The 72,089-nt window shown below is 36.2% G+C and overlaps 1 protein-coding gene and 4 pseudogenes across 1 annotated transcript; 4 read left to right on the top strand and 1 right to left on the bottom strand.

The window, feature by feature from the left end:
- Window positions 1–23,110: 23,110 nt before the first annotated feature.
- Window positions 23,111–27,973, top strand: LOC120148922 (annotated as a pseudogene).
- A 1,556-nt stretch (window positions 27,974–29,529) lies between these two features.
- On the top strand, window positions 29,530–54,951 carry LOC120148921 (annotated as a pseudogene).
- Window positions 54,952–56,831: 1,880 nt separating this feature from the next.
- LOC120149082 lies at window positions 56,832–63,116 on the top strand (annotated as a pseudogene).
- A 401-nt stretch (window positions 63,117–63,517) lies between these two features.
- On the bottom strand, window positions 63,518–64,390 carry LOC120149081. The gene has a single exon (XM_039161982.1). It carries the CDS (start codon window positions 64,388–64,390, stop codon window positions 63,518–63,520), a length of 873 nt encoding a protein of 290 aa, XP_039017913.1.
- Window positions 64,391–64,794: 404 nt separating this feature from the next.
- On the top strand, window positions 64,795–68,751 carry LOC120149080 (annotated as a pseudogene).
- Window positions 68,752–72,089: the final 3,338 nt, after the last annotated feature.

Raw genomic sequence — 72,089 nt, 5'->3', positions numbered from 1 at the left:
CTCTGTAACATATTTTTTGACTTTTAAAGGGTACGTTTTCAATCAATCAGAGGAAGCAATTTGGGTCGTTATTTTACCTTTTAAGTTAAACTTTCAATTTTCTTAATTAAAGACAACTGGAAACTACATAGTACCGAAAGGGCAGTTCAAGGGTGCTAACCCTTCCTTGACTGTAACCGACTCCCGAATCCGAAATATCACTGGTAAGACGCAGATCAGGTAAGAAATAAGATATCCGATCAACCCGTTTTATTCTTAAAATAAATGATCGGTTGTGACTCCTAATCTATTTTCCTAAGTCGAAGGCCAATTTCGAGCCCACCTGAAAGGCGGTTCCAACAGCTTAGCGACTCCGCTGGGAACACAAGTAAGTGAGTCAGGCTAAGGTAATTTCCAGTTGTCTTTTTAACGAAAAGGGTAAGTTTAAATTTTAAGGTAACATTTCGATCCTTATTGCTTACTTTTGATTATATTTTCGAGTAAATAGTTGTACTAACCGTTTTCTAATGATTTCAGCCTTCCAAACTCGTTTTTCACTTAAGGCTCTAAACCCGAGCTCCGAACCCGTTTCTAAGTGGGGGGGTGAAAGCAGCACTCTCGTGGGAATTTATTCTCCGTATGGGCCTAGCAAGTAACCTTCGGGATTCATATACCTTATGTTTTCGTGTGAATTTATTCTCCGTATAGGCGTAATAGAATTTTTCCTCTCGAGTTTAACTTAGTCCACACAAGCTTGTAATGGGCTTAGGACTAAATATCTGGCAGGGCCAAGGGGGCACCGGCAAGGAGAACTCGGGTACCGTTTTTTAGAACCTAAACCGGGAGACTATAGAGAAATAGAGCCTACCTCGAAACCCCATTTCAAACCCTAAGACATTTTTACCCTAACCATGCAGTTTTCTTCTTTCTTATTTACCTATTTCTTTTCATTATTATTATTCTTATTTTTACTGACTTTTTTCTTTTGTGTTTGTTTTTTTAGCATTTGCACTATAAAAGAGTCTATTGATCCCTAAAAAGAGTTTGTTACACTCAAATAATCTGAATTAATGGACAGAGGTGTTGTAATACAAGAGATAAAAAACGCTGAGGCACGACTATGGTCTGAGAAGACTCAGAGAGAGAAGAGAGACAGTCTTCAGGGAAGCTATGTGTCAGAATTGGTCAGTTATGCCTCTTTCAGTCTGAAGCAAAACGATGTCCAAGAGTTACAAAGTATTTGAGACAGTTGGAAAAGTGACAGAAAGCAGAAGTTCAACCAACGGTATGGTGTATCACACTCTTACTCCATGTCAAGATAGACACCTTGATCATAGCCTTAATTTAGTTCTGGAATCTGGGGTACAGTTGCTTCACCTTTAACCGGGAAGACATGGTGCCCACTATCGAGGAGTATACTACATTGTTGCACTGTGAGAACATCAGACTAGAGCGAGGATATATTAAGCATCTCAAGAGTCAACCTTTCAAAAATGGGTTAGCCAAAGTTGCAGGAGTAAACGAGAAATGGGTAACTGATCGGACTCAGCGCAGAGGCACCGGAGAAGAAATTCCTTGGGTTGACATCAAGCAACTAATGAAGAACCACCATGATGAATGGAATACTATAGACCTTTTTGTACTGGGTATGTACGGTTTGATTATTTTTCCGAAGACTTTGGGTGCATCGACACAGTCGTTGTGGAACTATTTGAACAAAATTTGAGGTGATTCAACCCAGTACCAGCCATCTTAGCTGAAACCTTTTGATCTCTCAACCATTGCAGAAGAACTGGAAGAGGAAGGTTCATTAAGTGTGCTCAGCTCCTTCAAGTATGGATTCACAACCACTTCTGGAAGACTAACGTGGTTGTCTATCGTCGATTCAGTACCACTTATTCACCTTTAGGTGAATTCATCACTTTGAAATGGCATGAAGGTTTCTCGAAGTAAAAATGGATTAAGGTATTCACGCATCTTCGGGACCGGGATATTGCCTGGAGAGCCCTCTGGTTGTTCCTCAGTGACGTTCTTTTCTGGCGTGGGGATTCTGATACTATGACTCTACTTGGACTATGGGGTGGAGTTGGATATTCTCTGCTTTTGGTACTTAGACAATATGGGGCACGTCAGTTTGTCCCAGTAACATACGAACTAACTGGATCAGAGTTTATGTACTATGGAGAAAACTACAAAAAGATGATCAAAGAGGTAGCCGAGTCGTGACAGAAAGTGTTCCGGATGGATATCGTGGCTGCCAAAGATATGCTTACTCCGGATTATTTGGAGTGAAGAAGATTAAGGAAGAACGAAAACATCCCGGTGCCAGACTGTGAGGACACCCAGACCATAGAGGAACATCTCAGGCATGTCTCTTCCGAGCTTGAGATAGCAAAGGCAGAGTTTGAAGCTGTGAATAATGAGTTGAAGCTGAAGGTAAGGGAACTTGAAGCTAAACGCTATCAGTGGAAGCTAGATACCGACACTCAGAAAGATCGGGTAGACAAGCTGGAGAAAGAACAAAAGATAGTTTGTTTCGAGCTCGAAGACTTGAGAAAGGGGTATCAAGATAAAGTCAATGATAACTCCAAGTTGAAAATAACCTCTGAATACTGGAAGAACGAAGCTCATAGCCTAACAAGGAAGTTCGAGGGACCCGATGAGAGAGCTTTGAAGGAGCAACTGAAGACTGCTCAAAGGCGCTTATCAGACAGTCAACATCAGAACCAATGCTTGAGAATCAGGGTGGCTGATTTAGAGAAACAACATGAGAGAGATGGCAAGACAATAACTGAGTTAGAAGCTATTGTAGATGGGTTCAAGAAGCAAGCGAGCGAGCTTCAGATAATTCCTTTTGACAGAGGTTTACAGTGGTGTTTCCGTTGGGAGCAAGCATATCAAAGGGTGAAGACCAGAGATGCAGTCATCCAAGATTTTATGGATCAATTACAGAAGGTAGCCATCATCTACACGGCATGACAAGGGAAGCTGGAGTGGTTCGACAAGGCATTCAACCAGTGACAGATAAAGGCATAAGACTTGTCAACCTACTAGAAGATGTTCGGGGTCTGGAGGATTTAGTCTGGATGTACCTATGATTGTTTTTATGTCTCTTAAAAGATAAAACATTTTTGTCTAAATAAGGATTATTTATAATAATTGACACTTTTCTGGATTAATGCCTCTAAATTGCATACACATCATGCATTGCATTCCTTGTATTTTATATTTCATGTTTATTTTTATATTTTTCATGTTTTTACATTCATATTAACTAACAGAATATGTCTTAGAAAGAGAAAGAGAAAACACCAAGTTTACCACTGCAAGAATTAGATACACATCATTCACATAATACTCGAGCAAAGAAGAGACAAATGGAGGCAAGAATCGAAAAAATCGAAGAAAACATGGCAAAATTACAAAAGAAGCTGGAAGATAAAATGACTCAGAACAGTAAGAGTACCCTGGATTCCATCATGATAAGCCAAGAGTCCTTAGTCGACCAAATCGTGGCTAAGTTGTCTGGTTTACAACAACAAGCAAGTGCACCAGGAGTAGGTGCGTCTGAGGGGGTAACTATACCACCAACCCCACAAGTGGTTATTTCACCTGGATTTCAAGGGGACTCATCTGCTACTAAAGGGAAAGTTGTATCAGTTACAAATATACAAACTTCTTCAACCAACCCTGACAATCATCCGGACGATTGCCCTATCCCGGATTTTGACGATGAGGATAAGGCAAAGAAGATGGAAGAAAATATCAGAATATTAGAAGACCAGATGAGGATGGTCAAAGGGGACCATGAATACTATAGGGTGGATGCAATGAAGCTGAGCTTGGTTCCTGATTTATTGCTTCCACCAGAATTCAAAGTCCCAGAGTTTGAGAAGTTCGACGGGAACAACTGCCCTTCAGCCCATATCACTATGTTCTGTCGGAAGATGACATGATATATGAGGGAAATGACCAACTCATGATCCATTGCTTCTAGGAGAGTCTGTCTGGTTCAACTATCTAGTGGTACAACCAGCTCAGCTGAACTCATATCAAGACGTGAAAAGACGTAGCCAAATATTTCTTAGAGTAGTATAAGCATATCAATGATATGAGACAAGACCGAGTTATCCTACAAAGCCTGGAGAAAAAGCATAATGAAAGTTTCTGACAATACGCACAATGATGAAGGGATTTGGTTGTGCAAGTTCATTCACCATTGGATGAAAAGAAAACTAGAAAGCTGTTTGTACAAACCCTAAAGACACCTTACTTCGGGCACCTGGTGGCGATAACATCGGGAAGTTTCTCAGATCTGGTTATGGCTGGTGAAATAATCGAGCTAGCTATAAAACAAGAAAAAATTGATGGAGGGGATTCCAGTAAAAAGCCTCCTATGAAGAACAAAGAGAGAGATCAACAATGTTAACTCCTACAACGCCAACAAAGGTGTTACGATCTCAAGTTCAAAAACAACTGCAGTTGTACCATCCGATACTTCTAACCAAGCTCAGAGATAACCAATGAAAGAAATGAAGAGGGAGCAGTTCAATCACATTCCCATGACATAAAAAGAGTTGTACCAATAGCTCTTCGACACTCACGCAGTGTCACTTTACCATATGGATCCAATAAAGCCCCCTTACCCAAGATGGTTTGACGAGAACACTCACTGCGAATATCATGGCGGTGTGCAGGGGCATTCGATCGAAAATTGTCTCGCATTCAAGAGGTTTGTACAACGAATATGGAACAAGAATTGGATCTATTTCAACTCTGGAACACCGAACGTCGCCCAGAATCCCTTGCCTAATCATCCGGAGACTGGAATCAATGCAGTCAGCACCGAGAACGACAGGAGAATCAAAACCAGTTTTTCAGAAGTTAAAGCTCCTTTGGCTTGGGTATATAGCCAAATGGTAAATGCGAGGCTTCTCGCACCCAGTCATGTGCAGCAAGGAATGAAGATGGTAACCATTGTTGTTACCATAACGAAAGAGGGTATGAAGTGCAAGATTGCATAGAATTTAAATCACTAATCCATCTCATGATGGACATGAAGGAGTTGAAGTTTTATAAAGAAATTCAAGATTCCCCGGAAGAAGACGTTTGCGCTATCGCAGAATCATCATACAAAAGATTTGGTAAGGGTAGTCCATTGATAATTACCCCTAAGGCAAAGATGACAGCAACAACACAAGCCAAGATGGTAATTACAACACCTCGGCCTTTTTCAACATAAGGATAATCGACAAGTGTCATGGAAGTACGAATGTCAGGTGAGTACTTCCAAATAATGTGATAGCAAAGTGGGAAAGATACCAAAGAACAACTCCACAACTTGTCAATGTGTACCTAAATGTTGGCACTATTGTTAATGTTAGAGGCACATCGAGAGGCACTATTGAAAATCCTGAATCAAACGTTCATGCCGCATAACATACCAGTCAGCAAGATGGATCGACTGGTGAATAATATTCAAGCTGATAATCTCATCTCATTTTCAGATGATGAGATTCCATCCGGAGGAAGAGGCCGAACAAAGGCATTGCATATCACTACATATTGTAAGGGGCATGCCCTACCAAGTGTTTTAATCGAAAATGGTTCAGCCCTGAACGTGATGCCTTTGGTTACATTGAAGAGGATGCCAATAGATATATGTCATATGAGAACCTGTCAAAACGTGGTCCGAGCATTTAACGGGACCAAGAGAGATGTAATCGGTAAGATCGAGGTGCCGTTAACCATTGGACCTACCACTTATAATGTCGAGTTTCTAGTGATAGATATCATGCCTTCCTATAACTGTCTTTTGGGAAGGCCATGGATTTATTAAACATGTGCAGTACCATCCACACTGTAACAAAAAGTTAAATTTGTTATTGACGGGGCCTTAGTAATCATCAATGTTGAGGAATATATCGTGGCAAGTGTAACCACGAAGGCCCCATACATCGAGGTAGATGAGGAAGCGGTGGAGTGCTCATTCCGCTCCTTAGAGTTTGTGAATGCCACATTCGTGGCAGAAGGAAGAAGAATCCTTAAACCCCAACTTTTAAGTATACCAAAATAGAGATCATGTAGACTTTGGGAAGAAGTGCCAAAATCGAAAGAGGGTTTTAGGAAGTTACTACAAGGAAGGATCAATCCAGTCTTTCACATTTTAAAACTAGATCAGTTTGGGCTTAGTTTTCAGCCCAGTTACCATGAAAACAGGAAGGAAGTCTAAAAAAACCGGGAAAGAAGAATAGCCAGGTTAACTGGAAGCGACTTTCAATGGGAACCCATGGTATTCCCACCTCTTTACAACACATTCAAGTCAAGTGGTTATATGTTTGAAACCACCTCATCCGATTTAGAAGAAGCTCTGGAAGATCTGAACATCAATATCGTGACTACAGAAGATGCTGACAACGCCGATAGATCCGGGATTTGTCCTCTGCCACCTGGGTTCGTGCCTAGCAGCTGGTCGGTGGAAGAACTACATGTGGTTTATAAGAGTCTTTCATAATAATATTCGAACTATCCCTATTTGCCTATACGCGGGCCAATAGGTGATCTTTTGTAAGGGTGAATGAACATTATGGTTTAATTTCAATAAATGATGCATTTTTTCTTATATTTCCATGGCAAACAAATTTTCTTTCATTTCTTTTTGAATTCATTGCCTATTTTCTTCATTTCAGTACTTCATCTCCATTTTCTTTCGAATTTAATTCTTGACTGTTCCGTATGGGATATTTTCCTCTCACACATACATGTTTTTCTCTTCCTTCAGGTCCCCAAATGACGATAATATAGGCATCCATGATCCTGATCCGGAGGTGAATTTTGAATCGACCATTTGTCTCGGGGAATTTGATGAATGTGAAAATGAAGAGGAGTGCAACTTACCTACCGAATTGTTGAGAATGGTAGAAAGAGAAGAAAAACAAATACTGCCACATAAGGAGACGATCGAAATCTTAAATCTGGGCACTGAAGATGACAGAAAGGAGGTTAAAATTGGCACAACTCTTTTGCCTGAAGTAAGAAAAAACTTGATAACCTTGCTTCAAGACTATAGAGATGTGTTCGCCTGGTCGTACCAAGACATGCCGAGGTTAGACATATAGATGGTAGTTCACAAACTACCAATTAAGCAAGAATGCAAACCCGTGTAACAAAAGCTAAGGAGAATGCGACTAGAAATGCTCTTTAAGATCAAAGAAGAGGTCAAGAAGCAATTCGATGTCGGTTTCCTTCAAGTGGCCAAGTATCCGGAATGGGTGGCCAATATTATGTCGGTTCTAAAGAAAGATGGGAAGGTTCGCATGTGCATCGATTATCGGGACCTTAATAAGGAAAATCCTAAAGAAAACTTTCCTCTACCTCACATTGACACATTGATGGAAAATACAGCCGAGAACGCTTTCTTTTCATTCATGGATGGATTCTCAGGATATAATCAGATCAAGATGCATCCTGAAGACATGGAGAAGACCACATTCGTCACAATGTAGGGAACTTTCTGCTACAAGGTGATGCCCTTCAGACTGAAGAATGCTGGGGCAACATATCAGAGAGCTATGGTAACCTTGTTCCACGACATGATGCACAAAGAGATCGAAGTTTATGTCGACGACATGATTGTCAAGGCACATACCGATAATGAACATGTAGAGAATTTGAGAAAGCTCTTTCAGAGATTGAGGAAGTTCCAGCTGCGATTGAACCCTAGTAAGTGTACCTTTGGGGTAACATCCAGGAAACTGTTAGGCTTTGTAGTCAACAGGAAAGGAATTGAGGTTGATCCTGATAAAGTTAAGGCTATCTAGAATCTATCTCCACCATGAACACAAAAAGAGGTCCGAGGTTTTCTGGGCAGATTGAACTATATAGCGCGATTCATATCTCAGTTAACCGACAAGTGTAACCCAATCTTTCGACTTCTCCGAAAGAACAACTCTGGAGCTTGGGATGAAAGCTGTCAAATTGCATTCGAGAAAGTAAAGGAGTATTTGTCTCACACTCCTGTTCTGATGTCCCATATCCTAGGCAAACCTATGTTCTTGTATCTTTCCATATTCGAGAACTCAATGGGGTGTGTCCTGGGTCAACATGATGAATCTGGAAGAAAGAAAAGATCCATCTATTATATGAGCAAGAAGTTCACCGATTGTGAGGTCAGATATCCTCCTATCGAGAAAGTTTGTTGTGCTTTAGTCTGTGCTACAAAAAGACTTAGACAATATATGTTGTATCACACCACTTGGCTGATTTCCAAGTCAGACCCTTTAAAGTACATTATGGGTGTACCTGCTCTATCTGGAATGTTAGCCTGATGGCAGATGCTATTGTCTGAATTTGACATCAAGTACGTGAGCCAGAAAGAAATCAAAAGAAGTGTCATATCGGAGTTCTTGGCAAGTAGAACTGATGAGAATTACGAGCCATTGGACTTTGATTTCCCAGACGAAGACTTAATGGCTATATCCTTAGAAGAAGCAAGTACTTCGACAGACAATTCCTAGAGAAAGTATTTCGATGGTTCATTAAATGCATTAGGACATGGCATCGGGGCAATCCTGAGCTCTCCAAAAGGAAATCACTACCTATTTACCAGCAGATTGAACTTTGATTGCACCAATAACATGGCAGAGTATGAAGCCTGTGTCTTGGGAATTCGAGCTGCACTGGGGTAAAACATAAAGGCCTTACGGATATACGGAGATTCGACATTAGTAATCTATCAGCTCCGTGGAGAATGGGAAACCAATGATACAAAGCTGATGGAATACCGAAAGCTAATATTGGATTTACTCAAAGAATTCGATGAAGTTACCTTCCACTACGTGCCTAGAGAAGAAAATCAAATGGCTGACACTTTGGCTACCTTGGCAGCTGCATTCAAGGCTGGCGGGGAGTCTGACATGATGTCAATTGACATGCAGTCATGTGAGTACCCGACTCATTGTTACTAAATTGAAGAAATGAAAGACACTAAGCCTTGGTACTACGACATTCTGCAGTATATTAAGCATCGAAGTTATCCAGAAGAAGCCACCGAAACTGATAAAAGAACCATTAGAAGCATGGTAGCTGGATATGTCCTTGACGGGGAGGTCTTGTATAAGAAAAGCCATCATCAAGTCCTGTTAAGGTACGCCAATGCTGAAGAGGCAAAAATGATAGTAGAAGAAGTACATGGCAAATATTTTTGGTCCACACTGGAAAGTGATTGCATCAACTATGCTAGAAAATGTCATAAATGTCAAATTTACGGAGGCAAAATCAATGTTTCACCTCATCCACTTCATGTAATGACGTCCCCATGGCCATTCTCTGTGTGGGGCATGGATGTTATCGGGCAAATCCATCTGAAGGCTTCAAATGGTCACCGATTCATTATTGTGGCAATCGATTATTTCACCAAATGGGTAGAGGTTGTATCATATGCCAGTGTCACTCAATCCACTATTTACAAGTTTCTGAAGAAAGAGATCATATGTCGGTATGGTTTACCCGAAAGGATCATTACCGATAATGCTACAAACTTGAACAACAAGATGATGGATGATGCTTGTGAACGGTTCAACATAAAGCATCACAATTATACTACTTACAGACCAAAGATGAACGGAGCAGTAGAGGCAGCAAAGAAAAACATCAAAAAGATAGTGGAGAAAATGACCGAGACTTACAAAGACTGGCATGAGAAGTTGCCTTTTGCTTTTTTTCGCTTACCGAATCTCGACTAGGGCAACTCCATTTTCACTAGCCTATAGAATGGAAGCCGTGCTACCCATTGAAGTAAAGATTTTGTCACTTCGGGTCTTGACAGAAGTCAAACTGGCTGATGCAGAATGGGTACAGTCCATATATGATCAGCTTAACCTGATAGATGAAAAGAGACTGAAAACCATTCACCATGGTCATATCTATCAGAAACGAATGATCCGAGCACATGACAAAAAGTTACGCCCGAGAATATTCCGCGAATGAGATATGGTGCTAAAGAGAATTTGACCAGTCCAGAAAGATTTCCGAGGAAAATGGACACCAAATTGGGAAGGACCTTATGTCGTGAAAAAGGCCTTCTCCGGAGGAGCCCTTGTCCTGGCTGAAATGGACGGACCTGAACTACCATATCCCATCAATTCAGATGCAGTCAAGAAATACTTCGCTTAGGATGAAAACCTGAAAGGGCGTCCTAAGTTAGAAAAAAATAAGAAGAAAAAAACAAAAAGATAAAAACATTTAGGGTAAAAACTCGAAAGGGAGCCCTAAATTGAAAAAAGAAAAAAGAGAAAAAGAACCAAAGAAAAAAGAGAAAAGAGAAATAAGGTGGGTTCAAGATGAAAACCCGCAAAGGGTGATTTGGACATCGATCAAGAAATTCCAGATAGTGGAAACATCCCGTCATCTGAATCTTCTACAGACTCAACGAGTCGGAGAAATGTTGCACTCTCCAAAACGTTGTCGTATTTTTTGAAGATTCTTAGACAAATGATGCATTCAAGGTCACCAAATGGCCTTTCAGGTCAGAAGTGCCCACATTATCGAGATCTCAGACATTCATTCATACTTCATCACGTATTCATTTTTCCTGAATGTTTGTCAAGTATTATTTATTCTTTTTTTCTCCTTTGAATAAAGACAATATTTTCTCTAAATCGATTCCCTTCGAGCATCTTGGGTTGAATTTAAACTTAATGGTTTATTTACTTATGCAAAAGATAATCACATATTACTGTACAAAGATTCATTGAAAAGTACAGGTACCCGAAAGCCGATCAAGGCTCAGGCACATACTTGAGATGGTCGAGAAGCATGTCCCAAATCAAGGAACAAAGAATATCATATTTACACATTTGAAGAATTTAAGATCGGGAATCAAAACTTCAAGATTCCATATCCAGACAGGCAACCGGAGATCGATATTTCTCTCCAGAGCCCAAAATAACATATGTTGCATATGCATTTTAGGCATACCTAAGAGCATTGCATCCATAACATCACACATAACTTCGCAGGTTTTAGCTAGAGCCAATTTCAACTTCGCAGCGAAGGATATTGGACTCGAAACCACACAATTTGCTCTAGAGCATATTTCAACTTCACGACGAAGGATATCTAACTTGAAGCCAAACTTGATCATATTACCAGAAAAAGTACATATATTTGTGATAACGAGATGAAGATGATAAGCTTATCTTGAAACATGACTGAAATCTTGGATGTAATATTTCTTAAGTTTTTATTTGCGAATGCAATAACCCATTTTATTTTGTTCGTTTCTGAGTTCATAGATAAAGATCAAACAACTTTTGTTGAATTGGACAAATGTCATTATCATGTGGGTGTTTTGAATGAAGAAGAAGAGGAGCAGTCACAACATGGATTTTTTTATAAATTTTTTTAATTGACACGTAAACCTTTCATTGAAAGGTTAATGACAGTTAATAGCTGTAGGACTCAAATCGAACGGATCGATAATGTAAGGAATCAAGCGTATTTAATGTTTGAATCGGTGATCAAAGTCGATCAGATAAAAAATAAAAAGAATTATTTGTATAATTTACCTATTTTTATTTTGGTTATGAAAGAGATTCGTATGAAGAAGGGACGTTCACGATTGGGGGCCCAAACTATTATATAGTATTGGGTTAATTTCATGTACAATTTTAGGCTTATTTGCTTTGGGCCATCCTTTCTCCTTCTTTTATATATAAAAGCACAGTTGATCCCATGTGATCTGACATTATATTTTAATAACATTATGACATGATAAATGATACTTAAAAATATTATTTTTAAGAAGTCAAAATGATGTCATTTTGGATCTTTATAGAACTCAATTTTTTCCCCAAATTTTGGTCATCGTTTGTCGTGATCGAGTGGTTCAACGTCGTTGGCGGCAACTAATGAGTCTTAAAATTTTTCATCAAATTTGTTTCCTCATCTTTGTCATTCATCCCGGTCTAAGAGAATATTTGAGATCTTTAAAGAAAGATTCCGTTCTTAATTTTTTTCTCAACGATCACTCTCTAGTTTTTAGTTATCTTCTTTTGTACAATTTTTTGCATTTGTTCCCTTTGTTTGTTCGTTCGTTCTTATAATATTTTATTGATATATATTTTGGTTTTTATATTGTTTGCTTCTTTCTCCTAAAATTTATATTTTCCTGTTGCTAATTTAGTAACTGTTTTTTATTTTGCGATGAAGTGGTTGATTATGGTAAATGTTGGTTTTGGTTTAGTAGTTGTTGGTTGATAGTGGTGAGGATGACTGATTCCGAGTTAAATGACTGTTATTATATTTAGATATTTTGAGTTTACGTTTGTATGATACCAATATATATTATTAATAAATAAAAATATTTTAAATGAGTATTATTTTACAAGGTTTAAATGTTTCATTGTCTTTTAAAACATACATATTGTATCAAGTTGTCCCTTAAATTATTTTTCGATATGCTTTGTTCCTTGAAATTTAAATTATTACCCCATTTAGTCCAAATCGTTAACTCCGTTAAAAATAAAATTTGAGAACCAATCAAAATACGTCACGTCAATTTTTATTTTCTTTATCTATATAAATAAAAATTAATTAATAAAATAAAATAAATAAAATACCAAAATTGTCTCTCTTCTCTCTTCTCTCTTCCCCAACCTCACCTTCACGGTAACATAACCCCTTTCCCTAAACACCTCAGCTTTTATTTTCTCTTTTGTGTTCCCAAAAAATTTTATGAACAATATACCGAATTTTAATTAGAAAAACTTACTTTCCCTAAAAATTAATTTTATAAACGGTGTATCGTACTTTAATCTTAAAATTTTATAAGTTGATGATTCGTCATAAGAAAAATGAACGAACCAACAAACTTAGGTTTTGTTATTAAACTAAGATTTCGTTTTCATTTTAATTATCCATGATTAATTTCCATTAAAGACGTGTTATTATACAATAATAACTCATGTCATCACCTAATTCGAGAATAAAATTAAAAATAAAATTTAAGTCAAAGATATGAGATTCGACCTTATATCTGCCAAAAAATCAATTTATTTAATTACTATTCTCAATTCTTCGATCCGGTAAATAGTTGATAATATAATATTTTAAATGAAGTTGAATTGGGGAAAAATGTAACCTGGAGTTCAAATTAATTACAGTAATTGTGTACAAAAACATCAAGTTAAGCTAAAGTTCGTATACTTAAAATACTACTAAATTATTACATTTGAAAATAATAAATAAAAATATAATTAAATAGTTTTTAAAGTCTACCTAATAACTCAAAGTATACACAAATTTAATTTTTTTTCTCCATAATATTTGATTGAAACAAACATTCATCGATCCTTTTAATAGTTTAGCAATATTATAAGGTAATATTTGTTTAAAATCTTGTTTAATTATTGATAATGCATACATACTCGCAGCAACGACTTGAACTCAAAGGAATAACAACAATACTTTTACCACAAATGTCACTTGGTTCGTGTGAAAACATGTTCCTTAAAACAATCTCTTATATATAATTATTATAATTAATTTAAATTAAGTTAATTATAAATTTCACCACTCAACTTTCTTCTCACTCCTATTTTAGTCATTAAAATTTTAAAAAAATTTATTTTATTTTAAAACTTTTGATATGCTCCTATCTTATATCTGTGTTAAATCAAAAATGGAAAGATGACATAACAATCATGTGTGCTCATGCATATTAATTTTTATTAACCTAGAATCTATTTGTCATCCACATCATTTTCCCTTTTTCTTTATTTATTTCTTTTTTTCTTTTCTATTTTATCTTTTTCTCCAAAGATAAAAGTTTTACACTTTTATTCTTGTGTTACATAGACGTTAGGGGTGTTCAAAATTCGGTTTTAACCTAATTAACCGACCGAATCGAATTAATTCGGTTAATTCGGTCGGCAACCGAATTAGTTCGGTCGGGGAACGGTTGATGATTTTTTGGATATTCAGTTAACGATTAATTCGGTTCGAAATCGGTTAATTAACCGAATTAATCAAATTAACCTTTAAATATATATATATATATATATATAACTCAGCCGACCCAATGCCCCAATCCATTTAAAAGTTAAAACTCATTTAAAACCCAAATGGCCAAATCAATTTTAATTAATTAAAATAATCTAAAAACTAAATGTAAACCTTTCAATCTCATCTCACCACTCACCAGTGACCCGAGCTTTCATCAAACTATCATTCCCTCTCTCTATCTCTCTCTCTAATCTCAGTTCTGCTCTCTCGATTCAGGTTAGCTTCCTAACATCAAAATTCTAGATTTTCTCTTTGATTAGTTTACTTCCCCCTAAAAATTTTAATTACTTGTTTGATTTAGGGTTTATGATTTGATATCGTTTCTGTGTTTGAGATTTTTGCTCTTTTATTTCACTTGTTTAATGTTTCTGGAATTTGCATATTTTTTCTTATCTATTAGTTATCACTCAAATCATTATTACTATTTCGTTGAATCTCGTTTTTATTTGAAACTCATATTTTTGGCGATGAGAAGAAAACCTCATATTTATGGTGATTGTATCATTGTGCTCCTTTGATGTTTCAGTCAGTATTCAAAAAAATGTTTAAATGTGTTCCTAGAAAGAATACATTTTATTCGAGAACCTTAATGTAAAAATCAGTCATACGATTATATTCTGGAAGTAGGAGTTTTGAAAAAAGGTCTACATCAAGTATGAGTTAATGAGTTTTTTGTTTTTTAATACCGTTTCAGTTTGTTCGATGTGATACGATCTATGATGAAGGAATCGAACTATTAGGTTTAGTACGAGAATCAAGAAAATTTATGGTTTATGTTGTTGAAAGGGAATTGATGTTATGTTATGTCAACCATGTTCATCTTGTATGAGTATGATTGAAAATTCGTGTACGATTTTTTTTAAGAGTGAGAGAAATGTAACAATCTAAAATCAATTTTTTGTAAGAAGTTGATTAATTGTCTCAGGTTAGTAATTCGATATAAAAATATTTGGTGCCTCAAGTTTTCGATTATTTTATTGATTGAAGTATGAGTAGAATTGTTATTTTAAAAAAATATTTTAATATAAAGTCTCAGCCTTTAACATCACCCATGTGCACCTCTTTTCAAATATTTCCTTTCTAAGCTAAATTGCTACTTTATGATCCATAAAGTATTATTATGTGTCTTTTTGTAACATCCCAAATCAGGGTCGTTGACTATATTGCAAATTTTGTAAACTAGGTGCTCGATTTCGAAATAAGTTAAAAGTTCATGGATTTAATTGAAGAAAGTTGATGTTGGATTAAATGATTAAGTTTGGAAATATTAAGGGTACTATGGTAATTTTTCAGGGAAGATTTTTATTTCCCTTTATAAAGGGTAATAAGCACGTAGGAAGAAGAGTCCAGAGCATTCTTCAGTCTTCTTCTTCCTCCTCTCAACCGTGAAGCCTGGTATAAGGTAAGTGGGTCTTTAGTTGGTTAATTCTTTCGTTTTAAAGCTTGTTTTGATTCTTGGGATATTAAGAAAGATTAAGGAAAGCTTTAGGTGGCTTAAACCTCAAAGATTAACAAGTTATGAGAAATTAAGAAAAATGAGTTTTTAATTGAATTTTTGATATGGAAGGAGATAATAGATTGTGAAGTTGAATTTGACTTGTCAAGGGTTAAATTAAGAGATATGAAGTGATAGAATGGGTTTTAGAACATGTTGGAAATTTAGTGTGATTCTTGAATGCCATGTAAATGATAGAATTTTGAGTTTAAAGAAGTGATTATGGAGTAGAAATGAGTTTAAGTATGTGTATGAAAGTTAGGAATATTAAAGGGAATGAAGTATGATGTGTTGAGCTGAAAATGAAGGATTTTCGAGCTCAAAATATGATTTCTGGGCAAGGGGAATCGGTACCCATTCAAGGGGAACCGATACTCCTTCAAACGAACAAGAATTTCCAGTATGTCATGGGGGAACCGATACCCCCATAGGGGGGAATCGATTCCCCCTAAAGGAAAATTGGGAATATGGGTTTAATAAGTTCGTTTAAGTTGCTAGTATCAAATTACAAGGTGTATGTATCTAATAATTGCCTTAAAATGTATAATTATGTAGATTCAGAGCTTAAATGAGTTCTGGAACCATTGACAAGTAAGATAGATCAAGGGGAAAGATAAGAGATTAGAATTGACTACTGAGGCCAGGTGAGTGCATATTCAATAGTATACGATGTGCGATGGGAATAAGACTTGCGATGAGTCTATTTCCTAAAGTGTTACACATGAATTCATGATTAAAGGCATGAGTGGAATATGCATGTATGTATGTTTGATTATATGGATTGATCTGTTCTTTTATGTGTTAGATGATAAAGTATAAGTAATTACATAAGAAAGGTTATGAATTATATGAGATATAAACTATGTGATCATAGTAAAATATAATTATATTATTATATGATAAGTGAAATAAGCTGGATAATATTGATCTATAGGATGAAGTGAGAATAGTACACTAACTAGGAGATTTGAACATAAATGATAAGATGAACATATAAGATAAGCTAGATGGGAAAGATTCATATGTTTAAATAAAACTATAACACATGGGTTGTATGATAGAAATTTATGAAGCTATATGAGAAGATTATAGGAGTTATATGAAATTGAATTAAGTAAACAGATTAGATTATATATATATATAGAAATAATAGAAGTGAGATGTGTTTATAAGTCTGCCCTAGATGAATATGAATAGGAATTATAAAAGTGCTATATGATTTATATTAGGATAAATCTTGAGGATATATATATATAGATAGAAATGAAATGAAATGAGTTATATGAATACATAATTATGTGATGAAATGGTGGATTACCTGAACATGTGAATATATATATATCTAAGAGAAGGCTTAAGATTAAGATATAAGCAATGTGACTATAAGTATATATGTGCTCTAAGTGATATGACTTATAGGTATTTCTATTATAATATTACATAATATGTTATGTATGTTAAATGAATTATGTGATGGTATAAGAAATGATATGAAATATATATATGTGAAAACAAGTATATGTTATGAGATAAGACTTATGACTATAAGCTACGTGAAAGTGTTCTAGGTGTTTCGATATATTATATGAAGTATATGATCTTATGTGAACAAGATATGATAAGTATGTTTACATGAATAAAGGTGATTGGGTGAGAAATGATAGAAATTATATGAAAACATGACATATGTGACATGTGAATTATATGAAAATGATCTACGTGTAAGTGAACTACGTGACTATGTGATCATATGAAAAGAAGCTATGTGATACGTGATATGTGAAAGTGAATTACAAGTTTATGTGAATATTTGAAATGAAATAAATGATAACGCCCATGTTATGTGTCATGAGAGCTAGGGGTATAGTTGGCATGCCAAGAGTCGAGGGTCTACGCGGTCCTTCGGGATATATATATATTCTTTGGAACATGTGTGAAGTCTGATGAGACACATATATGATCCCTAGCATATGTATATGATTCTTAAGGAATTCTATGTGGTCCTTATGGACATCATTATATGGCACTACGGTGCAATTCTACGCGGTCCTTCGGGACATATGTATATTCTTTGGAACATGTGTGAAGTCTGGAAAGACGCATACTTGATCCCTAGTATATGTATATGATTCTTAAGGAATTCTATGTGGTCCTTATGGACATCATTATATGGCACTACGGTGCAATTCTACGCGGCACTTCGGTGCAATTATACGAGCTGTGGTGACAGCATTAGTGCACAACCTCTATAGACTCACATATCGATAGTTCTCACATATGTACATGGGCTAATCCAGAGATATGAACAAATATAAGTTAGTGGTATGATAAATTCTATAGAAATGATATGATGTGGTGTGTGTATAGTGTTTGATTGAAAAAGTATATGATTATATGATAAACTGTTAATGATGAATTATGTGTATGTATGTATTTACTGCAATTAATCTGATATGATTTTATACGATATGAAAAATGCATGGAATTGCTATAACATGATAGAACAGAACATGCATGTATCAATATATGTTTTAAAGTGCATTATAAGTTGTTATGCCTCACTAAGTCTTCGACTTAGCGTGTGATTGTTTCACACGTAGGTTTCGAGAAGAGTAAGGAGTGATGCGGAGCAAGACAGGTCAGTTTTCCTTACCAAAAGATCAGATCAGAAATATTTGACAAAGTATGTATTTGGTTATGTATAAAGTGTTGGCATGTAATAAGTCATTAAGTACGAGCACTCTGATAAAGTCTTTATTTTGATTTAAATAAAGTTTTAAATTTCCCGGGATTTTTCTTAAGAGTCAAGGTTTGAAAAGTCAATGTGACACTTCGGACTCGTATTCGGGTCGGATACGGGTTGTGGGTGTTACACTTTTAGCCTAGAAAAATGCTTCACATTTTAGGGACAATAACCTTGGGGTTTTAAAGGTTTTTGTTTGGTTAAGGGCAGAAGGTGAGGTTCTACAAAACCATGTTCTCCTTCTTCATTTAGGCACTATCCAGTTCGTTCCAATAATCCAAACCAGGTTCTAGAATTTGAGTATGATATAATGATGCAAAACTACTGGAATAGTGGTTCAAACATGATAACCCTCCATTATCCCAGTGCTTGCTCTTGACTTGCATGGTTTAAGTCATTGACAGTAAATGCGTATTATAATTTTGTTTTGCTCCAATATGGTAATAATTTTACATGATCATAAACTGTTTTTGTATGCCCTTTTACCTTCACTCAATAGGAATCTTAATGTGATTATTTCTTACTTTTCTTTACTTCTCATATTTTGTTGTAGATATCCAATATGGCAGCATTTGCTGAGGGAAGTGTTTCACCCCCTTTATCAAATTCAACGACTGAAGCTTCAAGTCAAATCAATAACACAAGAGGGACTACAAGTAAATGGAAAACTATTCCTTTAAGGTCAGAAGTATGGACTCACTTTACTAAGTTTTTAAACAGTGAGGGTGAAAGTAAGGGTAGATGCAATCATTGTGAGAAAGAATTTTGTTGTGATAGGAAAAAAATGGAACTGGGTCATTAATATATCACATGAAACAGTGTAAGAAAAATCCTAACAACATTGACACTAATCAAAGCAATTTAGTGTTACCTAGTAAGGATATTCGAGGAGAAGTAGGACATCTCACAACTTGGAAATTTGATCAAGAAACAACTAGAAAGGTTTTAGCCCAAATGATTGTGACTGATGAATTGCCTTTCAAGTTTGTTGAGAGTGAAGGATTTAGAAAATTTATGTCTGTAGCATGCCCCAAGTTTCGTATTCCTTCAAGATTGACTATAACTAGAGATATCTATCAGTTGTACTTTGATGAAAGGTCTAAGTTGAAACAATATTTAAGAAGTTCATGCTCTAGAGTTTGTTTAACTACTGATACATGGACCTCTATGCAAAGAGTTAATTATATGTGTCTCACTGTGCACTTTATTGATAACGATTGGAAATTGAATACGAAAATCATAAGTTTTTATCCAATTTCTAGTCATAAGGGAGATGCAATTGGGTTGATGATTGAAAAATGCTTATTAGATTGGGGGATTGATAAATTATTCACTGTCACCGTTGACAATGCAACTTCGAATGATGTTGCTATTGGTTATTTAAGAAAGAGATTTAGTCCTCGAGGGGGTTGCATTGCAAATGGTAAATATCTTCATATAAGATGTATTGCACATATTATGAATTTGATTGTTGTTGAAGGTTTAAAGGAAATGATCAAATCTATTGCACGTGTTAGGGGGCTGTGAATAATGTGAGACAATCTCTAGCTAGATTGAAAAAGTTCATGGTGTGTGTTGAGATGGAAAAAATTGAGAGCAAAAAAAATGTTATGTCTTGATGTTTGTACTAGGTGGAACTCTACCTATTTAATGTTAGACACTGCTGAAAAATTTGAGAGAGCTTTTGAGAGATTTGAGGAGCAAGATACAAATTTTAGAGCTGAACTTGAGTTAGGAGAGGGTTGGCCAACTGTAAATAATTGGACTTGTGTTAAAAACTTGAGGGATTTCTTGGAACATTTTTATAAAGTCACTTTGCGAGTTTCAAGTACTTCTATGTCACATCTAACAATTTTTTTTGATGAACTTACTGAAATTTTCATACTTTTAAGGGATGCTTAATTAAGTGTTGATGTTGAATTTAGTGTTATGGCCATGAGAATGAAAGATAAATTTGAGAAATATTGGGGTGATATTGAGAAGATGAATATGCTTGTTTTTGTTGGATGTGTGTTAGATCCTAGGCAGAAATTAAGTTATCTTGAATTTGCACTTAGTGAGATGTATGATTCAAAAAAAAGTTTTGAAGTGATGCAAAGCTGAAAGAGACTTTGAATAAATTGTATGATGAGTATAAGCCTCGAGTCTCTAGTGATGAAAGCCATTTAAATGTGAGAATTTCTATAAGTGAACCACAACAAAAAGTGAAAAGACGCATGAAAGATTTGTATAAAAGGCGTGTGATTCAAAGTGGTGGTGAGTATCAAACATATGAATTAGATAAATATCTAGGGGAGGCTGTTGAGAATTATGATGATGAATTTGATATCTTGTCATGGTGGAAAGTCAATAGCCCTAGATTTCTAGTTCTGTCAAATATGGCCAAAGATGTATTAGCTATATCGCTTTCTACCGTCGCTTCAGCCTGCATTTAGTACCGATGGACGTGTGCTTGATCAATTTAGGAGTTCTTTAACTCCTAAAATGGTACAAACTCTTGTTTGTGCTCAAGATTATATTAAAAAGTCATCAACCGAAGAGGAGATCAAGAAGTTTGAAGAACAAATTCAAGAGCTTGACAAGATTGATAATGATATGTTTATTCTTTATTTATTAATTTTAATTTATAAGTGAATTTATTTTGAGGAGAATTGACACAACATTAATTGATTTAATCATTTTAACTTTTAGATTTATCTTGGAATGCATTACAACCTACCCTCAATTCATGAGCTCATAGGATTCTGCACTGGCAGCACTGTGAGTATGAGTTGAAGGGTATGCATTAATTGTAAATTGCATTATTGCAATGTACTTTTTAGTTTATATATATGGTTTTTTTATATTGTAATTTTAGTTTTAAAATAATATATTTTTCTTGTAGAGATAATGCAAATGGAAACTTTTTGGGAGGATTCAATTGGTGCAAATAGAGTATTTTGAATACTGTTTTTTGTGGTAATTTCTTCCCTTAAATTCCTTTTAATTTCATTAGCCCGAGTAGTTACTAGTTAGCACAGATCTGATGAAGTGATGATGTTTACTGAATAAGATTGTATTACATTAGATTGAGTTAGCTTAGCACTTATAATATTAGCATTGGTTGATACTTAATAGATATATTTGATATTTATACCTTTGATTGTTTTTGATGGTTCGAACTGAATTTTGCATCTCTTTATTTCTATGTTGTGCACTGTGCAGGTAATATGTTATCTTAAGATATAAATTGTTATGCACTTGATAGAGAACATCTTGTTTGGTATGGCAGCAGTAGCCAACTAGTTAGCACAACCTTCATGCACCAGCACTTAAAGTGTAAACTATTTGTATCAGACTGAATTATGCTTTCAGTTCTGCACTTTGTTCTGATTTATTTTGTAGAACTGCAGTATTGTTGATTTTTTTGAACTAAATTGATAGATACAAATATCTTATTTTAATATAATGTTTGAATCAAATTAATTAGATATTGTAAATTGTTTTTTAATTAAAAAAATATTAAATTCTAAATTTCTAAAAAATTTTGGTTAATTCGAAAATTAACCGAATTAACCGAAATTTATTCAGTTCGGTTAATACTTTCATAAAAAAGTTTGGTTCGAATAATGATTAAAGAAAAAAAATCGATTAATTCGGTTAAGGGTATTTCAGTTCGGTCGACCATCGTTTTAACCGAATGAACACCCCTAGTAAACGCTATAATGACCATTCTTTGACACTTTCACCGACCACTCAAGATATAAGAAAACTCGTATTATTATTTCATACCCCTCTATTAATTTAGATTTTACCTAAATTACGCTAAAACTTGAAAAATTCAACCATAAACTCAAAAAGTCGTATTTAGAAGAAGTTGTTTCATCATCAATAAATCAAAGGGAATTTAAAACTAGTATTCTACAAAACAATAAAGAAAGGTTTGATGCTATTTCATAACTTTTTAAAGAAAAATGTTCAATCATATGCCAATAAATATTTAATAATGGAGTGACAAAATAGAAGTAAAATGAAAATTTAATGAGTAAATTAAAAATTTTAAAATATTAGTGACCAAAATAGGAGTAAGAAGAAAGTTGAGTAATGAAATGTTTAATGTACCTATTAAATTTAAGTTCAATAATTTCATTCTAATATTTTACCTTAAAGGATATATTGTCAACCTTTTAAGAAATGTAAACATTTTTAAATTTTATTCCTATTATAAAATATAAATTAAGAACTTTCAAAAGAAAAATTAACTTCTTGATCTTAATATTAAACGACTTCAAATTGTAAAGTCTATAATTAAAACCCATTTCTTAAAAGATGAAAGATTATGAACAGAATAAAATAAAATAAACGTAAACTACACATTAAACCATAGGCATTTTCCCATATTTTTTTTAAGAAAGTTTATAAACACAATAAATTAAAAGATAAATTAAATATTTAGTAATTAAACTATCATTTTGTTTCCGTTTTGGTCACTTACTATTAAAAAGTTAGCCATGGTGTTGGCATGCTATCATAGAGTGATGTCATATCATCATTGAAAAAATTATAACATCAGCATTTTTACTTGTTATTTTTTAACGGATGACGATCAAAAATAGAATAAAAACGTAACATTAGAATGATTTTTAAAAGGAAATAGTTAAGTGGCCAAATAAAATCAAAGTGATAGTTAGATGACTAAATAATGTAATTTACCCTAAAAAATCATAACCTGCACGTTAAATTATAGATATTTACAAAAGTTCCCTGAAAGAAAATTATATCCAAAAGTAGGAGTCATTTTAACCGATGATAAGTGTAGCACAAGTGTGTTTATCTATTAAAGGCAGCAGCAAGACTCCCTCTCCTGATACGACAAGGATGCATCAGCAATGAAGATATTGGTGCTGGGTTTCTTCTCTTTCTTCTTCTTCTTCCTCCTCTTCGCTCCTTCTCTCTGCAGGTGCGCTCTTTTTCTCTCCATCGCCGATGGGTTGGCCATTTGCTCTACTTTATTAGCTTTGATCGACTATTTCGGTTCATTCATCGTTTGTTAATTGCTGTTTCAGTTAAACTTTAAACTGTATGAATCTGAATAGTAGCTCCAAACTAGGATAAAGGAACCCAATTTAGAGACTCCATGAATTTCCCTCACCGCATCTCTGTTCTTTTTGTTGTAAAGAAGAAGAAGAAGAAGAAAAAGACTATTTGGGCATCTTATGCTTTTTCATTTTAGCAGTTAAGTAGTTTCAAAACCCAGCTTATGAAACCGATGAGAAGCAATTCACGGCATGCTGTTTCAGATGATTGAAATGAAGGGGGTGAAAGAAAGATGCTTGAATTAGCTGATGATGCTGTCATAAGGCTACTTCTCTATTCTTGTAAGATGGTATGACTGTATGAGTATTGAGTATCATATTAGGCATATGGAATTTCATTAACGATGTATTGAAAAAGCAATAACTTGGGCTAATATGAACTACTCGGCTTAATTTATGGATTCGTCTGTCATATGTTTTGTTTTAGTTTTTGGTTCCTTCTTTTTCTTTCAAAAAGATATTGTTTGTTTAATGTCAGCAATGATGCATGTTATTGACTTTTTGCTACATGACTCACCATTTCATTAAATAGTGGATTTGGATAATGATTCTCCACTTGTTTTCAGTGTCGAAGTGATGATCATAATGATTATTTATTTCAGGGTACTATCTGAAACACATTCACGGACCGAACAGGAGCATGCTAGCACCCCACCGAGAGGTTGGAACTCTTATGATTCCTTTTGCTAGACAATATCTGAGGAAGAATCCTTGTAAAATGCTGAAATTGTTTCTAACTGTCTTAAGCCACATGGATATGAGGTGACATGGTTGATGCTCTCTATTTACAACTACGGAAATAGAAATGTCATGCGAATATAAAAAGAAAAAGAAAACTTATTTCCTTCATTTTATCTCCTCACTTGTTCGCAGTATGTAGTGGTGGATTACCTTTGGTATAGAAGGAAGGTGCCAGGTGCTTATTCGCTTGGATTAGATGTGATTGATGAATGGGGGAGGCCAATTCCCGACCCAGGAAGATGACCCTCATCCAAAGGCGGGAAAGGTCTTTCAGAAGTAGCTAACAAAGTACACAGCATGGGTCTGACGTTTGGAATACATGTTATGAGAGGGATAAGCCTGCAAGCTTTTAGTGCAAACACCCCAATCTTAGACACTGCCAAGGTAATAACACTTACATCCACCACAAAGCACTCTTATAAAAAGTCTACATGGCGACTTAATAAAAACATTGAGTAACCAAAGGTAACATGGAAACGTTGAATGTGCGTTTCAGTAAACTCGAGAAATCTGGAGCATTAGCATTTACACTTGTGTTTAAATTTTCTTTCTTTTCTCTTGTATCAGGGATCTTCATATGTAGAGTCTGGCAGACAGTGGGGGCGAAAAGATATAGGGCTCAAGGAGAGGGCTTGTGCTTGGATGTTACATGGTTTCATGAGTGCAAACACCAAGCTAGAGGCTGGAAGAGCTTTCTTGAGGTCACTTTATCTCCAATATGCTGAGTGGGGTGTTGATTATGGTAATGTTAACACTTATGTTAAAGTCTTTGCACAATCTGTTTCATTATGGACTTTTAATTGTGAAATAAAATGACTGAATTCCGTGGGAAGTGTAATTTTATACTGTGTTTTCAATAGCTCGAACAATGGTAAATTCATTTCCTGCATCTTTTTCAGATGGCTAGAATCTTTCCCCTTCCATAAAAGCTTGAGTTGGTAATACTCTGTTAATCTTAGAAATGGCCTAAGGGGTATAAATGGGAAATCCTGAGTAGAATATAACCACATTCATCGCTAATGAGAGATAAATGGTTCTTAAATTTTTAATCACAAAAGGACAACTTGACCAGATAAAATTCCTTTCTATGGTAGAATAATTGGAACCCTTTTGATGTTATTTCTTATAATTTCCTTTGATTTTTCTGTCTGCAGTAAAAAATGATTGTGTATTTGGTGATGATTTGGATATAAATGAGATAACATTTGTATCAGAGGTATGGAACGACCTGTGGCAAACTAGTCATATACATGCTACAATTTCTGAAATGATATACCTTCTGCAGGTTCTGCAAAAGCTTGATCGTCCCATTTTATATTCATTGTCCCCTGGTACCAGTGTGACACCAGCTATGGCTAAAGAAGTTAGTGGACTAGTCAACGTGTACAGGATTACCGGGGATGATTGGGACACATGGAGAGATGTCCTGTCCCACTTTGATGTTACCAGGTTGGTCTAACATTCCATGTGATTAAGAGTTTACATTTCAAATGAAATTTCCTACATTTTTTTCTTTACTTTTCATTGCACTTTGCGTCTTTATCTCTTTTTGTAACCTGATAGATTTGGTTTTGATTTCAGAGACTTCTCTAATGCTAAAATGATAGGTGCCAACGACTTGCTGGGGAAGTTGTGGCCTGACTTGGATATGTTACCACTGGGATGGCTCACTGATCCAGGTTATAATCCCCGAAAAATAGCTGTTCTTTTCATCCTCTTGTTGACCCTAGCATTTTACTCCAAGTAGATGACAAGAGCAATTAAAACAAAAGCATAATTTATTAAATCATATCATTTAGTTATAGTGACAATGTGATGCTTGCTGTAAGTTTTCTCTGTTGGGTTAATTTTTGTCGCTTGCTTACATGAAGTCAACCTTTACAGCATTTCATGAAGAATATGATTGAGATAGATTCAGTTCTTGACATGAAATCCTTATTCAACAGAAATTTATTTGGCCTTTTATTGTCTCTGGTAGTGGTATCAAATCAAATTCTGAAACATAAACATCTTAATGGGTTCAAAAACTAATTGTTGATGAGAAAATCACATATAGTTTGTTTGTGTTAAGGACCGTTTTTAATGTAAATTGTAAAGCATTTGTTTTGTTCCTGGCCTTTACATGTGAGGGCTTAGCTAGAATCAGTGAAGAACCACATATAATTGTAGACTTTCCTGCATTATAGGTTCAAACGAAGGTCCACATAAAACTTCTAATCTTAATATCGATGAGCAAAGAACTCAGGTGTGTTTACAAAAATACATACGATTTGATCTTCTATTACTTAGCACCAATAGTACACATTTGTATTGACCTTTTCAACTTCTTTTCACAGATGACTTTATGGTAAATGGCCAAGTCACCTCTTATGTTCGGAGGAGATGTTAGAAAGTTGGACGAAACAACATATAACCTGATCACGCACCCTACACTGCTCGAGATAAACTCTTTTAGCCTAAACAATATGGAGGCATGTAAACTTCCATGGACATAGTGTGGGAAATTAAGCTTTTTTTTTAAACTAATAACGACTTGCAATTTTGTTGTTTTTACAGTTTCCTTATATTTCGAGCAGAAGATCTAGAAGAAAAGAAAAGGTTCTCTCCCAGGATTTTTCCGAAGGGTGCATGTTAGGTAAACAAGCTTTGGATCTTACTACCTGCAAGGATCCCAAAGCAAATGGCTGGTCAACTAAAGCTCTCGATCAAGATCTCGAACAAATCTGCTGGAGGGAGAAACTGGTATATATAGCCTGTTTCGTGTATATATTTTTTAACTCGTGCATTTTCTTATTCATTATTGAATAACTTGTACAGGGGTGTAGAGATGATCTACAAGCAACAATACGAGGGAACACTCCATTTATTAGCAAGTGATGGTATGAAATTATGCTTGGATGCTTCTCCAAGAAGGAGGCTTACGTCGAAAGAGTTTGGGGGAGGTTCTTTCTCACCTTGCAAGCGGAATGCTAATCAGGTATCGTTTTTATTTGTAAAATTACAAAAACACAGAATTGGATGCGCAATTAAAACTAAAGGAAGAAAACACAGTTGATATAATTATAGAAAAATGGCCAAAGGTGATCCATAAATATAGAATTGTGACGCATATATGACCTTTTATCAGACCACTAGCATTTATATACAAACATTTCCGATAAATTTCAGTATCTTGTTATTGATGACAGCTTTTCTAAGCTAGGTTACCTAATGCATTCGTTCTGGATTTCACAGATGTGGGAGTTGAATGCTAATGGTTCCCTTGTAAACAGTTATTCCGGTCTATGTGCAACAGTCGACTTAGTGAAAGGTGATACATTTAGTGTAAACTGAATGTTACAGAAATCTTCGAGATATTGTTACCTGTTCTTCTCTTCTTCTTTTTTACAAGTTACATTTTTCTTTAATTTCCAAATAAATTCTGATTGTTCATGCAGATGATGCTGGTTCAAGTGAAGTTCGTTCATGGATTGCAACCGGTAGAAGAGGTTTGATATATTTGAGGCCATCATTCGTTTTCAATTTATACCGCAGATTCAAGGACGGTGTTTGAAGCTCATTGACTTTCTTGCATATCGTATATATATATATATATATATATATATATATATATATATATATATATATATTTGCAGGAGAAATATATTTAGCGTTTTTCAATTTGAACCCGGTGATGAGTGTGATGTCTGCAAACCTAGCAGACGTAGCAAAGGTATTACCATGGAAAAACATGAAACGAGTATCATGCAAGTACCATGAAATTTGGAGTGGAAAGTCTGGAGTCACGAAACAGTTGATATCGATTGCAGTGGAGAAGCATGGTTCTTCTTTGTTTGTTTTAACCTGTGCTTAGTGTAACTTCTTTATTTCACGTCTCTTATGTAATTGCGGTCCATATCTAGGAGAATCCTCGTGTTGTTGTAGAAAAATAACATATATTCAAATGATCAAATAAAAACAAGCGTAATAACCAACAGGTTAGTTCAAGTGATAAATAGTTTGATATCGCTTAAGGAAAGTTTTAGGTTTAAGTCTTGATGTATGCAGAAAATCTCCGTTGAGAGACTTAACCACTAAAGTTATGTGTGCGACTCGAGTCGGTTCAGATTAATTAAATTAAAACTTAGAATTGGAGGGCAACAAAAAAAATCTGAGTGTATTAATTATAATTTTTTTAATACAAAAGGAGACCAAAGTCGTAGGAGCAATAGTCAAGTCATAGGGTTAATTAAAATATTCCATTATATATAAAATTAATTGTCTTATATGATTTTAAATTATAACCTTAATTTTAAATTTCTCTTTAAACTTTTGAATTCTATAAATTATGACTCTCATTTTAAATTAATTCTTAAACATTTGATCATTTTAACTTCATCTTTAAACCATGACCCTTTTTTTTAAATTGATTCCTAAACTTTAAAATATTTTAATATCATCCCTAAATTCATCTAAATATATAATTAGTTTTAACCTCAAACATATGATAATATAATTTAAGCTAAAGATTTTATTGACAAGGGGTGTGATGAGTATATACACATAGTTTGAGATGAAATTGAAATATTCAAAAAGTTTGGGATCTATTTAAAAATGAAGGTTATAGTTTGTGGATGAAATAAAAATACTCAAAAGTTTGAGGATTAATTTAAAATGACAATGATATAAGGATGAAAGTGAAACATTTAAAAGTTTAAGGGTCAATTTTAAATGATGGTTGGCAAGTGATACATCGAAACTCGTTTATAATTAACATGTATTGATTCAAATGGTAAGTATTTTGATATCGCATAAGTAAGATTTTAAGTTCAAACTGTTGTGTATGTAGAAAATTCCTTTAAAGATATTCACCTAATAAAATTAGGTATACGACGCGAGTCGATTCGAATTAATTGAGATGAAGCCTTGGAACTGATATGGAGGGGAAAAAGAATAGTAATTCCAATTTCCATTTTCTTAAGATTATGAGATTTCTAATATTAATAGAAAAAAGTAGTGGTGAATTTTTGAAAACCCCGAAAAGGCAAGATTCTCAACACCCTCATCCAGGCTGTCCAAAATGTGGAAGTCAAACAGTATATGATCTAACATAAATCACACATTCCAAGAATCATTCTCTATTATCTCTTATTGGTCCGTGCATTTCACTTCCCTTGTAGCGCGCTTAACATTTTATCACTCCATTCCGCTTGGTACCCATAAAAGGAATTGTGCTCAAATGTTCAAGTTTCCTTACTAAGAATTTCCTCAAACAAAAAATAGGAAGAAAAGAAACTATAAACTGCTCTTACCTTCTTCGCATGCAGTTGGAGCTCCGGCTCCCTTAACAGAGCCCTGCTCAATTTTCCTAAAACTCCATTTGCTTTTTAATCAGATCTCAACCGAACTAAACAATTAGAAAACTAAGAGTAAATTATATATTTTTTTCGAAAATGTCTAAACCCTAGGATGACATCGACGCGTGGGCCACCGAGGCTGAGCGAGAAGAGGCAGAGGAGCGTCAAGCTACAGAAGCAGCGGTTGCTTCTGCTCTCATGGTTGATTCGTGGAGTTTTCCTAACCTAAAGGAAACCGTTAGCGCGAAGCCCAAGAAGAAGAAAATGATTCTCTTGGATTTCAACATGGTGACTAATTCTTCGTCCGGCGGGAGAGGATTCAGTGTGGGTGCTAGGTTAATGGATTACAAGCTGACACCCGAAGAGATGATACTCCTCCCGACCCAACCCAAAGAACGTACCGTTGAGGAAATGCAGTATGGCTGTTTGGGAGGAGGATTTTCGTCTTATGGTAGGTCTGGTCCATCTGCGGGTTCGGGTATACGTAAACGTGACGGCGGTGACTGATCATGGAGCTCAGTACGGAGGTTTTGATGAAGAACGGCGCGGTCCACCTTCTAGGGTTTCTGATTACGATCAGCCATCGCGTGCTAATGAGGCAAATAACTGGGCAGTGGCAAAGAAAACAACTCCTTCATTTGATTCAAGTTGGCAGAACCGATACGGTGGACTTAGAACTGGGCGAGGTGTTGGAAGCTCTAAGGCTGATGAGGATGATGATTTGACTGCTGGAAAACGGCCAATTCAGGCTCGACCTTCAAAGTTTGGTTCAGGTTTTCTTGTCTTTAGACCGCAGTCTGATAAATGGACCCAATGTGGTGGTGGGGGTGGATTCAGAGAGATTAAAGGCCTAGATTAGTTTTGGACCTCTGAGAGGGGAAGTGAATGGGTCAACTGGTAAGACCAATAAGCATGGTCCTTTTGGAACAACCAGGCCAAGGGAACAGGTATTGGCGAAGAAAGGATTGGATTGGAAGAAACTGGATTCTGAGATTGAATCAAAAAAGGTATCTAGTAGGCCTACGAGCTCTCACTCCAGCAGGCCATCAAATGCATAATAATCCAGCAGCTCTGAAGGTCCTCAGCTACAAGGGATTGAAAATGTAGTTAATCGCAGGACAAATATCAATCTGTTTGGAGATGCTATGTAATACCCCAAATATCATATCAGGGACTATATTAAAAAGATTTGAAAATTTAAGATTTATTTGAAAAAGGGTAAAATATGAGAAAATGATTTAGATTAGTGTTTAGACTAATTTGTATCGATAGATAAATTAAGAGGACACTTTAGTCTTTTAAGAGGGTGAATGAATTTAAAAATATATCTTTATTAGGGATTTTAAATAGGGAAAAAGAGGAAAGTAAAGCATTTCTATTCTTCTTCTTCTCCTTCATGTGAGTAGTGCTCTCCTCTATAATATAAGGTAAACTTCCATTAGCTAGTTGTTTCTTTAAATTATGGGTTGCTTTGGTAACATTAAGTGATATGTGAGCCTATGGAATGATTAAAGAATATTAAAACTAAGTGGTGGATGTTTTATAGGAGATTTAAAGAAATGGGTTTTTAAAAGACATGTTGATATATGTGTTTTATTGAGGTTTATTAATAAAATTGACTTGTCAAAGGATTGAACAAGAGATTAGAAGCATGAGATATGATTAAAAACATGTTTAGAAAAATGGTATGATTCTTGAGTTGAAATGTTCCATGAAGATGTTAGATGTTAAAGGTGGCAAAATGAAGTAAAGTTAGTTGGGTTAAGTAAAGAGGAGTTAAATAGTATTGTTGGAGGTAAAAGTATAAGATTAGAGGGGAAAATTGAGTGAAATTCGGGCTTACAAATGGTAATTCTGGGAAATGGTATCGGTACTGATAGAACAGTACCGATACTATAGGTGTAAATAGGTAGAAATAGGAAGAACAGTATCGGTACCGATGCAAGAGGTATCGATATTGATAAGGTATCGATACTAACAAAGGGAAGTATCGATACCATGGATCCAGAATGTCGAAATGGTATCGATACTGAAAAGTAGTATCAGTACCATAATATAGTTGTATTGATACTGAGAGAAGGGTATCGATACCAAGCAACACAGAATATATAAATGGTATCGATACTGAAAAGGGGTATCGGTGCCATAATATAGAAGTATCGATACCAGGGTAGTAGTACCGATACTATTGAGCTTTGAACGACAAAATAGGTTGAAATTGATATAGAAATGGAAATAATGATATTTTGAATATTCTTAAAGTATAATGTTAACGAGTATACTAACATTGGTATGTTACGTGGACTTAATGGATACTTGTGTATATCGTAACCAAGCTCCTGAATCTAGCAAGAAAAGGGGGAAAGATAAAGTTGTTGATTAGCCAGACATCTCTACACCTTATTAGCGGGGATTACCAAGTGAGTACCTTATTGTAAATATTTGAGATTAACAACATTCAATTAGAATGTTTAAATATATATATATATATGTTTTATAATATTGATTATGTTATCTTTATATGTATGGAAAGAGTATTATGAATGAGTTTTAGAGTATGAACTGCTCTAAATCGAATCCATAACTAAAATGCATGAAATGATGCATTAAGGCATGGAAGGATACCATAACTAAAATGCATGAAAGGATGCATTAAGGCATGAAAGGATGTCATAACTAAAATGCATGAAAGGATGTATTAAGGTATGAAAGGATGCCATAACTAAAATGCATGAAAAGATGCCATAACTAAAATGCATGAAATGATGCATTATCATATGAAAGGATGCCATAACTAAAATGCATGAAAAGATGCATTAAGGCATGAAAGGATGCCATAACTAAAATGCATGAAAAGATGCATTAAGGCATGAAAGGATGCCATAACTAAAATGTATGAAATGATGCATTAAGGTATGAAAGGATGACGTAACTAAAATGCATGAAATGATGCTTTAAGGCATGAAAGAATTCCATAACTAAAATACATGAAAGGATGCATTAGGGCATGAAAGGATGCCCTGATTAAAATGCATGAACACATATATATTAATACAAGAAAAGAGACCATAACTGAAATTTATGAAGAATTTCTAAAGAAAAATGAACGAAAGAAAAGTAAGTTAGTTATACTAAAAATGTTTATGATGATAATATGACAGAAGTTTGGGTTTAATAAGAGTGACTTAACTAATCCTTATGGATGATACAAATTAGTTTGAAGTCAAATAACCATGAGATACTTATGTATACCTTAAGGTTCTTTAGAATATTATGTCTCACTAAGTAAATGCTTAACGTGTGTTGTTTCCCAAGCGTAGGTAAAAGCATAGATTAACTAAGCAATGAGTGCATATGTAGTAGCGCTGATCATCAATTAATGTGGACTCATCAGTGGCACCAAGACAATCTAGTTTATTTTGGAAAAACTTATTTGCCATGTAATCACAGTATTAAAAATACTCTTAACTTTAATTAAGTAGAACTTATAACAATTTATAATCAATGTTTTTCTTTATATTCAAATGTTATGTTTTCAGAAATCGAAAAATAAAATATTTTATGGGTTTTCAAATGAGGAACTGTTTTGAAGGTGATGTGACATCTATATATCGTGTACGGGCAAGTATACGGGGATAAGTGTTACATTTATTGGTATCAGAGCTACATATTTAGTTTATTCTCGGCCGAAACCAATTTTAAATTTTGAAAATAGAAAAGGGGATTACATGCCATAAAGATTGTTAATGTTACTAGTATGGTGTCATTATAGCGAAATTGATGACATTCCTTACTAATTGTAATGTTATTATTATGTATGTTATAATAGACGTCGGAATCTTCGAATTCGCAAAGAGCTGGGGAACAAGAGATGCAAGAAGGAAATGATAGTGAGAGATGAGGCAAATAGTGAACAACCTCTCCCCTCTGAAAATGCTAGTGCACCTGCACCTCAAGGGATTCCAGTTCCTGAGTTTGGAACTTTTATGCAAGCCCTTGACACCATACTGACTCGGTTTCAACCTCCCCCTTCTCCTCTAGCAACGAGAATGTTAATCCCAAAAGAGTTGAAGAGCTTAGGAGCTCTAGAGTTTCGGGGAGAATAGAGTGAAGGTCCCATGGAGGCCGACTTATGGTTAAATGATGTTATATTAATGCTCGAGAGTCTTCAATGCACGGATCCGGAAAAGTTAGGAGGAGTTGTATCTTTATTTACATGATTAACTTGAGTATGGTGGTCAAATACTACTATGTATGCACCACCGAAGCAAGTGACCTGGCAATTCTTCTTGGAAGAATTCAAGAACAAGTATGTGAGTGAACAGTTTAGACTGGCAATACTATTAAAGTTCCTTAATTTGAAGCAAGGTGATCGAGCCGTACATGATTTTGAGGTTGAGTACAACAAGTTGAGTCATTTTGCTACGAAAGTCGTTCCAAATGATAAGGCAATACATGATTGGTTCATAGAGGGTTTGAGGCCAAAGTTAAAAGAGATGATGTTGGCCTTGAATTTACCGAGTCTATAAGAAGTCATAAACAGAGCAAAGCTATTGAAAGAGCTCAAGAGGAGATGTTAGCTGCAGAATAGAGTATACAGAAGGGGAAAATATTGGGAATGTCTTACACTCCTCATCATATTAAAAGAGGCAAGGGTTCGAGTTCTAGATATACTAATAGAGATAGTTTTACAGCAGCTTCACAGAAAATAGACAATCTTAGTCTTTTGCTGCTAGCTCGGGTAGAGCATCTAGGGAGAGAATTCCATGTCAAACATGTGGAAAATTACACAGTGGAGCATGCAAACTTCTCAGTAGATCTTGTTTCCAATGTGGCAAGACTGGTCGCTTTGCTCGAAACTTTCCTAAGAAATCTGAGGATAATTCGGCACAATCTGAAAGATCGGTGGCAGCCTCAAATAGAAGCAGAGGAAAGGGTAGATCCAGGGGACAAATGGATTCAATGTAGAGACAAGAGACTCGGGGAGTCGCTAGAATTTACAATATTAAGACTAATGAGGATCGGGATGACCCTAAAATTATAACAGGTATTTTCCATCTTTTTGATGAGCATCTATTTGTTTTAGTTTATCTTGGTTCTACACACTCATACATCAATACTAAATTGGTTAAAATTAGAGGAATCCCTTTAGAACCAATTGTGAGTGAGATGATAGTGGTAAACCCCATGGGTCACAATGCGAGAGTAACTAGAGTATGTAGAAAATTCCCTATAAAGATCCAAGAGATTGTGTTTCCGGCAAACTTGATGGAGTTTCCCTTTGATGAATTTGAAATTATTTTAGGCACGGATTGAGTGTCTTCACATTATGGATGGGTTGATTATCGTAAGAAACGCTTGTTTCTAAAGGATGTCGAACGTTCAGAAATCGTAGTGATCGGCGAAAGAGCGAAATCATCGTCAAATGTGATATCAGCCCTGATTGCGAGGAAAATGATGTCAAAAGGATGTATAACTTTTTTAGCTAATGTGATAGATATTCGAATTCTGGAGGTTAGAGTAAATGATATTTCCACGGTTAGAGAATTTCCGAACGTTTTTCCTGATGAGTTACTGGATTGCCTCTAGATCGTGAGGTAGAATTCAGGATTGAGGTTTACCTGGGTACTGAACCTATTTCTATGGCTCCATATAGAATGGCTTCGACTGAATTGAGAGAATTAAAAACACAATTGCAAGAATTACTTGATAAGGGGTTTGTAAGACCTAGTGTTTCTCCTTGGGGAGCACCTGTGCTGTTTGTGAAAAAGAATGACGGGTCTATGCGATTATGTATCAATTACCGTGTAATATCCCGAAATTCAGGGCCAGTGACTAAATTGCAAATTTTGAAAACTATGTGATTGATTTCGAAATAAATTAAAAGTTCATGGATTTAGTAGTAAAGCTGGAAAATAACAATGGTGTTATGGTCTTTTCTAAGAGAAGATTTTTATTTTTCCCTTTTTAAGGAAACCACGTGGGAAATGAGAGAATTATCCAGAGTCTTCTTCTCCAACTTCTTCTTCTCCCCGTAAGCCTCATTTAAAGGTGAGTTTAATTTCAGCTGTTTAATTCTTGGATTTATAAGTTGATTTTGATTCTTGGAGTATTATATAAGCTTAAGGAAATCTTATATAAGCTTTAAACATCAAGAATAGAGAATTAGAAAGGAAATGATATGAAGGGTGTAGAAATGAAATTTTGTTATAGAAAGGTTTTTGAAGTTCTAAAGATGGATTTGACTTGTCAAGGGTATAATTAAGAAGCTAGAAGCAATAGAATTGAATTTGGAACATGTTGAAAATTTAGTGTAATTCTTGAATTACATATGGAGAATAGGATTTTGATGTTAAAGAGGTTATTAATGAATAGGAATGAGTTTGAATATGAGTATGTAAGTTAAAAATAAGAAAGGGGATGATATATGAAGTATAAAGCAGAAAAGAGTGGATTTTCGGGCATAAAAGAGGATTTTGGGCAGAGTGCATCGATGCACATTCATAGTGCATCGATGCATCAAGGTTAAAACCCAGAAATTGTTTGAAGGTGTATCGATGCATTGGTAATGCATCGATGCACTCTTTTAAAATAGAAACATCGAATGCAATTAGTGCATCGATGCATAAGTCATGCATCGATGCATCTCTATAATAATACAACATCGAATGCATTTTATGCACCGATGTATCAGTAGTGCATCGATGCATACCTTCATTAAAAGATGAAATTAGCTTTTCTCTGAGCCTAAGGAGTGATAGTTTCGAATATATCAATCAGTATACTGATAAGTATTAATGTATTATTATGTAGATATAGAATGAAAGCTTGTTCCGGAACAAACTAAGGATTAGGATTGATTCAAACAACGAGGCCCAGGTGAGTGCAATTTAAATTGTACTTATGTACCAAATAAACATTGGCTTGCGATGAGCCAGTGATGGAGTCACTATGGTAAGAAGGGACTCCTAAAAATGTTATTTGAATTGTGATTCTTATGTTTGCATGAGTGCATGAAAATGGGTACATATGTTATATGTATTGCATATGTTACATGAATTGAATGAATATATGTTAGTGTGATAAGCTATGTGAACTGGTTTAAATAGTATATGTGATTATATAAGTTTATAATATAAATATGTGATATAAGACATAAGTAAAGAACTATATGATATTAGATAAGATAAACATATGCTATTATAATTGACTATAGGATCGCGAACTATGTAAAAATAGCAAGGACTTATGTGATAGCAAGAGAAAATGATATAAAATAGATGATATAGATATAAATGATAAGTTAAACGACATAGACATTTGTGATTATATGAAAAAGAATATAAGTTATGTGATTATGAACATGTGGATATAGGTCTAGTTGAGGATGTAACCCCCTAGACCCGGCCAATGCGTTTCGACTAAGTCTAGTGGATCACATTATGATTATTAAAGACATTTTCCGAAACCGTTATTCCATCAATATAAAATCACATTATAAATAACATGAAATTATAAACAAATTATACTATCAAAATCCAACTCGTAAATATAGTACCAATAAATAATAATTTAATTTAAAACATGTCTTCAAATTCAAAATCACAATAAACCGAGCAGTATTAGCAAAAGAGTCATCATTATAAAATCCGATATTTTAAAATAAGGTCCATGTCACCAAAATAAAGTCAACTTGCAAGATAAAAACATTACAATCTGATTTACTTCAAGAGATATGTTGATCCTCCAAGTGCTCGAACCGAGGTATCTAACCAACAGTATCTGAAAGGGGGAAAACATTTTCAAAAGGTGAGCTAGGCTCAGTGTGTCCCAACATTTCCATAAATCACAATAGTACAAATCATAGTCCAATAATCTCACAAATTCGTAAAGAGTTTAACTTTTGGAAATCATAATTTAAACCCTTTTCTGGTACACCATCAGTAGTTCTCAAAATTATTTTCCATATAGCTTACTTTATGCACATAGCAAAAAGAAAGCCGACTTAAGGATAGGCTCTGAAGCTTGTATCCTTAAGCCCAAGTCAATAAGTCCATATAGCTTACCCTAAGCACACAGCAAAGAAAAGCCGACCTAATGAAACATCTTGGGGCCCTCAAGAGTCACATTAGGCCCAGTTAGCTTGATCAGAGCTATTCCATCGTAATTCAATTCCAAAATTCAATTGCACCGTGACATAAATTCCATAAATCCAAAAACATGGTAATCATATACCATTTCAAAACAAAAATTAGATAGCAGCCATATTCCATAAATTGTCACATTAAATTGGTGCATCCATAAAACAATAACCAATGAATTCGGTGTACCACATATTAAAACCAATAAACAGTTCAATAATAAGTAGGGAACACACCTCGACAAAAGGTTCAAAAAGCAAATCTACTGATTGCTGGTTTCACCACGCTCTGCTACAGTTTTCGAACGCGTGAATAATGGCACACGTGGTTTAACTGATCTAGAAGAGCTGGGTCGAGTTGTCGAACGATCCGGAGAGTCTCTTGTACCTTCAAACAATAATAATCTATCAGTCTCAAATCCTATTTAATTGTTCAAAACTAGACTTCTTAAGTATATAAGCATTTTTCGGGTTTGACTATTAATTTGGGGTATTTCGAGTCTGAATTTGGCCAAACGAATTGCGGAATCGGAATCAGGACATCGAAAAACATAAAGTATGACTTTTCGAAAATTCAGATTCTTGGTCAAAGTCAAAGTCAACTACTTTGACCGTCGATTTGGAGTCCTTCGGGTTCGAATTTGACGAAACGGACAGCGGAAACGGATTTGGCACGTCGAAAACTATCAGGATAGGTATACTCGGAAAAGATTAACGGTCGTTTAATGCTCGGTCAAAGCCATTTTAAGTTTTGGTCAAAGAAAGTCAACGGTCAACGGTCCGGTCGGGTCGGGTCAACGGTCGGGTCGGGCCGGTCGGTCGGGTCAAACCGGTTCAGACCAGTCGAAACCGGTCAGAACCGGTTGAAAACCGGTCAGAACCGGTTGAAAACCGGTAAAACCGGTTTCCAGCAGCCACTCACTATGCGGCGGCGCGTGTGGCGCGTGAGGCGTCCTCCGGGGCCCTAAAAATCCCGGAAAAATTTCTAAAAATTATTTTGAGCGATTTTCAGATACTTACAACGATCGGTTCAAATTTTTGAACGGCGGAGAGCTCGATTTCAAATCGGCCGAATCTTTGACTGCACCACCTCCTCATGCGCCGCCGTCTACGGTGGACAAGGTTGACACCGGTGAACTCGAAACGACACAAGGAACACGATGGTGCAGGAGGTGTCGTAAACTGAGCAACGATCGGCGATGAATTTGAGATTTTCTCGGCGATAGAGCTAAAAAAAACGTCGATGCTTTGACTTGAAATTCCCGACGTTTAGCAGCGTTTCGCTTCAATTAATTTAAGGGGATTGTTCCTGACTCGATAACGAACACGATGGTGGTTTCAATTTGACGATCGGATGTCGAACAGCGTCGGAATCGGACTTGAAAGTCGAGGTGCGGGAGGAGTGAAAATTTAAGAAAAGCTTTTGTGTTTTCTGATTGAAATCAGAAAACACGTTAGTTATAACCAAACCTGCCGACACTTTTAGGGGAAATTCAGGGCTTGGTCCCTGAATTTCCTTTACTTTGAAAATGGCATTCAAGTTTTCATAAATTATACTTTAGTCACTTAATTTCACCCATTTTCACAATTTACCTCCAATTTCAATTAATATTATTTTGTAAATAGTCGGGTTGTTACAATTCTCCCCCTCTACAAGAAATTTCGTCCTCGAAATTTACCTTATGAGAATAGTTGAGGAAACTGAGTCTCCATTGACTCCAATGTCTCCCAAGTAGCTTCTGAGGGGCCTCGATTACTCCACTGAACTTTGACCATTGGAATTCGCCTATTCCGAAGAACTCGTTCATCTCTCTCTAAGATCTGAATGGGTTCCTCTTCATATGATAAATCAGGTCTCAGCTCAACTTCTTCAACCTGAATAATGTGACCTGGATCTGGACGGTATCTCCTCAACATTGATACATGAAAGACATCATGAATACGACTTAGCTCAGAAGGCAACTCAAGCTGATATGCAACTGGTCCTACCCTCTTCAAGATACGAAATGGTCCAATAAATCTTGGACTCAATTTACCCTTACGCCCGAATCTCAATACTTTCTTCCAGGGTGAAACTTTTAAAAAGACATGATCTCCAACCTCAAACTGTATATCCTTCCTCCTTTGATCTGCATAAGATTTCTTCCTATCAAATGCCTCTTTCAGACGGTCACGGATTAATCTGACTGTGTCCTCCGTCTCACGTATTAACTCAGGTCCCAACGTTTTCCTATCACGCAACTCAGTCCAACAGATCGAAGTGCGACATTTACGCCCATAGAGTGCTTCATAAGGTGCCATACGAATGCTGGTCTGATAACTGTTATTGTAAGCAAATTCAGCCAACGGCAAAAAGTTCTCCCAACTACCATGAAAATCGATTACGCAACCCCGCAACATATCCTTCAGAATCTGAATTACTCTCTCAGATTGACCATCAGTTTGTGGATGAAAGGATGTACTATAATCCAATCTTATTCCCAAAGTCGTATGTAACGCCTTCCAAAATCTCAAAGTAAATCTCGGATCTCGATCAGAAATAATAGACAATGGAACACCATGCAATCTGACAATCTCTGAAATATACAATCTTGCCAGCTTGTCCAAAGTATAATTTACTCGCACAGGAATGAAGTGGGCTGCCTTTGTAAGTCTGTAAACAATCACCCAAACTGAATCTTTTTTCGAAGGAGTCATAGGCAAGCCAGTAACAAAATCCATAGTAATACGCTCCCATTTCCATTCAGTAATCTTGATAGGCTGTAACAAACCTGATGGATGTTGATGTTCTGCCTTAACTTGTTGACAAGTCAAACACCTAGCCACAAAATCAGATATGTCTTTCTTCATCCCAATCCAATGATACATCTCTCTCAAATTCCGGTACATCTTATCTCCTCCGGGGTGCATAGCATATGGACTACTATGAGCCTCAGTAAGGATAGTCTGCCTCAACTCAGCATCATTAGGCACACAATATCTACCTTTAAAGCATAAAACTTCATCCTGATCAATTGCGTAATCTGAGTTTGTCCCCTGCTCTACTTGCTCAAAGATGGAAAGCAATGAGTTATCAAGGGGCTGCTTAGCCTTGATCTTATCAACCAAGGTCGGCTTAACTTGCAATTCTGCTAACAAAGTACCATCGTCATATAAATTCATCTTGGCCATTAAAGACCTCAACTCCGATACCGTCTTTCGACTGAAAGCATCCGCTACAATGTTAGCTTTACCAGGGTGGTAATCAATCACGCAATCATAATCCTTTAGAAGCTCTAACCAACGACGCTGTCTCAAATTAAGTTCCTTCTGGGTCAGAAGATACTTTAAGCTCTTATGATCCGTGAAAATGTAATACTTCTCTCCATAAAGATAGTGTCTCCAAATCTTCAAGGCAAAAATTACTGCTGCCAACTCTAAATCGTGAGTAGGATAGTTACTCTCATGCGGCCGCAGCTGACGGGATGCATAAGCCACCACCTTACTTTCCTGCATTAAAACACAGCCAAGTCCTGAATGTGAAGCATCACTATACACTGTAAAATCCTTCCCGGACTCTGGTTGAATCAACACCGGTGCTTGAGTCAAAACCGCCTTTAATTTCTCAAAGCTCTCCTGTTGTGCCTCGCCCCAGTCAAATGGCACATTCTTCCTTAACAACTTTGTCAAAGGAGAAGCAATGATCGAGAAGCCCTCAACAAAACGTCGATAATAACCAGCCAAGCCCAAGAAACTGCGGATCTCAGATACGTTCTTAGGTCGTTTCTAATTCATAATAGCCTCTATCTTGCTGGGATCGACCTGAACACCTCGCGCAGAAATAATATGCCCCAGAAATGACACTTCTTGAAGCCAAAACTCACACTTGCTTAGTTTGGCATATAGACAATGCTCTCTCAAAGTCCGCAGAACGATCATCAAATGCTCGTCATGCACTGCCTCAGTACGAGAATAGATCAGAATATCGTCAATGAAGACCACCACAAATTGATCCAAATATGGTCGGAACACCCGATTCATCAAATTCATGAAAGCTGCAGGAGCGTTCGTCAAACCAAAAGGCATCACTAAAAATTCATAATGACCATATCTAGTGCGAATGGCCGTTTTTGCAACATCAGATCCTTTAACTTTCAATTGATAATACCCCGAACGAAGATCAATCTTAGAGAATACAGTAGCTCCTCGCAATTGATCAAATAAGTCATCAATCCTGGGTAGTGGGTATTTATTCTTTACCGTCATCTTGTTCAATTTCCGATAGTCAATACATAATCTTAGCGACCCATCCTTCTTTTTCACGAACAGAACTGGAGCTCCCCATGGTGAAGTACTATGTCGGATAAATCCTCGATCGAATAATTCTTGCAATTGGACTTTCAACTCCTTAAGTTCCTTTGGAGCCATACGATAAGGTGCCATAGAAATAGGTGAAGATCCCGGATAAGTCTCAATCTCGAACTCTATCTCTCTATCAGGAGGTAACCCAGGCAACTCCTCCGGAAAAACATCAGGAAACTCGCTAACTGTACGAATCTCCTCGATCGTGGACAATGCACCTTTGGTGTTCAAAATACAAGCAATGAAGGTCTCATATCTCTTCCGGATCATACGATCAATTTCCATCGCTGAAACTATATTGGAGAGATAACCACACCGTTCACCAATTAACACAACAGTCCGACCATCTGAAGTCTTCAGAGTAGCCCGCTTGTATTCGCAATCCAGCTTTACCTTGTGTTTATTCAACCAATCCATTCCAAGAATTAGATCGAACTCCTCTAAAGGAAGTTCCATAAGATCAGCGAGAAAAATTTCTCCCTGAACCTCGAGAGGACAACGCCAGAATACTTTATTCACTAATACCGCTTGTCCTACTGGACTTGTAACTGTAACAGTATTTTCAGTGTTCTCGATCGGAATCTGAAGGTTTCGAGATACTGAGCTCGATACATAGGAGTGAGTGGAGCCATTGTCCAATAATGCAAAGTATGGGGTAGAATAAATAGTAAATGTACCTGCAATAACCTCAGGCTCATCTCTGTCATCACGACGTCTAGTTGCATAAACTAAAGCTGGCTGTCTAGCCTCAGAAGCTGTTGGCCCTCTATTTTGCTGAGGTCGGGCTCTACTGTCTGTCCTGGACGCTGATCCTCGAGTTTTTCCTTGACTACGATCTCTAATTGGGGTCTGTACTGTAGTCTGCGAATGCACAGGAGTTTGGGTAGTGGTCTGCTCAAACGAAACTAACTGAGGACAATCCCTCCAATAATGACCACTAGATCCACACTGATAGCAAAGACCCATCTTCTTACGACACTCTCCTGAGTGTTGTTTACCACAATACTCACAAAGGGGCCCATTATAATACGACGAGGAACCGCCTCGACTGACAACTAAAGGTGAGGATGCTGCAGGCCTGAAACGTGTATTGCTTCTCTGAGGGACTGAAGTACGAGTCCTCTTCCCGGACTGTGCTAATGACTCCATCGGGACTGAAAATTTCTTAGATCGATCTTGATCAACACGCTCTCTACCAGAAGCTAAAACCTCCACCTCTTCCGCATCTTTGGCTCTGCCCACCAGTACATCAAATATCTCATCCTGATGGGTTACAACTTGCCTATGCAGCTCGTATCTGAGTCCAAGGGCAAATTTACGACATCGATCTCTCTCCGTAGGTACCATACTGAATCCATACTTCAGCAACTTCAGGAACTCGATCTCATATTCAGAAACAGTCATGTCTCCCTGAACCAGGTCTTGAAACTGTTTTCGTCTCTGAGCTAAGTAGCGCTCTCCCAGAAAACGGCTCCGAAAGTGATCCTTAAAGAAATTACAGGTCAAACGATCGGTAGGAACACTACTGGTCACTGACTCCCACCAAGTGTAGGCATTGCCATCTAACATCACCACAACACCCTGATATCTCTTAGTTGAGTCCAAACCCAACTGATCCATGCGTCTCTCTGTATCCTAGAGCCAATCCTCAGCTTCAGTAGGAGCTCCACCTATCTGTCCCCCAAAAGTTCTAACTCCATTGGCAATTAAAGTCTGCGAAATAGGAACCTCAAATACAACACCAGTAGCTCTGACTGCTCCCTGTATTAACTACAGAAATTGTCTACCAAAATTCTCATCCAAAGCAACTCTGGTAGACTCTGACTCAATATCGGTCGCTCCTATTATCGGTGTAGTCATGCCAATACCAGCGCAGAGGCAGATCCGTTGGGGTCGTAGGAGCATGATCACCTATCGGAGGTGGGGGATCTACCCGTATCTCATTGATCGGATCTGCGAATCTAGCCACTCGACCTCGTCCACGGCTAGTTCGACGACCACGTCTAGCACTCATTTTGATGGATCTCAAGTTTACTACAGAATATAAAACTTAGGGTTAGATAAGCACTTGGAGTCTCAAACATAGTTAAAATCTTAATAACTTTGTGACATGGCCTTAGTAACTCATTTTGTAAAATATTTCAAAACCGTATTTTCAATGTGGACTCATACACAGTCCGAGGGTTAAAAACCAAAAGCTCTGATACCAATAAATATAACCCCCTAGACCCGGCCTATGCGTTTCGACTAAGTCTAGTGGATCACATTATGATTATTAAAGACATTTTCCGAAACTGTTATTCCATCAATATAAAATCACATTATAAATAACATGAAATTATAAACAAATTATACTATCAAAATCCAACTCGTAAATATAGTACCAATAAATAATAATTTAATTTAAAACATGTCTTCAAATTCAAAATCACAATAAACCGAGCAGTATTAGCAAAAGAGTCATCATTATAAAATTCGATATTTTAAAATAAGGTCCATGTCACCAAAATAAAGTCAACTTGCAAGATAAAAACATTACAATCTGATTTACTTCAAGAGATATGTTGATCCTCCAAGTGCTCGAACCGAGGTATCTAACCAACAGTATCTGAAAGGGGGAAAACATTTTCAAAAGATGAGCTAGGCTCAGTGTGTCCCAGCATTTCCATAAAATCACAATAGGTACAAATCATAGTCCAGTAATCTCACAAATTCGTAAAAGAGTTTAAATTTTTGGAAATCATAGTTTAAACCCTTTTCTGGTACACCATCAGTAGTTCTCAAAATTATTTTCCATATAGCTTACTTTATGCACCTAGCAAAATGAAAGCCGACTTAAGGATAGGCTCTGAAGCTTGTATCCTTAAGCCCAAGTCAATAAGTCCATATAGCTTACCCTAAGCACACAGCAAAGGAAAGTCGACCTAATGAAACATCTTGGGGCCCTCAAGAGTCACATTAGGCCCAGTTAGCTTGATCAGAGCTATTCCATCGTAATTCAATTCCTAAATTCAATTGCACCGTGACATAAATTCCATAAATCCAAAAACATGGTAATCATATACCATTTCAAAACAAAAATTAGATAGCAGCCATATTCCATAAATTGTCACATTAAATTGGTGCATCCATAAAACAATAACCAATGAATTCGGTGTACCACATATTAAAACCAATAAACAGTTCAATAATAAGTAGGGAACACACCTCGACAATAGGTTCAAAAAGCAAATCTACTTATTGCTGGTTTCACCACGCTCTGCTACAGTTTTCGAACACGTGAATAATGGCACACGTGGTTTAACTAATCTAGAAGAGCTGGGTCGAGTTGTCGAACGATCCGGAGAGTCTCTTGTACCTTCAAACAATAATAATCTATCAGTCCCAAATCCTATTTAATTGTTCAAAACTAGACTTCTTAAGTATATAAGAATTTTTCGGGTTTGACTATCAATTTGGGGTATTTCAAGTCTGAATTTGGCCAAACGAATTACGGAATCGGAATCAGGACATCGAAAAACATAAAGTATGACTTTTCAAAAATTTAGATTCTTGGTCAAAGTCAAAGTCAACTAATTTGACCGTCGATTTGGAGTCCTTCGGGTTCGAATTTGACGAAACGGACAGCGGAAACGGATTTGGCACGTCGAAAACTATCAGGATAGGTATACTCGGAAAAGATTAACGGTCGTTTAATGCTCGGTCAAAGCCTTTTTAAGTTTTGGTCAAAGAAAGTCAACGGTCAACGGTCGGGTCGGGTCAAGGGTCGGGCCGGGTTGGGTTAACGGTCAGGTCGGGTCGGTCAATCGGGTCAGACCGGTCAAACCGGTCAGAACCGGTTGAAAACCGGTTAAACCGGTTTCCAGAAGCCACTCGCCCTACGGCGGCGCGTGTGGCGCGTGAGGCGTCCTCCGGGGCCCTAAAAATCCCGGAAAAATTTCTAAAAATTATTTTGAGCGATTTCGAGATACTTACAATGATCGGTTCAAATTTTTGAACGGCGGAGAGCTCAATTTCAAATCGGCCGAATCTTTGACTGCACCACCTCCTCACGCGCCGCCGTCTACGGTGGACAAGGTTGACACCGGTGAACTCGAAACGACACAAGGAACACGATGGTGCAAGAGGTGTCGTAAACTGAGCAATGATCGGCGGTGAATTTGAGATTTTCTCGGTGATAGAGCTAAAAAAAGTCTATGCTTTGACTTGAAATTCCCGACGTTTAGCAGCGTTTTGCTTCAATTAATTTAAGGGGATTGTTCCTGACTCGATAACGAACACGATGGTGGTTTCAATTTGACGATCGGATGTCGAACGGCGTCGGAATCGGACTTGAAATTCGAGGTGCGGGAGGAGTGAAAATTTAAGAAAAGCTTTTGTGTTTTCTGATTGAAATCAGAAAACACGTTAGTTATAACCAAACCTGCCGACATTTTTAGGGGAAATTCAGGGCTTGGTCCCTGAATTTCCTTTACTTTGAAAATGGCATACAAGTTTTCATAAATTATACTTTAGTCACTTAATTTCACCCATTTTCACAATTTACCTCCAATTTCAATTAATATTATTTTGTAAATAGTCGGGTTGTTACAGAGGATATAATAACAAGATATAAATTACACGAGTTAAATATATGAGAATTAGTATAACCAACTTATGAGATGAAATGAAAAGTGAGACAAGTTAAATAACATTGACCTATAGGACAATATGAAATAAATATAAATTAGGAGACATTGACAGAAGTGATTATATGAACATGTAAGATAAGCTATATGGGAAGAGTTATGGGCTTAAATGAACATATAATATATGAGTCATATAGTAAGGATCTATGAAGCTATAGGAAGATGTTATGGGAGTTATGTGATGATAAGTTATAAGAATATATATAGGTAACAAGTTATGTGAAATTGAATTAAGTAAATATATAAAACTAGGATATAAATAATGTGAGATAAGTTATAGGGCATTGATATACGAACTATATGAAAGTATGTACATGAATATATGTATAAGTTTATATGTTATTCTATGTGATATATGATGTATATATGAACATATGTGAATAAGATATGACATGTGTGTTTACATGAAAAATGAGAAATGATATAATCCATATGAAATGATCTACGTGATTACATGTAATACGTGATTACAAGCACTTGAGATAAAGGTTATATGATATGAGATGTATGTTCACACATACATATGGTATGTGACAGAAGAAAAGGAACAAGTGATATGAAACATAAGAATAATGCCCATAGTATATGATATGAGAGCTATAGGTATAGTTGGCATGCCAAGAGTCGAGGGTTCTACGTGGTCCTTCGGGACATGTATGTAATTATGTGGAACCTATATGTAGTACTTCGGTACACTTATTGGAGCCATTGTATTATGTATGTGGTTCTTAAGGAGTAGTCCTTCGGGACATAGTGGTCCTACGGGACATATACAGTGGTCCTTCGGGACATAGTGGTCCTACGGGACGAATACTGAACTAAGGTTCGGTGCCCCATGAGGGAATTGATACGAGCTATGGTGACAGCATTAGTGCACAACCTCAATGTACTCACATACCTCATTCTCAATAATATACATGGGCAATTGAAATACAAACTTTAAAGTGAAAGTGGTACAAAGGTAAGTTTCGTATGTGCATGATATGATTATATATGTTATCGTGTAATAGATACATGCATATTGAAATGTCATGATCAAATGTTTAGAATACATATTCATCGGATGAAATGGGATTTGATTGGAAAAATGTATGATATTATATGATAGATATGTTAATGATAATGATAGTATTTGTACATGTATGTGTTTTGTTATATGAAATGTTCGATGGTTTTTATTATATGTTTATATGCCTCACTAAGTCAACGACTTAGCGTGTGATTGTTTCACACGTAGGTTTCGAGAATAGTAAAGAGCAATATGGAGCAAGACAGGTCAGTTACTTCTTACCGAAGATCAGATCAGAAAAGATGTTTTGAATTAGATGTATTATGTACATTGAAAATGGTTGGCATGTAAATAAATGTCTGAATTGTATATGCACTGAACGGTTTTGCAAAAACATTTAAGCTCTGAATAGTTCTGGAAATCTTTTGAATAAGCTACATGTATAAAAGTTTTAAATTACTCACTATTTTATACAAGTAAATGTTTTGAAAAAGTCAATGTGACACCTCGGACTCGAATCCAGGTCGGGTACGGGTTGGGGGTGTTACATACAATAAAGAACAAGTACTCTCTTCCAAGGATTGATGATATGTTTGATCAATTGAAAGGAGCAGCAGTGTTTTCTATGATAGATCTAAGGTCGGGGTACCATCAACTAAAGATTAAAGAGGATGATATTTCAAAGACATCTTTTCGGACTCGGTATAGGCACTATGAATTTGTAGTGATGCTATTTGGTTTGACTAATGCACATGTGGCATTCATGGACTTGATGAACCGAGTATTCCAACCGTACTTGGATCAATTCATGGTGATATTTATAGATTTTATCTTGGTATATTCCAAATCAAGAGAGGAACATGATGCTCATCTTCGAGTAGTTCTTCAGACACTCCGCGAGAAGAAGTTGTATGTCAAATTGTCAAAGTATGAATTTTGGTTCACCGAAGTTACTTTTCTTGGTTACATAGTCTCTACAGAATGCATAAGAGTAAATCCAAGAAAGATCCAAGCTATAGTGGATTGGCAACCTCCAAAGAATATTTCTGAGGTTCAAAGTTTCTTTGGACTTACTGGTTATTATAGACGGTTTGTGAAAAACTTCTCAATATTAGCTTTGTCGTTAACTAAATTGTTACGAAATGATATGCCATTTGTCTGGATGGAGAAATGTCAAAAAAGTTTTGAAAAGCTCAAGAGGATAGTAACAGAGGCCCCCATATTGGTACAACCTGATGTAGGTAAATACTATATTGTTTTCAGCGATGCATCCCATAATGGACTGGGTTGTGTGCTGATGCAAGATGGAAAAGTTATGGCTTATGCCTCAAGACAGTTGAAGAATCATGAGAAAAATTATTCGACTCACGATTTAGAATTGGCGGTCGTTGTGTTTGCATTGAAAATCTAGTGTTATTATCTGTATGGGGAACGATGCCATATTTATACAGATCACAAGAGTCTAAAGTACTTGTTGACTCAGAAAGAACTGAACTTGAGGCAAAGAAGATGGATCGAGCTTTTAAAGGATTATGATATAATTATTGATTATCATGCCGGAAAGGCGAATGTAGTAGCGGATGCATTGAGCCGAACGATTTTTGCCTCTCTACAGGCTTCGGATGCGCATATGTCATTAAAGGAAGATGATGCCTTGATTGTTGAGCTTAAGTTAAAGCCGATGTTTTTGGATCGGATAAAAGAGCTACAAGGTCAAGATGAGAAATGCTAGTCGAGAACGGCACAAGTTGAAAATAAAGAGACCAAAGATTTCAAAATAAAAGACGATGGATGTTTATATTATCGGGAAAGACTTTACATACTCAATAATGAAGAATTGAAGGAATATGTTCTTTATAAAGCGCATTATAGCCCCTTGACGATGCATCCAGGCGAGAATAAGTTGTATCAGGATTTAAAAAGTCGTTATTGGTGGCCTAGTATGAAAAGAGTTGTATCGGAGTTTGTGGCAAATTGTTTGACGTGTCAGCAAGTGAAAGCTGAACATCAAGTACCCTCCAGACTACTTCAACTGATATCCATTCCTGAGTGGAAATGGGAGCGAGTTACTATGGATTTTGTTTTGGGGCTACCTTTATCGCTAGGTAAAAATGACTCCATATGGGTAATTATAGATCGATTGACTAAGACATCTCATTTTATTCCAGTTCAAGTAGATTACTCGATGGATAAGTATGCAAAGTTGTATATTAAAGAAATAGTCAGACTGCATGGAGTACCTATATCAATAGTATATGATCAGGACCCAAGGTTTACTTCAAGATACTGGAAGTCGTTACATGATGCATTGGGGACTCGATTGAACTTCAGCACAACTTTTCATCCGTAGACAGATGGGAAGCCAGAACGAGCTATCCAGATACTTGAGGATATGCTAAGGGCATGTGTGATTGAGTTTAAAGGATAAAGGGAAAGGTATTTGCCTTTAGTCGAATTTGCGTATAATAACAGTTACCAATCGAGTATTAATATGGCCACGTATGAAGCCTTGTATGGGAGAAAGTGTCGAACACCATTAAATTGGTTTGAATTAAAAGACCAAGACCTAGTTGGGCCAGAATTGATTAAATAAATGGAGGAGAAAGTAAAGATTATTCAGGGTAATTTAAAGATAGCCTCTGATTGATAGAAATCTTATGTGGATATGAAAAGAAAAGAAATCGAATTTCAAGTGGGAGATAAAGTATTTCTGAATGTGTCGCCTTGAAAGAAAGTTTTGAGATTTGGGCACAAAGGAAAGTTGAGCCTGAGATTCATTGGACCTTATGAGATCTTGAAAAGGGTCGGACCAACAGCATATCAATTAGCTTTGCCTCTGGATATGGATAAGATCCTCAATGTTTTCACGTATATATGCTCAACAGATACCGATCAGATCCGTCTCACATTATCACACCAGAGAAGATAGAGATCCGATCAGATTTAACTTATGAAGAAGAATCAGTGCGGATCATGGCTAGAGAAATCAAGGAATTGCGCAACAAAAGATTCCATTAGTTGAAGTACTCTGGCAAAATCATAAGGTTGAAGAAGCTACTTGGGAAAGAGATGAGGACATGAGAATGCAGTTTCCATACCTCTTCGCTCTAGGTATTTATATAAATTCGAGGATGAATTTTCTTAAGGAGAGAATTGTAATACCCCAAATATCATATCATGGACTATATTAAAAAATTTGAAAATTTAAGATTTATTTGAATAAGGGTAAAAGATGAGAAAATGATTTGGAATAGTGTTTAGACTAATTGGTATCATAAGATAAATTAATAGGGTGCTTTGCTCTTTTAAGAGGGTGAATGAATTTAAAAATATATCTTTATTAGGGATTTTATATAGGGGAAAAGAGGAATGTAAAGCATTTATATTCTTCTTCTTATTCTCCTTCACGTGAGTAGTGATCTCCTCCATGGTATAGGTAAACTTCAATTAACTAGTTCTTTCTTTAAATTATGGGTTGTTTGGGTAACATTAAGTGATATGTGAGCTTAAGGAAGGATTAAAGAAGATTAAAACTAAGTGGTGGATGTTTTATAGGAGATTTAAAGAAATGGGTTTTTAAAGGACATGTTGATATATGTATTTTTATTGAGGTTTATTAGTAAAATTGACTTGTCAAAGGATTGAACAAGAGATTAGAAGCATGAGATATGATTAAAAATGTGTTTAGAAAAATGGTATGATTTTTGAGTTGAGATGTTCCACGAAGATGTTAGATGTTAAAGGTGACAAAATGAAGTAAAGTTAGTTGGGTTAAGTAAAGTGAAGTTAAATAGTATTGTTGGAGGTAAAAGTATAAGATTAGAGGGGAAATTTGAGTGAAATTCGAGCTTAAAAATGGTAATTATGGGCAATGGTATTGGTACGGATAGAACAATATGATACTATATGTGTAAATAGGTAGAAATTGGAAGAACAATATCGGTATCGATGCAAGAGGTATCGATGCTGATAAGGTATCGATACTAACAAAGGGAAGTATCGATACCATGGATCCAGAATGTCAAAATGGTATCGATACTGAAAATGAGTATCGTTACCATAGTATAGTGGTATTTATACTGAGAGAAGGGTATCAATACCATGGAACACATAATATAGAAATGGTATCGATACTGAAAGAGGGTATCAGTACCATAGTATAGAAGTATCGGTAGCAGGGTAGTAGTACTAATACTATTGAGCTTGGAACTACAAAATAGCTTGAAATTGTTATAGAAATTGAAATAATGATATTTTGAATATTCTTAAAGTATAATGTTAAGGAGTATACTAACCTTGGTATGTTATGTGTACTTAATGGATATTTTTGTAGATCGTAACCATGCTCCTGAATCTTGCAATAAAAGGGGAAAAGATAAAGTGTTGATTAGTCAGGCGTCTCTACACCTTATTAGTGGGGATTACCAGGTGAATACCTTATTGTAATTATTTGAGATAACAACATTAAAATTAGAATGTTTAAATATATATATATTTTATAATATTGATTATGTTATCTTTATATGTATGGAAAGAGTATTATGAATGAGTTTTAGAGTATGAACTGCTCTAAACCGAATCCATAACTAAAATGAGTGAAATGATGCATTAAGGCATGAAAGGATGTCATAACTAAAATGCATGAAAGGATGCATTAAGGCATGAAAGGATGCCATAACTAAAATGCATGAAATAATGCAGTAAGGCATGAAAGGATGTCATAGCTAAAATGCATGAAAGTATGCATTAAGGCATGAAAGGATGTCATAACTAAAATGCATGAAAGGATGCATTAAGGCATGAAAGGATGCATTAGGGCTTGAAAGGATGCCATTATTAAAATGCATGAACGGATACATATTAATGTATAAAAAGAGACCATAACTGAAATTAATGAATAATTACTAAAGAAAAATGAACGAAAGAAAAGTATGTCGAACATACTAAAAATGTTTATGATGATAATATGACAGAAGTTTGGGTTTAGTAAGAGTGACTTAACTAATCCTTATGGATGATACAAATTCGTTTGAAGTCAAATAACCATGAGATACTTATGTATACCTTAAGGTCTTTACAATTTTATGTCTCACTAAGTAAATGCTTAACGTGTGTTGTTTCCCACGCATAGGTAAAAGTATAGATTAACTAAGTAAGGAGTGCATCTGTAGCAGCAGTGATCATCAATTAAGGTGGACTCATCAGTGGCACCAAGACTATCTAGTTTATTTTGGAAAAACTTATTTGGTATGTAATCACAGTATTAAAATGTTCTTAACTTTAATTAAGTATAACTTATAACAGTTTATAATCAATGTTTGCTTTATATTCAAATGTTATGTTTTCAGAAATCAAAAAACAAAATTTTTTTATGGGTTTTCAAATGAGGAACTGTTTAAAGGTAATGTGACATCTTAATCTCGTGTACGGACAAGTATACGGGGATGGGTGTTACATGCTAAGCCTAGAGAAGTTTTGCTGGAAGAGCGAGGGAAAGATTGGCGTAAGATTGATCTTGAGTTAGAACATCGAAGAATGGACAGGTTTCCATGTCGTTTCTCTAACCATTTATTCGTAATTTAATTTCGAAATAGTCGTGATCTGGTTTTGGTTGAATTGATTGATAAGTTTCCTTTAATGATGTTGGTAATGATGGTTTCAGTGTGCTTAAGTTCTTAGCATATTTGCTTGGTTAAATTGCCTTGACTGTTACCACTTTGCTGTCATTGCTGATTGCTTTATACTCTCTAATTAGCGGGAATTCTATGTTGTCCATGAGAAAGCATTTGTTACTAGGACTTTGAAATTGCTGTAGGGCAGTTCAAATACCATATGATGAGTTTTGAGTATGACCTTAGGATTTGTTGCTAAGCATTTATTGCTTAAATTCTTAGCATATTTCCTTTAAATCTTTTTCATGCATTAAATTTACATGTAAAATTGCTTCATTTTGAAAATGTAGCTTGCTCTAGTATGACTGAAATATAGTCTTCGTTATGGCAATATAAGTCTAGGGGCTTGTTGAATACAAAACTACTGTTTATTCATTTGTTTGGTAGTTAGGGGAGAGAAAAAAATTCTTGTCCTTTTCTTGCCAGGGCTGGGGAGGCTTCTTTCTATTTGTTTTTCTTGACAGAAAAGCTTAGTTAGCTCTACCAATGTTCCAAAATTTGGTTACATTTGTCAAATAGAAAATATAATAATTCGATGTAGCTTTAGTTTGTTATCTTTGACAGTTGATTGCTTTCCTGTGCAGGAGATCAACAAAAATATGCTGTCCTAAACGCTGTTCAGAAGTAGTTTGTGTAGGTAGCATATACACCAGTAGTCATATAGGGAAAAAGTTTCCAACTAACTAGTATTTTTTTTCTTCGGTCAAAATTTACATGATTATCTTACTACACTTTTCTCCCATCCCGGCATTTTATTCTTCTTTAAGGTTCTTGAAGTTCTTATTCATTTTACTTTTAGTTTCTTTTTACCATCATCCTCTACTTTCGACCTTGCTCCTTTTGTGCATCTTAAACCTTCGGTGATATTTGGGTTTTTTTGTGTTCTTCTGTTTAGTATTGTCTCTCTATGGGTTAACTTAATCCGAAAACTTTTATTTTCCATTGCGAGATTATTAATGTAACATAATTGCTTGTTACTGCTTTTTTTATCAACTTTCTTTCTGATTTTCCATTTTCCAGTGGTAGTAGAATGCTTTGTTGTAGTTGTATGATTCATTATGATTTTATATGTAAGGCCGTCTTATATATTGTTTCAGATGCCCCGACTGTTCTGTGTGCTTGCTCCTAATTGTGTCTCAATTCCATTTTGACCCTTTCTTGCTAACAATCAACTTTTGAATATATTGCCCGTACCATCATTTTCCTTTCTAATGAAGAAATGTTTCAGGCCAGAAACAGAGGAGAAGATATTGAAACAAGAAATAACTAATCTAAAGAAGGAGCTGGAGAAAGATTCAACTCCAGACTCAGAATCCGCTGGGAACCAGCCCACTTTACGTGAAACACTTCATCACAGGAAGGGAGTTAGAGAACTTATCCGAGATATGAGAACAAAGTTAGATTTGGGCAGAAAGCTGTCGAAAGGCCTGGTTCTGGATCTGGCAGGAGTGGCAACTTCTCTGATAGACCACCCTCTCAGTCTGGTTCTAGTGATGGTTCTAGAAATATGGAGTTCATGGATAGGCCTAGATCTCGTGGTTCTGCGAATGCCTGGAGAAGATCTGCCGACAACCGAAGAGGATTTCAAGGTGGCAGGGATAGAGGATTTCGGGGAAACAAAGATTTGGATAGGTAAGGATATAAACCGTTACCGGTAAATGCTGTGTTGCCTTTCTTCTCTTTCTTTATGAATAGCCCGACCTCCATACTGAGTATCCTCTCCCCCTAACCCCTTCTTCACTTAATAGATAAAATAAATAGAATAATTTACAAGCATTGTTTTGAAAACCGGATCGGACCGGACCGGCCGGTTCAATCGGGAACCGCTGTCTAGTCCGATTAATTACACCGGTTGAACCGTTCTAGTGAACCGGTCGAAACCGCTAAACCTTTTGACCGGACCGGCTGAAAACCGGAAAAAAACGCCAATTTTTTTAAAAAAAATTAAACCAAACGACTTCGTTTGTTAAACGAGCCAAGTCGAACTCTAGTATTGTTAAGCTCGACTCGAACTTGAAACTTTAAAAGTACTCAACTCGACTCAAACTCACGAACTAAAAATCAAGTTCAACTCGAACTCGAAATATAATATGAAACTTGAACTCGAAAAGGCTGAACTAAAAAAAAATTAGAAGCTCGATTGAAGCCTAAAATTCGAGCTTGATTAAAGTGAAAGAATATTCACTCAATGCTCACCAAAAGGCTCTATGTTTTTTAATGTCAATTACCTCTATTATTTAGAAAGTTAGTTGGGATACTCTTCTATGTTTCTTAACCATGTGAGATTGTTTGCTTTCATATTTTTACTCTTTAGACTTTTGGGATGCTCTTCTATGTTTCTTAGCTATGTGAGATTGTTTTTAAAAAAAAATTAAACCAAACAATATCATTATGTTATGATTTTTTTAGCCCCAAATTATTTTTAATTATAGTTATATAATATATTTATTATTTAATATGTTTTTACCTTAAATATTATGTTGTAATTAATTTGAATCATTTTGTTTCACTTGATTTTATGATTTTTAACTTATATATGTTATGATTGCTTTGAATATGACTTGATATAAAAAATTTATTTTTTATTAAATATTTTGATTTTATTTAATTTTTTAAATAATTATAATGTCGCCCGGTTCTTCCGATCGGTCAGACCGATTCGACCGGTTAAACCAGTGAACTGGTAGCATGACCGGTTCGCTAATCGATCCGGTTCTGAAATCCATGTTTACAAGTTATAGGAGAATGTCAGAATGGTTAGCATATAGGACCCTTTTTCATGCAGATCTGAAACCTCTTTTTCTACTTACAAACTGAGCAAATTCAAAAGGTATCCGTGTAAAACGGATACATCCTGATGAAGTTCGTACGTAAATTATTTATCCCTCTTAAACTAATATGAGTACGTACGTAAATTTCATCCAAGATACTTGCATAAATATATTATACATTCAACGCCAAGTATTTAAACTACTTTGAATAATAATATAATATTATATTTATTTTTGTCAAAAAATAAAATAAGCGCATACACATGATAATAGGGGCTGAATCGAAACAACAAAAAATCAGGAGGCTATTATTTAATGATCCATATTGGTTCTGAAATTCAATTAGGTCAGTGACCAAAGCTGTATAGTTTGGCATTTATTATAATTAAGCCTACATTTAATTAAATTTGGTGTGATATGACTGGGAGTTGAGGTGGAGCTTTCATGGTGTAATTTTCATGTTGACACTATTGGCTGCTAATGAAGCAGCGATGAAGTATCATTCACTTTTCCCAGTGTCAAACTAGTACAAGTTCTTATTCATCAACATAAGCAAAGCTGGCATTAATGTTTTTAAGGCAAAAAGTGACGTTCCGATCGTATACATTTTCACGAAGTTACAACGAACTTATAAAATTTTAGAGAGAACGAAATAAATAATTAATAAAAATATGATTAAAATTTCATGGTGTGATGATGCAGTCAGATATTAAAGCTTACTGTAATATTTGATGCTCATTTGTTTGGAAGGTGTGATTGATTCTAGGGAAGCCTTGCTAGTATTTGCAGCAAGGCTGTAATGGAAGTGGCAATCAGTTTATTACTTGTTGCTGCTTCATTGCTTGGTTCATCTTCTGCTTGTGAGTTTCCAGCAATTTACAATTTTGGTGATTCGAACTCCGATCCCAGAAGTTTCTCCGCAACATTCGGTCGGGTTCGTCGCCCTTACGGTGAGACCTTTTTCGTAAACCTTCTGGTAGGGTCTCCGAGGGCGTCTAATCATAGATTTTATAGGTAAGAGTAGCTTATTTCAGTATGATATATACTGTTATGTCACAATGTCATGGAACTTCTTTTGTTAACATTCTGTGCAGCTAATGAGTTGAAATTGCCATTCTTAAGTTCATACCTTGATGCAATAGATTCAAACTTCAGACACGGAGCCAATTTCGCATCGAGTGGATCGACGATTCAACCAGCCGATGGTAAATTAGTCAATGTCGGTTTCAGTCCATTATCTCTCGACATACAACTCTTGCAGTTTCAACAACTCAAACAACGAACCAAGGAGCTCTATGATCAAGGTTAGATTTGCAGAAACTGATCAGCGGGTTCTAAGAAAATGAATTAACATTGTACTTGCTTGTTCTTTTCAGCCAAATTCAGAGTTTACATATAGGCTCACAAGACCGGAGGAATTCTCAAAGGCTCTTTACATAGTATTGTTGCGGAAGACGGCTATCGGATAGAGCAAAATCGCAACTGATAATTTGAGAAAATAAAAATTAAGATAAAAGAGACACAAAATTTACGTGGAAAATCCTTGAATAATATAGGGCAAGGGTAGAAGAATTTCACTATGAGAAAATAGGAATTACAACTTCTCTCAATTTACCAAGGAGAAAACAATGATAATTCTCTCTTGATAAAAAGAGAAACAACTCTAAAAAACTCTCTAAATTCTCTAGTATTGGAAGAAAGCTAGAATGCTTTGGAATGGTTTTAAAGCAAATGAGATAGGGTATTTATAGCTAAATCTTAAGGACTTAATCTTGTAAATAACTAAAATTTAATGACTAAAGTTTGTAATTTGACCATATAAAAAATCAACAAAATTGGCTTTTAATAGTTTTTTTTTCAAAGCCACCGGCTGCTTAGCAGCCCATGTGGTTTGATTTTTTAACAATCTCCCACTTGAAGATTTGATTGGAACAATCATATCTTCACACCATTCTTTCTACCTTGTATCATCATGTTGCTTACTTCAGCCACAACTGACTGCAATTTTGAAACCCAGCTTATAGCTCCACCAGCAACTTTGAACACATATCCTGTAGTAGATTTGTTTTTATTCAAATCCCCTACATAGTCAGAATCTGCATACTCATTGATTAGTAAGTTTGATCCTCCGTAACATAATGCAACATTTAAGGTCTCTTTGATGTATCTCAGGATCCTCTTTACTGTATTCCAATGTTTTTTGCCTGGATTTGTCATGTACCGACTAACTACTCCCACTGCTTGTGCAATGTCTGGTCTTGTGCATATCATAGCGAACATTAAACTTCCCACTGCTGATGCATATGGTACTCGAGACATCTCCATCCTCTCTTTTTCACTGCTAGGACTCATACTGGAGGATAATTTGAAGTTAATAGGAAGAGGGGTAGAAATTGGATTACAATCTTCCATGCTGAATCGTGACAAGATCTTCTTCAAGTAATTCTTCTGTGAAAGAGCCAAATCTTCCTATTACTTCTGTCTCGGGAATTTGCATCCCTAGCCAGTTGTGCCTTCAATTCTTCATATGATCTTTGTTGGGTCCTGCAACCAACATGTCATCCACATACAACAGCAATAAAACAAAATCGTTATCACCGGACCTCTTGAAATAAGTACAAGGGTTTGCATTAAGTCTGTTATATCCAAGGCATATAATGAAGGAATCAAATCTCTTATACCAACACCTCGACACCTGCTTTAGACCGTACAGAGATTTGTTCAACCTGCAAACCAAGTTCTTCTTTTCTTTTTCTTCAAAACCTTCAGGCTGGAGCATGTAAATCTCTTCTTCAAGATTTCCATGAAGAAAAGTTGTTTAACATCTAGCTGCTCTAGATGTAAGTCAATGTAGCACACATTGCCAAACTACTCGAACTGTTGTTAGTCGAACTACAGGAGAAAATATTTCATTGAAATCAATACCTTCTTTTTGAGCATATCCTTTGACCACCAGTCTTGCACGATACCTCTCAACTTGATCGTCACCATTTCGCTTGATTTTGAAGACCCATTTGTTACCAATTGGCTTCCTTCCTTGTGGTAGTGGCACAAGGTCCCATGTATTATTTTTATGAAGGGCTTCAATTTCTTCTTGCATCGCCATCATCCACAGTGAAGCATCTGAGTTGTTTATTGCCTCCTGGTATGTTGATGGCTCATTGTCCTCTGTTAAAAGGCAGTATGCAATATTACCTTCTATAACATAATCTGAGTGCCAATTGGGACGTCTTCTCATACAATCTGATAGACAAGTTATTGGTGCTTCAAAACTCTCTGGTTCTTGTTCATCATGTGCTAGTTCTGCTTCAGAAGAATCTCCTTGTTCAAACTCCTTTTCCGCATTTATCTGTGTAGTCTCTGACTTTTCAGTGCTATCATCGTCTTCTTTTCTTTGTAGTTTATCCTCTACAAAGATAACATCCCTGGTGATGATCACTTTGCGGGCAGTGGGATCCCACAAGCGATACCCCTTGACTCCATCAGCATACCCCAAGAATTTGCATTTCTTGGATTTTGGATCCAACTTTGAGATTTCTTGGGAGTTGTACATCACGTACACAATACTTCCAAATATATGGAGGTTTGAATAATCAGCCGGTTTACCAGTCCACATCTCCATTGGTGTCTTCAGCTCTATTGCAGTTGATGGAGCTCGATTCACCAAATAACAGGCGGTATTGACTGCTTCTGCCTAGAATGATTTTTCTAGGATTGTATCCCTCAACATTACTCTTGTTCTTTCTAACAAGGTTCTGTTCATCCGCTCTACCACTCCATTTTGTTGAGGAGTGTTTGCCACTGTGAACTGTCTTTTGATGCCTTCTTTCCTGCAAAAGTCATCAAATTATTCGCTTGTGTATTCTCCTCCATTATCTGTTCTGAAACACTTGATCTTATTTCCAGAATCAAGTTACACCCGCGCTTTGAAGATTTTGAAAGTTGAAAACACATCTGACTTCTTCTTAATAGGATACACCCAACATCTCCTAGAGTAGTCATCAATAAATAATACAAAGTATTTTGCTCCACCTAGGGATATAACTGGTGCTTGCCATACGTCAAAATGAACCAATTCTAGAACATTTTTGCCTCTAGAATTTGACGTGTTGAATTTCAACTGGTGCTGTTTACTTGTTATGCAATGCTCACACAAAGTAAATGATACCTTTGTTAAGCCTGAGAGTAGCTTTTGCTCCATAAGAACTTTCATTCCTTGTTCTGACATGTGTCCAAGTTTCTGATGTCATAGTATTGCAGAATCTGAACTACATGAGGCAACAGAGGCTTCTGCTTCTAGCAAAGTCTCTCCCTTCAGCATGTACAAGTTTACTGCTATCTTTTCGCCTTTCAGCACCACAATCGCTCCATAGAACACCTTCATGATTCCTTTCCGTGTCTCAATCTTGCTTGCATTATTATCCAACAATCCGTAGGATAATAAATTTTTCTTCAGGCCCTTCACGTGCAGCACATCTCGAACAACTTTGATTGTTCCATCATACATCTTCAATTTGATGGTTCCCACGCCAACGATCTCTAAGGCATGATCATTGCAACTATACACAGATCCTCCTGAGACAGGTTCATAATGATGGAACCATTCTCTTCTTGAGGTTATGTGATATGTTGCTCCCGAATCAATGAGTCATATATCTGCATATCTTTTTCTACCTTCCACGGTGGTTGACGCTTCATAACATAGAGCATCTCCATCATCTGAAGTGTTTGCGGTATTTTCTTGTGGATTGGAGTTTTTATTTAGACTACAACAATCCTTCTTCAAATGACCCTTCTTTCCACAGTTGTAACACTTTAAATTCTTCTTGCTCCTCGACTTCGATCTACCATATTTGTGACTGCTGCTTTGGCCACGTTCTGTCGATCTCCCTCTCGTCGTTGTCATCGTTTTCAATGCTTCTGCTTATTGCAGATTTACTTGTCTGTCTTTCTTGTTCTTGCGCCGATTTTCTTCTTGTAGAACAGCAGCTGCAACGTCATCGAAGACTAGACTGGTGACATTACTATTTGTCAAGTTAATGATGAGTTGATCATACGAATCTGGTAGATTTTGAAGTAGAAGTTCAGCACGTTCTTGTTCTTCTATTTTACAGCTTAAGGATGTAAGATGAGAAAATAAAGTGTTCAGTGTATTTAAGTGCTCCGTCACTGAAGTAGATTCTGGCATACGAAGAGTGTACAATTTTCTCTTAAGGAAAATTTTATTGTGCAACGATGTGGTCTCGTACAATTTGGTGAGATGATCTCATATCTCCTTAGTTGTCTTCTTTTCCTCGATGCTTGACAATACTTCATCTGCTAATGCTAGATGAAAGTTTGCCATAACATTCCGGTCCATTTCGATCCATTTGTTGTCATCTGTGAAATCCACAGGCCTTTCACTGATAGCTACTAGACAACCGTCTTTCCTCAGGATAGCCTTCATCTTCAATTTCCACAATGAGAAATTTCTCCCATTGAATTTTTCAATATCAAATTTCGTTGCCATAGCTTCTTTTACGGATAGCTCCCACTATTTCACTATCGTGAATAGTTCCCACTATTTCACTATTGTGAATAGTTCCCACTATTTCACTATTGTGAATAGTTCTCTGGAACCTTCAAAGAATGGGTAATAACTTCTTATTTTCTTATGTTGGATGATCCACCTTTTGGTGGCAACCATAAAGACAATAAGCAGATATTACACACTCTAATCTGGCTCTGATACCAATTGTTGCGGAAGATGGCTATCGGATAGAGCAAAATCGCAACTGATAATTTGAGAAAATACAAATGAAGATAAAAGAGACACAACATTTACGTGGAAAACCCCTGAATAATATAGGGTAAAAACCACGGGCAACGGTAGAAGAATTTCACTATGAGAAAATAGGAATTACAACTTCTCTCAATTGACCAAGGAGAAAACAATGATAATTCTCTCTTGATAAAAAGGAGAAAACAACTCTCAAAAAACTCTCTAAATTCTCTCTAGTATTGGAAGAAAGCTAGAATGCTTTGGGATGGTTTTGAAGCCAAATGGGATAGGGTATTTATAGCTAAATCTTAAGGACTTAATCTTGTAAATACACTAAAGTTTAATGACTAAAGTTTGTAATTTGACCATATAAAAATCAACAAAATTGGCTTTTAATAATTTTTTTTTCAAAGTCACCGGCTGCTTAGCAGCCTATGTGGTTTGATTTTTCAACAAATATATTGTGGGCAAAATGATCTGGCTTATGGCCTTACGATAACTACATAGGATCAGGTTAAGGCATCCATTCCCAGTTTAATCAGTCACTTTTCTATGGCAATCGAGGTATTTCTTTATATCCGTTTCGATTTAAAAGACAAGAAGTCAGAAACACAACGTTTAATGACTTGTATTGTGCTTCTTTTTACATTTTTATGTATTTTCAGAAGCTCTTTCAAGGAACAAGATTCTTTTGGATACATAATACTGGTCCCCTTGGCTGCTTGCCTTTTCTCGTTACACGCTCCCCTCCAAATCCTGGCCAGAATGCCGACCAAAACGGCTGCATTAAGTCTTACAATGAGTTGGCTAAAGAGTTCAGATAGCAACTGAAAGACAGGATTTCTCAGCTTAGGGCACAGCTCCATGGTGCAAGGCTTATATATGTCGATATCTACTCGGTTAAATATTCTCTGATTAGTGAAGCAATAAGTATGGTATTTTACAGTTGTGTAACATTTCCTCTGAAATTTTCATCAATTACTACCATAATCGACTCGGCGACTGCAGGGTTTGTCGATCCTTCTACATTTTGTTCCTGTGATCATCGTGTCATATGTGGGAGGACCGCCGTGGTGGACAGTGCTGAAATCTTTGGGGCTTCTTTATGTGATCCCTCTAAACATATTAGTTGGGATGGTGTTCATTATACTGAAGCTGCAAACTATTGGGTTGCCTGTAGGATTTTGGATGGCTATCTGCCTCTCTTTCAGATCTCCACTTCGTATAATCAAAGCTTGTCTATAAGCTCTCACATATCATGTCCGTGTAGTTCGATTTCGAACAAGATTATTTATGCTTGAGTTCCAATTGATCAAAGCTCGACTTGACTCGAGCATAATTCAAGTAACTTACGAGCACGAGATTGTTGATTTGCAGGACAAAAACACTTATACATCATCATCAACAACTGCATACAATATCTTCCCCATACACACTCAAAAGATTTTAAGGATTTATCCGAATAAAGTAAAACTACAGAAGAAAACAAAGGGAAAATGTCGATTTGACAGTGGAGATGGAAGAATTATTGGAGAAACTTCCAAAAGTCCTCCAATCTGGCTTGTCAAATCCTGTCTTCCAGCTTTGTTCCGGGCCCTTCTGTTCCAATGGAACCTCTCAGTTCTCAATCATGTTGAAAAGAGCTTTAATTATGATGTCATAAACGATAATTAATCATGTAAACTAGCATAAATGTGTTCTTTCAATCCACTTTGCAGGCATAGAGAAATAAGCAGAACCTGGATGAAGTCATTGCAGAACCAAAATCTACTGATGCAGAGTCGAGTTCCTGATTCGACAGTGATGACGATGGAATTGGATTAAATATGAAAAGGCCATGTCTCGGACCCGAACCAAAGAGCCAATCATGAACATCCCAGAAAACTTGTAATCCATTTTTGCCAACATTAATGGATTCATTACCTCTAAATTTCCACTGTAGATGCTGAACTTCAACTACAAGTTTCCTGTTGACTCTTATCTCCAATACCGGATCGATTCCGTCAGAGTTGCATTCGACCGAGACATTGTGAAAGGTTCCTTTGTCGTTAAACTTAACCCTCGTTGTGAACTTCCTCTTGCCAAATATATGTTCCCAGCTGGAGATTAGTATTGGTTCAATAAGAGATGGCCTGCAACCTGTCTTTCTATAAGCATTTTTCTTTTGATCTCCCAAGAGTAAAATGACCTCGCCTTCGCAAACAATGGCGACGAAGTAATCTGATTGCGGCTCGGTCTCTCCATTGAACTCGGCTGCCTTGATGTCCCAAACCACATCGACACTAATATCGTCGATGAAGAAATGCTTTGAGCCTTGTTTTCTCCAGAAACTCCACGGCTTCAGCTCAACTTTGCACCTGCAATGCTCATAGCCATCCAGTCCTTGAACCGAAACGGATAGAACACGACTTAAAAGGTTCCTGCACCACTTGACCGTAATCAGGCGACTCTCACCGGCAAGCTTCGTTCGATACACCGACCTGAAAACACTCTGCCCCGATCTGCCTACGCTTGTTGGCTCATCAGGGTGATCACTAGATGAAAAGAAAGCCGGAATTCCTATCGGATCGTGCATGATTAACAATCGTGATCAGATCAAAAAAAGTAGTTCTTTGAGATATAGGCAAAATAAAATCTTGAACACAAAATATAACATATATATACAGTTGCTTCTATTTTTTTACCCTCTCAAGTTGATTTGTAGCATGCTATCCTTGGATGAATTTATGTATTTGGGTGCTTGCATTGAACAAGACTCTATCCTCTGAGCTCACTTGTCTAATCACCCATTCATCAACTACATCGTTGCTTCAAATAATTGGCCAACTTCAACAGGAAAGTAATGAAATAATGTTCACACGCTATTCAAAAACAATCATTCGTATCAGAATATGGCAATTTACATACATTTTAGCTATCAAGGGTTGCAGGTGGGCAGACTATAAATCTAGGAATCCAGAAAATGGAATCTGATTCCTAATGGGGTTGTCGTCTTTCTCACATATTTCCAGGCTGAGAAGTGGGGGTCAATGGTTACCCGGTTCTCCGATGTCCATGTGTTTTGCTATGTCTGCAGCCACAGTATGTATACAGAGGAAAGCTTTTGGCACTGTGGCTATTCTTTATGATAGAAGTGTTGGATTTTGATTTGATTAATTCTCATCCCAATCATCTATTAAAATTGAAAACAGCATATCAATGGATGGTTCAGAAGACAAGGCTAATGTGAAAAACGATGAAAAAGAGCATCCTTCATTTCATATTAAAAAGCATGCATGCAGGCACATATTTGTAAACAAAGCTGCCTGCCTACTACCATAGAATGATAAGAGATGGCCTTTTAGGAGTTTTGTCAAATGGCTTTAATTGGAGCTGATGTTCTAGCCATGCCATGCATACGTCCCACGAACAAAAATATATAAAAATTAGAAAAGGGAAAAAAGTTAATTTAAAATGTCAAGTCATCACTATGTTAGTAAATTAACGCAGGAGTGATCAAAATGTTTAATTGTATAAAATTGAGTTATTAAATTAAATATTATAAACTTGAGTGACTAAAATAAAAATGAAAAGAAAATTAAGTGATGATTTATGTAATTTACGCTAAATATAATAATGCATAGACTTCCATAACTCCAAACTCATTGCGTTAAAAATGTGGTGAAGAGATTGCAATGAAACTTCCATAGGTCCAATAACCACAAGAACACGTTGCACGAAACAACTTATTTTGATGGTTAAAAAAAAGTACTGTCTAAAGGTCATAGATTTGAATATAAATCCCTACAATAAAATAATTAAATATTTATCATTAAATAATTAATAATATTTAAAACATATATTACTTTATATTCGACTTAGTTTAATAAAAAAAAGCCAAAGGAAATTATACCTCTCATGGAGTGTTGTGGTTTTAGATAACTGTCCGAATAGTAAAGGATAGATATTTCATGAGAATGCGAGAAACAAGGATGAAACGCGGATTGAATTGCAGCCCTAAATACCCTCATTATTTGATTTTAATTTGGATAAACTACAACTTCCATAGCTAAACTTTTATTTTATCCCTATTTTAGCCCTTTAATTTTAATTGTGGCTTATATATCTCGTACTTTAGCTGTGGCTTATGTTATGGATCAGGTTAGTCGCATTTGTCTGTTATCTTTCTTGCTACCAATAATGTATATGAATGCTCCACTTTGGTATCAAAGCCCTAGATTCCAACTCTGAGGGTAACTTGTGCATGCAATTCTATTCTATGAGAGCTATTCAGGATTAGATAACTGGTAGTCAAGTTCAATTGAATAGCATGTTGTTTGATTTGCTGAAATATTGCACGAGTAGGAATTGGATACATCTTGCCAAGTCACCATGAAAAACTCTCCTTAGCAGACTGCAACTCTCTAAGTTCTGTGCTCAATAATCTCACTTGCTCCACCATTTCTGGTCCCCTGGTTTTAGAAAGCATAGCGGTTTTGTGCATTAAGAAGTTTATCTCTCTTCATCTGCACTCGAGTAAATTGAGTCTTAAAGGTCGTCCATGAATGTGAAAAATTCCATAAGCGTCGTAGACGTTTGCTGAATCTACTCTATTCTATGTCAGTTAAGTATTCAATTTACTGCAACTTTGATGGTTCAAACTCTAGTTTTACTGTTGTTGCTTTTTGTTGGGAAAGAGGGATTTGTATTTTGTTTTTGAGGAGTGGTTATACACCAAGGCAAACTTTCTTGTGGTATTTTTGCTGAATTTGTTTTGTGGCAAAACTCTTAACCTAAGGAACCTAATTTAGTCTTCTCTAATTGTTGTCAATGATCACTGTTTCCTCATTTTATCAAAAAAAATTTGGTTATATGTCCAGAATGTCTCTCTACATTTTGCAACTTTTGGTGCATTCCAAGTTGCATAGAAAATTGACATTAACCGAATTTCTTCCACAGAAAGATATTCTACTGCAGCAATCAACATGGCAAAACAATGTCAGAATGGGTGCTCTTGTTGAGCAGGTAAAATTTGTTTCCTGCGGTAGATAATTTTTTTCTCTCTCTTTTGTTCAAGTTACATTATTTTTCACTGAACTTCAAAATTTTCTTACAGATTCGCGGTCCTATTTCTAGCATATTTCTTACAGATTAGCGGTCCTATTTCTAGCATACGGACTTTGAGTAAAATGCTGTCCACCCATGTCAAAGAAAATGAGGTTATTTCTTAGACCATCTGAAAAACGTTGGTCCTACTTTTTGGTTTCAAGGCTTTCATGCTTCTAATCTTTTGATTCTCTTGTATATAATTAGCGAAAGTATATCTTGCAGATTTCTCGTGACATTGTTGAAGACATATTAGTGCAAGGTGACCGTATCAAGGACACCCTTACAGAATTACAAGATGCTGTTCACTTGACAAAGGTAATTTTCGGATCAACCTTCTCATGGATTTGTCTTCTGTAATATTTTTATTGTGATACTGTAATATATTAGTTTTATATGAAGAATGCAACACTTGCACTTCTGTTAACTTTCCCATCTGACTTTTCTTTAGGCTAATATAATGCATCACAATGAAGAATCTTTGAAAAAGATGCGTAATTCAAGTCATTCCCGTCCGGAGCTGCTGAGATCTCAATTATCACATGATCTCTCCGGGGATAGTTCCAGAAATAAGTCAGAAACCTCTGGTTTACTACTATCTCTGAGTACAACAAGCAGGGATTTGGAGATGCCAATGCCACCACTGGCTCTTGCCCCATTACGAGAAAATGGGATCAGGTATGCAATTTCATTCAGGAAATTACTCAAGTCCATCTCCTCCTAAAAAGGAAAACTAGAACAGTGCTCAATATATAAATTATGTTCCAGTTGTAGGCACCTCATTTACTGTTGAAATTTGATTTTAAAAATCATGTAGAAAATTGTTTATGATGCTAATTGTTGGAGACTATAGAGATTATAGCCTGAACTCATACTGTGAGTCTATTTCGTAGTCTAAAGCTGAATATAGGCTTAACTGTTTATCTTTCCTGTAAATAGCCTTGAGAATAAGTCACATCCCCTATTGGACATGCAATATATTTCTACTTTTGAATCCATTATGCAGTATTATTATTATTATTTTGATTACGTTTGTTCTCTTTTATCAGGAACTCCTGCAATATTTCTGATGTACTCACTGATTTAGTTGATGCTGTGAGACCTCTTGCTCATATGCATCAACACTTGGTGGAATTAAGCAAACTCTCACAGCCTTTGCAAGTGGCAATAGAAGAACCCGCTTTGCGCCAAGCCTTGAGCAATTTGATAGAGCATGCATTATTATGAGCCCGGGTTGGGGTTAAGGTTGAAATTGTTTGAACCAGTGCACCAGCAGGTGGTGCTTTACTGGTAATTGATGATGATGGACTGGATATGCACTATATGGTATTTCTGGAAATTCTTTTCCCGTGATAGCCTTTGTTTTCTTGTTCAGATTAGATAGTATGGAATGCAAGTGTATCACCTTTTCTGTTGCTAGTCAAGATTCTAAATTGATTATTTTTTTTGTCCGTGTGTTGTCCCCTTATTTCGGATGATGTCTTATTCTCTGTAGTTCCTGGCTTCCTGCATTAAAATGCCTCTGTGAAATATGAAAGCTTTTTAAGTATTGAGACGAAGATATTTAATATGTCCAATTGCAGTCATATAACTATATTACTTGATTTTTTGTTTTTTCTCTTGCTCACTATAGATGATTTATTCTGCTGTTATATGTATTTGCAGACACAGATGCATTCCCTCACACCATTCGGCGCCGAACTCTTCTCGGAAAACATGATTGAAGACAACATGACATGGAATTTTGTTGCCGGACTGACTCTGGCACGAGAAATACTTGAAAGTTACAGTTGTGTTGTCTTTGTCATATCACCCCAGACCACCGATGCTGTTAAAAGTCAAATAATTTAAGCACCAAATTAGGCACCAAATGATGCTTTGTCAAAGTCAAAAATTAGGCACCTAATTTTTGTTGAAATTGGGTAATGGGATAATTAATTTTAGTCATTGTAATTTATGGTATTTATAAGATTAGTCCTTAAGTTTCAACTATAAATACCCTAGCTCATTTAGCTTCAAAATCATCCCAAAGCATTCTAGCTTTCTTCCAATACTAGAGAGAATTTAGAGAGTTTCTTGAAAGTTATTTTCTCATTTTTATCAAGAGAGAATTATCATTGTTTTCTCCTTGGTAGATCGAGAGAAGTTGTAATTCATATTTTCTCATAGTGAAATTCTTCTACTGTTGCCCGTGGTTTTTACCCTATATTATTCAGGGGTTTTCCACGTAAATTTTGTGTCTCTTTTATCTTCATTTTTATTTTCTCAAATTATCAGTTGCGATTTTGCTCTATCCGATAGTCGTCTTCCGCAACAATTGGTATCAGAGCCAGATTTGAGTGTGTAATATCTGCTTATTGTCTTTGTGGTTGCCACCAAAAGGTGGATCCTCCAACATAAGAAAATAAGAAGGTATTACCAATTCTTTGAGGTTCTAGAGAACTATTCACGATAGTGAAATAGTGGGAGCTATCAATAATAGAAGCTATGACAACAAAATTTGATATTGAAAATTCAATGGGAGAAATTTCTCACTGTGGAAATTGAAGATGAAGGCCATCCTGAGAAAAGACGGGTGTCTAGCGGCTATCAATGAAAGGCCGATGGATTTCGCAGATGACAACAAATGGAACGAGATGGACGGAAATGTTATGGCAAACTTTCATCTAGCATTAGCAGATGAAGTATTGTCAAGCATCGAGGAGAAGAAAATAGCTAAAGAGATATGGGATCATCTCAGCAAATTGTACGAGACCACATCGTTGCACAATAAAATTTTCCTTAAGAGGAAATTGTACACTCTTCGGATGTCAGAATCTACTTTATTGACGGAGCACTTAAACACACTGAACACTTTATTTTCTCAGCTTACATCCTTAAGCTGTAAAATAGTAGAACAAGAACGTGCTAAACTTATACTTCAAAGTCTACCGGATTCGTATGATCAACTCATCATCAACTTGACAAACAATAATGTCACCAGTCTAGTCTTCGATGACGTTGCAGCTGCTGTTCTACAAGAAGAAAATCGGTGCAAGAACAAGGAAGACAGACAAGTAAATCTGCAACAAGCAGAAGCGTTGACAACGACGAGAGGGAGATCAACAGAACGTGGCCAAAGCAGCAGTCACAAACATGGTATATCAAAGTCGAGGAGCAAGAAGAATTTAAAGTGCTACAACTGTGGAAAGAAGGGTCACTTGAAGAATGATTGTTGGAGTCTAAATAAAAACTCCAATCCACAAGGCAATACTGCAAACACTTCAGATGATGGAGATGCACTATGCTGTGAAGCGTCAACCACCGTGGAAGGAAGAAAAAGATTTGCAGATATATGGCTCATTGATTCAGGAGCAACATATCACATGACCTCAAGAAGAGAATGGTTTCATCAGTATGAACCTGTCTTAGGAGGATCTTTGTATAGATGCAATGATCATGCCTTAGAGATCATTGGCGTGGGAACCATCAAATTGAAGATGTATGATGGAACAATTAAAGTTGTTCGAGATGTGCGGCACGTGAAAGGCCTAAAGAAAAATTTATTATCCTACGGATTGTTGGATAATAATGCAAGCAAGATTGAAACACGGAAAGGAATCATGAAGGTGTTCCGTGGAGCGCTTGTGGTGCTGAAAGGCGAAAAGATAGCAGCAAACTTGTACATGCTAAAGGGAGAGACTTTGCTAGAAGCAGAAGCATCTGTTGCCTCATGTAGTTCAGATTCTGCAATGCTATGACATTAGAAACTTGGACACATGTCAGAACAAGGAATGAAAGTCCTTGTGGAGCAAAAGCTACTTCCCGGCTTAACAAAGATATCACTTCCTTTGTGTGAGCATTGTATAACAACAGCACCGGTTGAAATTCAACACGTCAAATTCTAGAGGCAAAAATGTTCTAGAATTGGTTCATTCTGACGTATGGCAAGCACCAGTTACATCCCTAGGTGGAGCAAAATACTTTGTCTAATTTATTGATGACTACTCTAGGAGATGTTGGGTGTATCCTATTAAGAAGAAGTCAGATGTGTTTTCAACTTTCAAAATCTTCAAAGCGCGGGTGTAACTTGATTCTGGAAATAAGATCAAGTGTTTCAGAACAGATAATGGAGGAGAATACACAAGCGAAGAATTTGATGACTTTTGCAGGAAAGAAGGCATCAAAAGACAGTTCACAGTGGCAAACACTCCTCAACAAAATGGAGTGGTAGAGCGGATGAACAGAACCTTGTTAGAAAGAACAAGAGCAATGTTGAGGGATGCAGGCCTAGAAAAATCATTATGGGCAGAAGCAGTCAATACCGCTCTTCTTAATGGAAATCTTGAAGAAGAGATTTACATGCTCCAGCCTGAAGGTTTTGAAGAAAAAGAAAAGAAGAACTTGGTTTGCAAGTTGAACAAATCTCTGTACGGTCTAAAGCAGGCGTCGAGGTGTTGGTATAAGAGATTTGATTCCTTCATTATGTGCCTTGGATACAACAGACTTAATGCAGACCCTTCTGCTTATTTCAAGATGTCTGGTGATAACGATTTTGTTATATTGCTGTTGTATGTGGATGACATGTTGGTTGCAGAACCCAACAAAGATCATATTGATGAATTGAAGGCACAACTGGCTAGGGAATTTGAAATGAAGGACTTGGGATCAGCAAAAAAGATTCTAGGGATGCAAATTCTCTGAGACAGAAGTAATATGAAGATTTGGCTTTCACAAAAGAATTACTTGAAGAAGATCTTGTCACGATTCAGCATGCAAGATTGTAAGCCAATTTCTACCCCTCTTCCTATTAATTTCAAATTATCCTCCAGTATGAGTCCTAGCAGTGAAGAAGATAGGATGGAGATGTCTCGAGTACCGTATGCATCAGCAGTGGGAAGTTTAATGTTCGCTATGATATGCACAAGACCAGACATTGCACAAGCAGTGGGAGTGGTTAGTCGATACATGGCGAATCCATGCAAAGAGCATTGGAATATTGTAAAGAGGATCCTAAGATACATCAAAGGGACCTCAAATGTTGCATTATGTTACGGAGGATCAAATTTACTTATAAATGGGTATGTCGATTCTGACTATGCAGAGGATTTGGATAAAAGCAAATCTACTACAGGATATGTGTTCAAAATTGCTGGTGGAGCTGTAAGTTGGGTTTTAAAATTGCAGTCAGTTGTGGCTACGTCCACAAC

This window comes from Hibiscus syriacus, unplaced genomic scaffold, assembly GCF_006381635.1.
Source record: "Hibiscus syriacus cultivar Baekdansim isolate YM2019G1 unplaced genomic scaffold, ASM638163v2 tig00110988_pilon, whole genome shotgun sequence".
Classification (NCBI taxonomy): Eukaryota; Viridiplantae; Streptophyta; class Magnoliopsida; order Malvales; family Malvaceae; genus Hibiscus; species Hibiscus syriacus.
This window is presented reverse-complemented; position numbering and strand designations above follow the sequence as displayed.

What these genes read in the sequence shown, in the direction of transcription:
- LOC120149081 (XM_039161982.1), bottom strand. Translation starts at nt 64,390, where the DNA reads ATGCACGATCCGATAGGAATTCCGGCTTTCTTTTCATCTAGTGATCAC.